Here is a 60,948-nt window from a genome sequence, read left to right on the forward strand (position 1 = left end):
GGCAGTTTAAAGACCCGCAGATACAACCCAACACAGAGTTAAGCCTGGTCTTAAATCCACTAGCTTGAATCCAGGCTTACCAGTGAGTAGATTTCCTGAAATCGGTGGGACTTAAAGTTAGTCATATTCAGTACACTGCGGCTGCTGCAAGCATCACTAAATCTGGATCTGGCCCATTCAAATCAACATATTTTTTGTTTGGTTTTGTTTTTTGCAGTGTAATCCTACGCACACTTACCTGCCAGTAAGCACCATTGAACCTAGTAGGGTTCAATGGTGTAAAATATCTGAGTAAACATATATAGGGTTGAGCTGCAAATGTGCTTAGCCCGGCACCAAGCCGTCCTTTTGTGTCATCTCCGAAACAGATGGTTACAGAACAATGCGCAATGCTTGGGCAAGATGCTGAGATCTGAGATGCAGGAATACATTACGCAGGGCTCCTCAAACCAGAACGGCAAATCTTCAAGACTGGATTACTGCAATGCGCCGCTTGGGGGGCCTTCCTTTGCGTTTGATCCGGAAGCTGCAGTCGGGGCAGAATGCTGCAGCACGATTGCTGACGGGAGTGAGGCCTTGTCGGCATAGAATGCCTGTGGCCCACAGATTGGCCTTGGTTGCCGATTTGCTACCAGGTCAATTTTGACATGTTACCGTTAGCCTTTAACAACTCGGGGCCAGTTTGCCTAGGAGATCACTTTGCCACATGCCCACACAGCCACTTCAGTCAGTGGAATTGGCAGCACTATAGGTGCCAAGCCATTTCATGTTTGTAAGAACTCGATCGTTCAGTGAACTTTGGAACTCCCTGTCTATAGAGATCCAGCAGACACTTATTCTTTTCGGAGCCTGCTAAAAACATTCCCGTTCAGACAAGCCGACTCTGGTGCTTAGAAACTCGAGGTCATTTTAATCTGTTTCAGTATTTTAACTTTTGCAGACTTGCGATTTCTCTCTCAAGTTTATTGTTTTCTCTTTTCGTAACCACTTTGAGGGTTTTTACAAGCAAGCGGTGTATACGTTTTATGAGATAAATGAACAATAAATAAATATTCAATATGGGGGTGGGGGAGAGGAGAGAGCCCTCCTTTCAGTTGGTGCAAATGATTACTTGTTGAAATTTGCTGGTAGGGGCCGGGTGTGAGGAGGGCAACTGGTTTAAATAGTCTGGGTTAGAAAAATTCAAGGTCCGGGTGGATGTCAGTGGATGTCAACGGTGGAACCTTCTTGAAGAGGTGCAGTGCATCTCTGAGTGCCCCAGGCTGGGAGCAAACAGCTTTCCATCCCAGAAGGATGGGCAGAATGTGGAGTCATTGGCTTGGCCTCATCCAACAAGCCCGTTCCTATGCTGTTTCATGTGGTTAATGTCTCTGCCCATCCCACCCCCCACCGCCCTCCCTGTTCAGGCAAACTAATTTTTCCTGAAGTTAAATTAAAATGTCAGAGCCACTAATTAATGATATCAAACTGCTATACTGATTTATTTTTATTTTATTTTCCAAGGGGGAAGGAAGCAGCCTTCGAAGTTTGTGGTCCTCTCCTGCGTCAAATATCGCCACCTGCTGGCTCCATTGCTGGTAGGGCATGGGCTGGCTTTTGCCTTCCAAAATTGGAGGGTTTTGCAGATAAAAATTCACGCTTAAGGTTCCACAGGCCTCTTGGGAAGATTCACATTATGTGGGGGCCTTGTCCTGTCCATGGTGTCATTTTGTCCCCCTTTGGCGGATTGATTTACCGTATTTTTTGCTCTATAAGACTCACTTTTTCCTTCCTAGAAAGTAAGGGGAAATGTGTGTGCGTCTTATGGAGCGAATGCAGGCTGCGCAGCTATCCCAGAAGCCAGAACAGCAAGAGGGATTGCTGCTTTCGCTGCGCAGCGATCCCTCTTGCTGTTCTGGCTTCTGAGATTCAGAATATTTTTTTTCTTGTTTTCCTCCTCCAAAAACTAGGTGCGTCTTGTGGTCTCGTGCATCTTATAGAGCGAAAAATGCAGTGATTATTTGAGAAAGAAAGAAAGAAAGAAAGAAAGAAAGAAAGAAAGACCACAATGGTTTTCCTCCATTCAGTTCAGGCCACAGATTTAAACAGGACACCCTGCATTTTTTTTCATATCCAGTACTGTACATCAGCTTGATTATTTGTACCAATAAGCAAAGAAATCCAAATGATACATTGCTAGTTTTGACTCACTGTGAGATTCAGAGAGCAAATGTAGCATAGCTGCTGGATTGTCATATTAGGATCTAAGGTACCAGGGTTCAACTTCACACTTAGCCATGAAACTCACTGCCTCTCAGCCCAACCTACCTCACAGGGTTGTTGTGACAATAGAAATGGAGACCCGTGTATGCCATCTTGAGCTCGCCGGGATAGGAATGTAATAAGAAATAAGTACATAAAATTCAGAACTCTGCAGATGCTCCGTTGTGCATCTGGAGCTCCTATCTGTGCAGAGTCCGCATTCACTTCAATAGACGGTGCAATGCGGCATGGGTCTTCGACAGCTCTACCTTCCATTGAGATGCATGGGGGAGCCTTTAACACACCAGCAGAACTCTGAATTCAAGCCAAGAGAATACAGTGCAGCAAAATATAACTCTGCGAACTCCCATTGAAATCAATGGGTCTTTATTAACAGCGCAAGACCATTCTGTGTTGGTTACCAAAGGGACTTAGTTACCGCTGCCTTTTGCTGGATTAGGTTCTGGAAAACAGCAGCGCTAGCTGGAGTAGCATAAAATAATGCCATATATGTGGTTTCTGGCTCAATCCAGCAGCTGGAATGGGGGGTTGCATGCATATCACCCCAACATGGACCAGCTGTTCAGGAAGAGGAAGCTGAACTTGCATTCAGATGTTACCTGTGTCCCTTTTCTCTAAACTTTAGAGTCTACAGAGATGTTCAGGGCTCTTGCCAATGATTGGTTTGGGGACTCTCTCTCTCTCTCTCTCTGTGTGTGTGTGTGTGTATTGCAGTCCATAGACCCACAAACCAGTTTCAAAACAAGATACAGTTAAGACAACCAAACAACAGGCAAAAGAGAACGAGGTAGTCATTTTGTTAAGTCTAGAGCGTGACGGTCTTTGTTTCTTGCGACCTCCGAAAGAAACTTTGCCACGGTCAGTGCAATATCATTTGACCTATCCTCCAGAAGGTATTTAATATGGGAGGCTTCAGTTTTTCCCGGCAAATTTGCTAGTAAAGGTTTGATCAGTTGATCTCTTGCTTGCTTGCTCATATTGAAAAAATAATAATGAACAAATTCCTATGCCCCACAAATAACCCAGAGATGCACTTTAAATAAAAGGACACATTCTACTCATGTAAAAACACGCTGATTCCCGGACTGTCCGCGGGCAGGATTTAGAAGGCGATTGGGCCGGATCCAGCCCCCAGGCCTTAGTTTGCCTACCCATGATTTAGAACTTCCGATGGAAATACATTTAATCTAGCTGGAAAATAAACGTCGATAGGTGGGTATGGAGAAATTCCTAAGATATGAGGCTAACTTTCTATGTGTATGCTGTATAGCTTTCCCCAGCTGCTATATGCGCAGCCATCTTGCCTGGGGCCAATGTGTGCAGGATCAGAGCGTGCTTCTTACCCATCCAAATATGTGACGAATGCAAAGCAATGTATTGCACTATCCTTGTGCAGGACACCTGGGAACACCTGTCCAGAAGTGTGCGCACTGAAGGTTGCTACTAAAACAGACGTCAAGTGCTTTCGCATAATAGGCTCAATCCTGATAAACCAGCACATGCACACTAAGTTGAAAAATCCTATCACAGTTTTTTTTTTTAATGCTTTATGTCTCATCTTTCCTCAGTCCTGATACTAGGTTGCAGAGCAACATGAAATCAATTATAAGTAACAAGACAGAGCATGACTGGGTTGCGCATGGTAGTGCACTAAATCCCCACAGGTTGCAGTCAGATTTAAGCATGCACTGCTATCTATGGATTTTGCCCAAAGCTGTAAGAAGTATATATATATATATATATATATATATATAATTCTGACATTTTAAAAGATGCCTATCACTTCAGATTTAGGGTTCAGAGGTTAGAGCCATAACTTTAAAATATCATGCAGCACATCACCAGATATAGCTAGACTCAGAGCAGAGTATATGCCCAAATTGCAGATCTTGAAAGCTTCTGCCTAGCTAAAAATCAAGATCAAATACGAAGATTTAATCTTTTCCTTGTTTCCGTGGGGTGGGGAATACTCAGGCCCTGGAATAACTCGAGAGGAATGGCATTATAGAAGCACCAGTAACTCCTCTGTGTGGTCTCATTGCCCAGACTTGACATGCAGATGGAATAAAGGAGGTGTTTAATTTTTACTTTGTAATTTTAAAAATTGATTTATTAACAAGTGCAACAGAAGTGCAAACGGGGGGGGGGGGGGGAGGGGGAGGATCAACAATCTAAACCACAAAGCATCACTGCCTGAAAGGCCCAAGGTCAAATTACACAGCGCAACTCCAAAGAGAAAATAAAGGTGCTTGATTTTAACAGTTCCAGTTATTCAAGGTTTTGGCAAAGATATCACAGGTTGTGTCCAGACAGCTGTTTGTTGTGGGATCAGCGCTGCTCAGGTGTGCAAGTATTTCCCCAGCATCCACACAGCACCATTGTCATCAAAATGCCAGCCCATAGTTTCCTCCAATTTAACCCGGATTTACTCTTTCCAGGGAAACCTTGTTTCCAAGGTCCTGTTTGCAATATCTCAATAGCCCCTTTGCAAATTTAGCTGCCATACGGAAGCACCCTTACTTTTCAAAGGGAGAAGAATGCAAAGGAACACCATTGGTCCATCTAACTCAGCATTGTCTACCCTGACACGCAGAAGCTCCCCAGGGGTTCTGGGCATCCCATTCCAAAGTGGAGATGCCAGGGATTGAATTTGGGACTTTCTGCATACAAGGCAGTTTCTCTGCCATTGAGCTACAGCCCCTCCGAAGCTAATTCAGGGGCGAGCCCCACCAGTGCAGATTCCACTTTGAAACAAAGATATCCAAGGGCACCTCTTTCAATTTATTTTTTAATGGCGCTTGTATGCTCTGGCTGAACACACAAGGATATGCAAGGTGAAGGTGAAACAGGGGGTTCAATTCATCCGGCTCATTTTGATTGATGGAAAAGGCTAAACTGAAATTCTGTATGAAAGTGGTGGACTGATTTCAGTCCTGCTTTTGATCTACCTTTATCCTTCTTTTTTTTACAACTTAAAGGTAAAGGTACCCCTGACCGTTAGGTGCAGTCGTGGATGACTCTGGGGTTGCGAGCTCATCTCGCTCTATAGGCCGAGGGAGCCTGCGTTTGTCCGCAGACAGCTTCTGGGTCATGTGGCCAACATGACTAAGCCGTTTCTGGCAAACCAGAGCAGCGCACGGAAACGCCATTTACCTTCCTGCCAGAGCGGTACCTATTTATCTACTTGCACTTGACTTGCTTTCGAACTGCTAGGTGGGCAGGAGCTGGGACCAAACAATGGGAGCTCACCCCGTCGTGGGGATTTGAACTGCCGACCTTCCAATTGGCAAGCCCTAGGCTCCGTGGTTTAGACCACAGCACCACCCGTGTCCGTTTTTACAACTTAAATTCCTGCAATTCAGCCCTGGGCTCCTGTGAGAGGAAGGGCAGGATGTGCATGTGATAAATAAACAAATATTTGCCAGACTAATTTATTCCATGCAAATGGAGCTGCAGCAAATTGTTGTTGCATGGAGAGGTTTCTGGGTACTCCATTCCACTCCCATTCTCCTGTCATCATCTATTACACACCCACCCAGCCGTCAATTAACACTCTGAGACCCTCAGGGTCCCATCCAACGCTGCAATTATGATTAATCTATGATTAAGGAATCCTGATGACCACTGAGCATGCTCACTCCAGTCATCGGGCTCCTGTTTAGCCATGGCCTCTTCTCCAACACTCCATTCCATCCTACACTCCCTTATTACAGTTTTCCATTCCCAGCTCTCTACTCAACAGCCAGTCAACATGCCACTGAGCATGTCTGTTTGGAATCCTAACCATCCTTCCAAAAAACTGAGTCCAACCTTTTGGAACAACACGACAACAATGGGGAACACAAAGCCTTGTTTGCAGCTGCAATTTGTGCTGAGAATGATCATCTGCTGCTGATGGATTCAGGTGAGTCCAGGTGATGCAAATACATTTCAGAAAGCTTTGGGGTCCCAGTGGGGTAGATGGCCATGTGTAGGGAGAGGCTAGCTCAGTTTCAGTGGTTTTCTGCCACCACACCATTGCATCTCCCAAAAGGTCAAATGTGTAGGAATGGGTTAAACACTAGGTAAAGGTAAAGGGACCCTTGACCATTAGGTCCAGTCGTGGCCGACTCTGGGGTTGCAGCACTCATCTCGCTTTATTGGCCGAGGGAGTCGGCGTACAGCTTCCGGGTCATGTGGCCAGCACAGTGTGACTAACCCACAGTGCCACCCGCGTCCCTATGTAAGTAAATCCTACTTTTATTTCTTCACAAAACAATGTGTGTGTGGTTGTTGTTTTAAAGGGGTAGAAAAGGGGTAATAGCAGGAAAATCCAATCTGCCTTAAAGCAACCTGGATTGTTGTTCCTATAAGGCAAAATCAACCTTCTCTTACCTTCCAAGTTTAGGATGGTACTCTGCTGATCTTACTCACATGAGTAAGGAAGTATAACACCTAAACAATATATCCTCTCCTAGTGTTTAACCCAGGACACGGGTGGCACTGTGGTCTAAACCACAGAGCCTAGGGCTTGCCGATCAGAAGGTCGGCGGTTTGAATCCCCACGACGGGGTGAGCTCCCGTTGCTCAGTCCCTGCTCCTGCCAACCTAGCAGTTCGAAAGCATGTTAAAGTGCAAATAGATAAATAGGTACCGCTCCGGCGGGAAGGTAAACGGCATTTCCGTGCGCTGCTCTGGTTCTCCAGAAGCGACTTAGTCATGCTAGCCACATGACCCAGAAGCTGTACGCCGGCTCCCTCGGCCAGTAAAGCGAGATGAGCACCGCAACCCAAGTGTCCCTTTACCCTTTACCTTTTATTTACATAACCTAGGTTTCGAAGGAGCAATTACAGCAGCAAAATGAAAGCAGGTTTATGACTATGGTCAAATGGTCAGTGGTCAAAGGCCTGGAAACGATGCCTTATGAGGAACGGCTAAGGGAGCTGGGCATGTTTAGCCTGGAGAAGAGGAGGTTAAGGGGTGATATGATAGCCATGTTCAAATATATAAAAGGATGTCATATAGAGGAGGGAGAAAGGTTGTTTTCTGCTGCTCCAGAGAAGCGGACACGGAGCAATGGATTCAAACTACAAGAAAGAAGATTCCACCTAAACATTAGGAAGAACTTCCTGACAGTAAGAGCTGTTCGACAGTGTAATTTGCTGCCAAGGAGTGTGGTGGAGTCTCCTTCTTTGGAGGTCTTTAAGCAGAGGCTTGACAACCATATGTCAGGAGTACTCTGATGGTGTTTCCTGCTTGGCAGGGGGTTGGACTCGATGGCCCTTGTGGTCTATTCTAACTCTATGATTCTATGATTCTATGACTACTATCTAAGCTCCAGAAGTGCAGGATTTAAGTTCAAAAATGGTATCTGAGCTGCAGAGCACAGACATGCACATTTGGTCAGTTTGGAAGCATGATGAAGAAGGAAGAGGCTGCCCTGGCAGGCAGGCAGGCAGGCAGGCAGGCAGGCAGGAAGGAAGGAAGGAAGGAAGGAAGGAAGGAAGGAAGGAAGTTGTGCTACAGCCTCCTACAAGGCAGACAAAGGGAGTGACCTCACAGAGTTCTCTCTAGCAAATTTTGTAGGAAAGCTCTATGAGCCTCAGCCCCTTTACGTTGCTTGCCTGGCAAAACATGAATTGTTGGTGTGACTGCAATAATGCCCCACAAAATGCACCTGTACATTTGAGGCACATGTGTTTAAAATGTGATTTCCATCTGTGGGGTAGGGATAATTGCTGGGGATTCTACCAAGGTCCTAAAGTGGTGTAGGGAACATATTTCAGCCAAAGGCCTACTTAGAGATAAACTCCAATAGGAAGATAAACAAATAGCTTCCATGTTAAAAAGTCACATCTCAAACATGAAGTTTGGGGTTCAAAATGGAACCTGAGAGACTTGGGGGCGAGTTGCCCAGCCGGCCGGGAACTACCCAAACCCCTTGTACAAGCCAACCTTTCCTTCCTTAGCATTGCACCAATTCTGTTGAGTTCCAGTTGATGAGCTGGACGTGTTAAGAAGAGAACAGCCATCAAAACCATCTCCGAATTGAATCATGCTAATGCTTGATTTCCTCTTCTCAAGCATCGTCCACCTGAGTGTGACTTCACAGGAAGAAAAGGTTTTGCCACTGTCCCTTCTGGTGCCACTCAGCCTAGGGGAGAAAAGGGGCAGAGATTTTGCTCGGATCCCAAATCTATGACATTTCCACTTGAAACATATTTTGTATGATTATCTTAAGGCTGGGTCTTCACACACTCAACCCAAGCAAATTTCTTCATATCACTGGTTACAAACAAAACAAAACAAAATAAAACCAGAAGCCAGCTATATAATCCTGGGTTAAGAAGGACCCCCACCTCACTTTCCCAATTAAATTGGCTGTAAGACATAACTACTTCAAGTTCCTGGTCCTCAAGAACTGGGCCTGCATTGGCAAAACCATAGAAAAGACTGGTTGACCAGTCTGATAATCTCATTACATGCTCTGTACTAGAATTACCCCGAAGTCCCACTCACAGGCAATTGTGGGATTTTTGCCCTTTGCAAAAATTCCCTCTATTTGCATGGCTGCATACATGCTGATATCAGGTTTTTTTCTGTAGATGTGAGAATGTTTCAAGTGCTCTAGAGTACTTTGGTGACAGATGTATGTCCAGGGAAACATAACTTTAGGACAGAGGGTGGGGGGCTTTGCTCAATCCAAGGCACCACATTCCTATCTGGGCAAGAAGAAGAAGAAGAGTTTGGATTTGATATCCCGCTTTATCACTACCCGAAGGAGTCTCAAAGCAGCTAACATTCTCCTTTCCCTTCCTCCCCCACAACAAACACTCTGTGAGGTGAGTGGGGCTGAGAGACTTCAGAGAAGTGTGACTGGCCCAAGGTCACCCAGCAGCTGCATGTGGAGGAGCAGGGAATCGAACCCAGTTCACCAGATTACGAGTCTATCGCTCTTAATCACTACACCACACTGGCTTAACCACTACACAACCTTGCAGAGGCCACATGGCAGTAGTGGGTGGGGCCAGAGGCAAAAGTGGGTGGAGCTATAAATATAAATTTTATCTTTGCACAATTATCTGGTTTCTACACACACACTCAAGCACTGCTCTGCGTCCCCTGGCCAGGCAGGCAGGTGGCACCATTGGAGTTGAAGGGCACTGTCCAGCCAACCAAAAAAAATACCAAACAAGAAGGGTGTGAAGCAGATGTCATAAACTGGCAGAATGACAGGGAGGAGGATCCCGGTGAGGGATGTAGCCAGGACTGGGATACACCAAGACAGGCAGGGAATGGGGAAGGAGTGGTTAGTGTTGGCAGTACTACCACTACTACTACTATTACTACTACTACTACTACTACTACTACTAATTTATTATTATTTATATCCCGCCCATCTGGCTGAGTTTCCCCAGCCACTCTGGGCGGCTCCCAATTGAGTGTTAAAAACAATACAGCATTAAATATTAAAAACTTCCCTAAACAGGGCTGCCTTCAGATGTCTTTTAAAGATAGGATAGCTGCTTATTTCCTTCACATCTGAAGGGAGGGTGTTCCACAGGGCGGGCGCCACTACCGAGAAGGCCCTCTGCCTGGTTCCCTATAACCTCACTTCTCGCAGTGAGGGAACCGCCAGAAGGCCCTCGGCGCTGGATCTCAGTGTCTGGGCTGAACGATGGGAGTGGAGACGCTCCTTCAGGTATATGGGACCAAGGCCATTTAGGGGTGATGGAGGATGGCGAGGGGATTGGGGTCAGTGCACAGGAACCAGAGCAGCAGGACCCATCACCAGAGCCAGAGGTTCTCCTGTCTCCCTGGTGCGCTCTGAGGCGTAGGGAGCAGCAGGAGGTACACTCTAGGGGGCAGACAAGGGCTCACAGCCCAGCTCCCTAGCTGGCCAGGTGGGCTTGCTGCACTAGTGGCCAAAATTGTGGAAACCTTTTGGGAAAAGTGTATTTCTGAGGTTTGGTGGCTCATGACACCACTTTTTTTTTATAGTAATACCATAAAATTATATATCAATGGAAAGATAATTTAATGAAGAACATAATGCAACAAAAGTTTGTTCAATTACCTGTAGTCTATCAAAAGTTATAGCCAAATAACCAGAAAAGGGAAGCACAACTTGCTGAGGTTGATATGCAGTAGCGTTCCTTCATTTGAATGTAGCCAATGAGGACGAGTGTTTAGAGAGCCAATCAGGTGTTATGTGCCATCAAACCACGGAAATATACCATACTTTCCTCAAAAGGTTTCCACAATTTTGGCCACTAGTGTAGCTCTGGGAGGAGGAGTGTGATTCCTCAGCTGGGCTGGATCTAGACACATCGAAAAGGCATCTCAGGAAAACACGTTGTCAACTTCATAATGGGAAATCACGTTGGCGAAAGACGGGACTCCACGGCGCCATCTTGTGTCATGGTGTTATAACGCATAGAAAACGCTTTTTCTTTACTAATGTAGCTGAGTCCCTGGAACAGGCGAGGGTCACACACCTCATCAAGCATGCAATCAGCATGCAAAATATAAAAGGGCAGCAAAGCTAAGGTTGGACCATGGCTAAGATGTTCCCGGAAGTTCTTCAAGACTGACCTCTGGGTGCCCTGATCAGCTGCAGAGGCAGGGACCAGACTTTGGACTTGCCACCCGGTACCCTGTGGCGTTTTTGGACTACAACTCTCATTATCCCTGCCCACTGGTCCCGCTAGCTAAGGATGGTGGGAGTTGTAGTCCAACAACAGCTACAGGCCCAAGTTTGGGGACACCCTGGTCTAGATGAATTCAAATTACAGTGGTACCTCGGGTTACAGACGCTTCAGGTTACAGAGTCCTCTAACCCAGAAATAGTACCTCGGGTTAAGAACTTTGCTTCAGGATGAGAACAGAAATCAGGTTAAGAATGGACCTCCAGAACGAATTAAGTTCTTAACCTGAGGTACCACTGTATGTGTAGACAGAGGAAAGAGGCCCACCCTCTTTTACCATGCTAGAATTCAGGGCCATCTAACGAACCTGAATGTAGGAAGATTATGGAGATATGTGATTGAAACTTGGCACAACATGCTGGCTTATTTAAAAAACCCCACACTTTAATAGCACAACAGGTAGTGCAATGTGAAGGGAACATTAGAAAATGAGACAGAAGCTTCAGCATTATAAAAAAGGTAAAAGGTAAAGGACTCCTGGATGGTTAAGTGCAGTCAAATGTGACTAGGGGGTGGTAATTATTATTATTATTATTATTATTATTATTATTATTATTATTAATTTATAGTCTGCCCATCTGGCTGGGCTTCCCCAGCCACTCTGGGCAGCTTCCAACAAAATATTAAAATACAGTAATACATCAAACATTAAAAGCTTCCCTAAACAGGGCTGCCTTCAGAAGTCTTCTAAAAGTTTGGTAGTTGTTGATCTCTTTGACATCTGGTGGGCACTCATCTCGGTTTCAGGCCGAGGGAGCCGGCGTTTGTCCACAGACAACTTTCTGGGTCATGTGGCCAGCATGACTAAACCGCTTCTGATGCAATGGAACACCATGACGGAAACCAGAGCAGCACACGGAAATGCCGTTTACTTTCCCATTGGAGTGATACCTATTTATCTACTTGCACTGGTGTGCTTTCGAACTGCTAGGTTGGCAGGAGCTGGGCCAGAGCAACTGGAGCTCACCCCGTCATGGGGATTTGAACCGCCCACCTTCCACTCAGCAAGCCCAAGAGGCTGTGTGGTTTAGACCACAGCATTGTTACACATATAGGATACATTTGAGCCAGGACAAGCGCAGAGAAGGGCTGGTGTGTGTATCCACATCGATTTGCGTCCAGGGAGAAGTGTGTCCTGGAGAGAGTCCTGAGGGCTCAGAAAAGTCCTGAGGAACCCACCCCAAACTGCTGTTGATGCTGACGAGTAGTGAATCTCCAGAGTGTCAGGCAGCAAACATTCCCAGCCTGCCTGGAGATACCAGGGATTGAATCTGCAACCTTCTGCAAGCAGGGCAGATGCTCTCCCAACTGGGCTGCACTCCTTCCCCAAGAAGGCAGGAAAGCCCCATCCCACATGCCAGAGGCCTCCTGTGAATCAGAACCAGCCCAGAATCCAGAGGTTCGATTTCATAAACCAGCTCCCGTTTATAAGCCTGTCGACAATGAATCCTGTGCATTGTCCTCCCCTCCCCGCATTTATTAATGTGCTAAGGAACCATTAAGTTCTGCAAGGGACAAAAATGCTGGATGGCAGTGATGGTCCGTATTTATAAAGCGCTTAATGTAGTGTTGCTTTGGGAATATAGGGAAAGAAGCTCAGATTGTATAGCAACATCTCCCCCATGTGGTGGAAAGAAATGAAAAGTAAGAAACCACCTACATGCATTATCTTTCTTTACCGTTACAGCTGGCTTGAGTTACTGGGATTTTAATGAAAATCTCTACCAAGCACTTCTTAGAGAATAGGTGGGGTACCATTTTTCAATTTCCGGGGCTCGTTCCTTTCTTTCCATCCTCCAGTGTATACAAAGAAATCATAGAATTGTATAGTTGGAAGGGGCCACAAGTGACATCTGGCCCAACGCCCTGCACTGCAGGACTGTTTCACCCAACGTGGGGCTTAAGAGTCTCGTGCTCAACCAACTGAGCTATCCCACCTTTTGGTGGGCTGCAAGCACAAATAATTAATAAATGAATAAAATTTCTAAGGCATTTGCAGAGGGCCTTCTCAGTAGTGGCACCTGCCCTGTGGAATGCCCTCCCACCAGATGTCAAGGAAATAAACAACTATCTGACTTTTAGAAGACATCTGAAAGCAGCCCTGCTTAGGGAAGTTTTTAATGTTTGATGTTTGATTGTGTTTTTAATATTCTGTTGGGAGCCGCCCAGAGTGGCTGGGGAAACCCAGCCAGATGGGTGGAGTATAAATACCGTATTTTTCCTAGTGTAAGCTTCCCCCATGTATAAGAAGCCCCCTATTTTGGGGGACTAAATTTTAAGAAAATGAGGCGGCTATTGCCCAGAGTTGAACAGCTTTTGGGGGGGGGATTGCTGGAAATCGCTCACCTGCAGCACCGACGCTGATGATCGCCGGCAGCCACCAATCCACCGCCTACTTGCCGCAGTGACAGCCGATCGCCAACAGACCCTTCCCAAGCAGAAAATCACTAACACAACTGAGTAAGGCTGTCCGCTGACTATTGCGTGTTTCCCAGAACAGCAGCCACCAATCGCGGCAGCGACAGCCAATAAACAGCATTCCTGGCTGCAGAAACCAATCACCAACCCAATTAGAGCAGCAGCAGCCAATCCAAAGCAGCCCTTCTAATCTCCTGCTTATGGCTGCAGCCAATCACCCGTCTTATCCATGTATAAGACAAGGCATGTTTTTGAACATCATTTTAGAGTAAGAAAACCTCATCTTATACATGGAAAAGTACGGTAATAAATGATGATGATGATCATCATCATTATGATGATGATGGAGGTGTGCAAGGTTGCTTGTGCCCAACAACTACCTGACTGGAAGGGACATGCCCAAAGCAATATAATGCTGTGCAGAAATGCTGAGAGCATCCTCCATGGGATCAGGAGAATTGGGCTCAAGGGAGCCCGTTGTTTCATTGCCTGGTTTCTCATCGTACGCTAGCAGGGTTTGCTCAGCACAGGGTACAACAGAAGCTGGCCTGGCATGATCCTGTCCCATTCCCATAAAAATCAAGCACTCTTCCTTTGCTTAGTAAAGGTAAAGGGACTCCTGACCATTAGGTCCAGTCATGGACGACTCTGGGGTTGCGGTGCTCATCTCGCTTTATTGGCTGAGGGAGCCGGCGAACAGCTTCCGGGTCATGTGGCCAGCATGACTAAGCCGCTTCTGGCGAACCAGAGCAGAGCACAGAAATGCTGTTTACCTTCGCGCCGGAGTGGTACTTATTTATCTACTTGCACTTTGACATGCTTGCGAACTGCTAGGTTGCCAGGAGCTGGTACCGAACAACAGGAGCTCACCCCGTCGCGGGGATTCGAACCGCCGACCTTCTGATCGGCAAGCCCTAGACTCTGTGGTTTAACCCACAGCGCCACCCGCGTCCCAGTCCTTTGCTTAGGAACAACTTATTTGACCATCTTACCCTTGTGCTGACTCTTTTCCTTCACCACAGATTTGGTCCCCAGAAGCTCTCACACTGAGCCAGTTTCGTGGCCTGCGATGATGACATCTGTTGACATCATATTTCTGCAGGTTTGCATGGAACACAACAAAAGAGAGGCAACTGGATAGCTAATGTTCACCGAAGACAATAATATTTTCCCACACTCCCTGGTTGCGGTTTTCTCAAGACATTTCAAAGGTTTAAAATGAGCATACAAGTACCAAAACTTTGTTTGCATTCAGAGAATAAAATCTGCACCTTAAGGGAAGGCTGTTTGATGTCTTCTCTGGTAAAATTGATAAACAAGTGGGGGAAAGCTTATCAAATGACAACTAGTACAAAATTGAGGGGTTGTACCCTTTGTACAGGGATGCATGTGGCATTGTGGGTTAAACCACAGAGCCTAGGACTTGCTGATCAGAAGGTCGGCGGTTTGAATCCCCGCGACGGGGTGAGCTCCCGTTGCTCGGTCCCTGCTCCTGCCAACCTAGCAGTTCGAAAGCACGTCAAAGTACAAGTAGATAGATAGGTACCGCTCTGGCGGGAAGGTAAACGGCATTTCCGTGCGCTGCTCTGGTTCATCAGATGTGGCTTAGTCATACTGGCCACATTGGAAGCTGTACGCTGGCTCCCTCAGCCAGTAAAGCGAGATGAGCACCGCAACCCCAGAGTCGTCTGTGACTGGACTTAATTGTCAGGGGTCCCTTTACCCCTTGTACAGGCAGAGGGTCTCCTCGGCTGTGGCGCCCGCCCTGTGGAACACCCTCCCATCAGATGTCAAGGAAATAAACAACTACCAGACTTTTAGAAGATATCTGAAGGCAGCCCTGTTTAGGGAAGTTTTTAATGACTGATGTTTTATCGTGTTTTTAATATTCTGTTGGGAACCACCCAGAGTGGCTGGGGAAACCCAGCCAGATGAGCAGGATATAAATAACAAATGATGATGATGATGAAGAAGAGATGGCTTTCCCGATGCTCTGGAATTGTAGAACTGTAGAGTTGGAAGGGACCAGCAATGTCCAACCCCCTGCAATGCAGATATCACAGCTAAAGAATCACTGACAAGTGACATGTGGCCATCTAAATTTTGCAGTTTTGTAGTTTAACGAAGCCACGTGGAGGGGTTGTAGTGCCAAGGAAGGGGCATAACTCCACTGGCAGATTATACGTAGGCCACATAGGCTTCTCCTATTCGCTACCTATCCAAAGTTAATTCTTCCCCAGTACAACCAGAGAGGAGTGACTGAAAAGCACTGTTGTCTCCACTGACACATAACAGTCGCAGCAGCAGAAACACCAGGGATGGGGGACTGGAGCATCCTTACCTGGTGCTCAGGTGTAGAGCAGTGTCCTTCAGCTTTGGAGCCCCAGATACTGCTGGACTCCAGTTCCCATCATCCCTGGAAATGGGCTAAGCTGCCTGGGGAAGATGGGAGTCTTAGACCAGAAATATCTGAAGGCTCTGGGTTGTAGAACACCAGTCTACAATATCAGCCCACTGGCCACACCATTTCCCCTGGTTCTGTCTGCCGGCAAAACCACCATACGTGAACTATGAAGAGACCCTTCGAATTTCCACGGACTTGGACAGATCAGCACACATGTTTCTGCAGCCCAAATGGCCAAGGAAGAGCCTAACAGCTATTGGAAAAGCACTCCCCGGCCCAGCCTTATCTACGGTACCTCGAGTTGCCTCAAAACGGCAAGGGAAAAGAATCTGGAGGAAACAATGTCTCCCTGGCTTACAAATGATGATATTTTGATTGCTTGCCTTGGATTCAGCATTCAGCACTCATCTTTCCTCATCACAGCTAGACTAACACTCCCTTAGGATCTCATTAGACATCGCTGCTCAAATTTAGCACCATGAAATGTTTGCTAGATGAACTTTCAATCCACCTGGCACGCTACCCGTCTCCTCTTTTATTTCCCTCCTCCCACATATTTTCATCGCCATTGATTCTGAAGCAGTTGTGTAAGATCCAGGGATCTGCGAAATCTCAGTACTCAAGCGCTTGGGAGCATGAATGGTGGAGCTTTTACACTTTGAAGCTATCTCAGTGGTCTCCACTCCTCCCCCCATTAACTTACATCAAAGGTCTATTGAGTGACATACAGCAGGGGTGGGGGACTTTTTGAGGGCCACATCGCCTTCTGGAGAACCTTTCAGGGGCCACATGGCAGTGGGAGGCAGGGCATAGTAGGCAGAGCAACTGATGTAAATGTTTTACTTTTTTACAGTAGGCTAGTTTCTGTTTTGGGACACGGGTGGCGCTGTGGGTTAAAGCCTCAGCAACTAGGACTTGCCGATTGAAAGGTCGGCGGTTTGAATCCCCGCGGCGGGGTGCGCTCCCGTCACTCGGTCCCAGCGCCTGCCAACCTAGCAGTTCGAAAGCATCCTCGGGTGCAAGTAGATAAATAGGGACCGCTTACCAGCGGGAAGGTAAACAGCGTTCCGTGTGCTGCCCTGGCTCGCCAGATGCAGCTTGTCACACTGGCCACGTGACCCGGAAGTGTCTGCGGACAGCGCTGGCTCCCGGCCTATAGAGTGAGATGAGCGCGCAACCCTAGAGTCTGGCAAGACTGGCCCGTACGGGCAGGGGTACCTTTACCTTACCTAGTTTCTGTTTATACTTCCACACCCATGTCTATCCTCCCTGGGTATAGGGTGGGAACCAAAGGAGAATAAATTACCACCCCACACTGCATAGAAGCTCTCACTTGTGGCTCCTGGAATCTAACATGAGACAGCAGCCACACTCTGGGAATGGCTTCAACTGGCTGGCTAAACCAAGAGAGGGTAGTTGATGGGTCTTAAACTGCCAGGGACTGTGTTGGGGAGTGCTGCACAGATGAGGAATGGTGGGAGCCTCCCCCCTCCCCCTGATCTGGATCCTGAATCTTCGCAGGAGCAGTGGGACAGTATAGATTTGGAACAGTGGTTCGCAGAGGGGCACAGTTCAGAAGACAATAGTTGGGAAGAACTGGGAAAGAGAGTTAACAGACACTCTCTCGCTGGAAAGCCTACATCCGCCCAGCCCAAGGTCACGACGAGCAAATAAGGTGGCAGAAAGCAAAGTGGTTGCGAGATCAGGTTGCAAGACAAGGAAGTGACTCGGGGGGAAGTGGGTGTAAACCTTAATTGGGAGCACCTTTCCTCCAAGAATGGACTCTTTGTTCTTTCACTGTGATCATTAAAATCTCTTTAAATGGTAAGAGACTATTTTTGCTTTGTTCTGCTTATCCACAGCCAAAGTGAAGGAGGAAGCCACTTCCCCGAAGCCTGACATAAACCCTCAGTGAGTTAGGGACTTCCCCTGCATGCGAAGACAAGCTCCCACAGATTGAGTGGACAAGACCAAGAGTGGGTCCAATGGTCAAGAAGGAGGCTTCTGCCCCTACTGTAGAGGGAAGTGAGGGGCAGATGGGGCTCATCAACCTGGGAAGGAAGAAGGAAAACTCTGATCCTAAACCTCTGCTTCCTTGTGGGACATCTAGAAGAAAAGGCTAAGGAGGAAATCATCCACAAACCCAGAGTGGAGCCCCTAATGGATGGAGCCTTGTACTCCTCCTTCCAGCAACTCCTGCAGACAAGCTCTGGGGGATGAGTTTTGGGAAGCAAGATGGCCCAAAAAAGTTTGGGAACCAGTGGACTAGACAGACCTTTGCATGCTTACAGAGGAGGCCGCCACCCAGGCCATTTCTCCAGACCCAGAGCAGGGACTTGAGTATCTCACTGACACAGGGGGACCAGCCTTATACCAAACCACTTTGCTTGGTCACCTACCGTGGCATTGCCTACTTCAGGGCATTCCAAAGTGCAAGCGCCGTTAGTAATTTCATTCTCTCATTGCTGCTGGATCTTGTGATCCACTGTTTATCCATTGTGATAGGAATGTGGGAACGGAACTCAGACACCGTACATTCTATGTGCTTTTGTACTTTCTCTTCGTTCTCTGCTTTCGGACGGAGAGGACATGTGTGAAGCTGCTGCTCACACTAGCTATGTTCGTTGTTTTGATTTGCTGAAAATCGAGCAGCTTTCGCGATGCCAAATGCCTCCACAGCCTCGCTTCTTCCTGGTTCTCTGCTACTGCATTAGCGTGCCCACAGCTCCACTGGATGTGGGTCGCTGGACACCTGCGTGCGCGAAAGGGAGGTACGCACAAGCACTACCACGCTGAAAGGTCAATGACTTACAAGGACGGAGCAAATATTCCAGGGTGCTTGCAACAGCGCCAGTTCCACAGATCAGAGCAGCTGCGTGGGCATATATAAAGTCAGGCGATCCAGGTAAACTGGTCCCAAGGTGCTATATAAGGCATACTAACCAGTGGCTGGGACGCGGGTGGCGCTGTGGGTTAAACCACAGAGCCTAGGACTTGCCGATCAGAAGGTCGGCGATGGGGTGAGTTCCCGTTGCTCGGTCCCTGCTCCTGCCCACCTAGCAGTTTGAAAGCACATCAAAGTGGAAGTAGATAAGTAGGTACCGCTCCGACGGGAAGGTAAACAGCGTTTCCGTGCGCTGCTCTGGTTCGCGAGAAGCGGCTTAGTCATGCTGGCCACATGACCCAGAAGCTGTACGCCGGCTCCCTCGGCCAATAAAGCGTGATGAGCGCTGCAACCCCAGAGTCGGTCACGACTGGACCTAATGGTCAGGGGTCCCTGTACCTTTACCTTTAACCAGTGGCTGGTGAAACTCAGCCAGATGGTGGGATATACAGTGGTGCCTCGCAAGACGAAATTCGTTCCGCGAGTTTTTTCGTCTTGCGATTTTTTCGTCTTGCGAAGCACGGTTTCGGAAAAGTTTTGGAAAAGCTTCAAAAATCACCAAAGTCTTCAAAAACCTCAAAAAAGGCTACCACACCACGTGCTATGAGTTGCTCCTCGAGGTCAAGTCGCAACTGTATTAACGGTTTTAAGAAAAAGGAAACAAACTTGCAAGACGTTTCGTCTTGCGAAGCAAGCCCATAGGGAAAATCGTCTTGCGAAGCAACTCAAAAAAACGGAAAACCCTTTCGTCTTGCGAGTTTTTCGTCTTGCGAGGCATTCGTCTTGCGAGGTACTACTGTAATTAATAAAATTATTAATAACCAGGGCTGGCCCACCCATGAGGCAAGGTGAGGATCCTGCCTTAGGCAGCTGGATCCACAGGGGAAACAGATCCAACTTCTAAGGAGTGCGTTGCTTGCTGATGCTGCCAACAGCTGTGGGGTGCTCCTTGGCAGCCGCACCCATGCTGCCTCTACAGCTGCCTCTTGGTGAGGAGATGCTGCTGGTCTTTTCCCACTCCTTGGGTGGAAACGGCAGGGGCTGCCCTCTGGGGTCTCCTGGGGTCTGCACCCACCCGCCACGCTCCTTTCCCCCACCATGATGGCTTTGCTTCCCACTTCAACCGTCGTACAACGTTGATTTGATTCTCCCCACCCTTGTTCCCAATACAGTGGTACCTCAGGTTAAGTACTTAATTCGTTCCGGAGGTCCGTTCTTAACCTGAAACTGTTCCTAACCTGGAACACCACTTTAGCTAATGGGGCCTCCTGCTGCTGCCGCACCGCCAGAGCACGATTTCTGTTCTTATCCTGAAGCAAAGTTCTTAACCTGAAGCACTATTTCTGGGTTAGCGGAGTGTGTAACCTGAAGCATATGTAACCCGAGGTACCACTGCACAGATGTTTATTCCCTTTTTCCTGGTGTAGATCTTTCCTCACTCCTTCTTCCCTGGCCGCCATTTTGTGGTTTGCCTCAGGTGCCAAAAGGTTTGGGTCGGCCCTGATGCTAACAGCAACGCCTTGAGCTTAGGACTGGAGCAGGAACAGGCCGTGCAGATCTCTGAGCAGAGGAGTTAAGAGGTTGACAGGGTCCCACTCCTGCCAGCAACTGCGCTGCAGGATTCTGTGCTAGCTGCAGCTTCTGGGTCAAGTGCGAGGGGAGCCCCACATCGAGTGCATGCCAGTAATCCAATCTGGAAGTCAGCTGAATATACTGTGGGCAGTTATCTGCTGAAATCTGAGACCCCAAACAGGTTGCAGAACAAGAATCCCAGTTGGGTCTGTTGTCACTCCGGCAGAATACCATACATTTTAATCATTTAAAATAGATTCCAATTATGCAGAAAGGGAAAAAATACGTATGCAAAATTCTTTGCAAAACCCGGTATATCTTACCTTTCCAACTACCTCACCACCTAAACCCCTTTCCATATCTAAGTTGAGCTGTACTAAAGGTAAAGGTAAAGGTACCCCTGCCCGTACGGGCCAGTCGTGTCCTACTCTAGGGTTGTGCGCCCATCTCACTCAAGAGGCCGGGGGCCAGCGCTGTCCGGAGACACTTCCGGGTCACGTGGCCAGCGTGACGAAGCTGCTGTGGTGAGTCAGAGCCGCACACGGAAACGCTGTTTACCTTCCCACTAGTAAGCGGTCCCTATTTATCTACTTGCACCCGGGGGTGCTTTCGAACTGCTAGGTTGGCAGGCGCTGGGACCGAACGACGGGAGCGCACCCCGCTGCGGGGATTCGAACCGCCGACCTTTCGATCGGCAAGCCCTAGGCGCTGAGGCTTTTACCCACAGCGCCACCCGTGTCCCTACTGAGCTGTACTAGCTCTGCACAAAATTCTTCTCCCAGGTACAAAACAATCCGAACTGTAGGAGGCCTTGGAGAGAAGAGATCTGGGAAGGCAAATATTTGCCGCCCAAGGAGGACGCCTCCATTACTGAAAGTTGTATGTAGCATTATTGACCCCTATTGATTTAGCAGTTACTGCGTGATAATTGGGCACGGCTGTGGCATTAAACAAAAATAAAAGAAACGGAGCGGCAATCTGTTGTCATGGGAACGTTCCAGGTACAAAATCCCTGACAGCTTATAAAACAAGTCCTCTTAAAACTGTGTGCATCACTCTCCCCCTCCACCCTTCCATCTCCAAATGCAAACAGTGGCAAAACCCCGTGTGGCCCACTAACTGCACACTGCAAGGTCAGGAATTAGGAACTAAAGACTGTCTTTTGCTGAACGATGAAACGGAGAGGTTTAGAAACCAAAACCATTAACTTTCTGCAGAGTGCAGGGTTTCAGGGGTTTTTTTGAAGGAAGTATTTAGATGAACATGGGACGCGGGTGGCGCTGTGGGTTAAACCACGGAGTCTAGGACTTGCCGATCAGAAGGTCAGCGGTTCGAATCCCCACGACGAGGTGAGCTCCCGTTGCTCGGTCCCTGCTCCTGCCAACCTAGCAGTTCAAAAGCACACCAGTGCAAGTAGATAAATAGGTACCGCTCTGGCGGGAAGGTAAATGGCGTTTCCGTGCGCTGCTCTGGTTCGCCAGAAGCGGCTTAGTCATGCTGGCCACATGACCCAGAAGTTGTACGCCGGCTTCCTTGGCCAATAAATCGAGATGAGCGCCGCAACCCCTGTCTGTCACAACTGGACCAAATGGTCAGGGGTCCCTTTACCTTTATTTAGATGAACACAGGATGCTGCCTTATTCAGAGTCACACCATTTTTTGGCAAACGTCCCAATCCTGCCAGGAAATGTTGAGGACAGACTCCGAGACCTTTTGCAGGCAGAGAAAGTGCTCATTGGTTGGGGAGTTCTGAGTGATCTTGTTTTGTTTCCAATGCGTTTGGGGTGCCCCAGGGCCAACTCCAGGGTTGAGGACGCAAGAAGAGGCTGCTGGATGAGGCCAATGGCCCATCTAATCCAGCACCCTGTTCTTACAGGGGCCAATCAGATGCCTGTGAGGAAAACCAGGCAGATGAACAAGAATACAAAAGCAACTCTCCTTTCCCATGGTTTCAGTAACTGGTATAACTGGTATTCAGAAGCACTGCTCCCACCAAATGTGGGTTGGGTGGGGGCTCCCAGAAAGGTGCCATCCTGCAGCTTACTAGTTGACAAGATAGGGCACCTCTTCTTCGCCTGCGCACAGTGGCGCCAACCATTGCATTTGGGCTCAGAAATGGGAGATGCCATTGTTGCCATTTTACCTAAACTGACCATCTCCCATTACACAAACTTGCCATTACTTTTAAGTTGACCCAGTCTCTCTGAACCTCCGCTGTATGCAAGTGGAGAACTCACGTCTTCTGAGTGGTGAAATGAACGAAACAAAAACGCCTCTTGCGATTCACTGCAACTACTGCGTTCGCCCTAGTTAGACACCGTAAAAACAGCTTTATGTCAAATGCTGCGGTGGAAGACCAAATATTTGCAACTATTTATAGGGGGAACGGATTCCAGCTCTATTGTTGACCCCTTTAAGCGATGGCAACCGGTAGCGCTGCAGCAACAGACTTTGGTATAAGCTTAAAGGACTAGGCTCTAGAAATGAACTTTCAAAGGTTAAGCAGAGGAAAGGTTTGATACAGATAGAGTGAGGAAGATATCGCAGCGGCAGGATCAGCACGAAAGCCATGTGTGCTGTGTTACTTAACTGTTGTTCCTGTAGCTTTTCAACAACCAGAATCTTGATGGAGAATTTGCTGCCCTCTGGATATTGATGGACTACTAGCAGTTCAAAAGCACGCCAAAAAACTGCAAGTTTTTCCAGGGGGAAGGTAAAACAGTGCTTCTGTGCGCTGCTCTGGTTTCGATGTTCCATTGCGCCAGAACTGGCTTAGTCATGCTGGCCACATGACCCGGAAAATCTATCCAAATGCCGGTTCCCTCGGCCTGTAAAGTGAGATGAGTGCCGCAACCCCATAATTGTCTGCGACTGGACTTAACTGCCAGGGGTCCTTTACCTTTTTACAACTCTCATCTTCCCTGACTCATTGGTTGAGGATGATGTGATTTGTAGTCCATCAACATCTGGGCGGCCACAGGTTTCCTACCCATGGTTCAGAAGCTTGCTTTCTCCTCAGCCAAATGTTTAAATTTGTGTTTCAAGACTACAGAGCATTCACGACAGAGCTGGGAAGACACACACGTGAGTTTTGTCTATGGCAGGCACATCCAAAAAGCTCAACCCTAAAGAAAGCTCAACAACCTTGGTCGGCCCTCACGCATGTTCACTTCATCAAATCTAGCCCCTTTGAAAAATGTTTGGGCACCCCTGGTCTATGGAGTATCTCGAAGCTTGCTTCACACACACACACATCTGCTTTTTCCTATTGATGCCTGAAACTTCACGAGAGAGCAGTTTGGCCCTTACGGCAATAGCTGCTGCATTCAAGATTCTTGGAAAAGATGTGGGAGACCAGGATCAGCTGCAATCCTTTTAAGCACATGGAATGCTTTGCTGCCACATGACGATAAAAGCAGGGGTTCTGCCACAACCGAGGCAGTAATCTTGAGGACTGTACCACTTTAGGCCTCTGGAAGGGGCTCATGATTAAACTCTTCTCCATACATACCTCACCCCAAATCACTTCACAATCAAAAGTAGGGCAGTAGGGAGAAAAGGCTAGAATCCTTTTGATATACCAGTTTTCTATGTGGTGGAATTTTTATACAGAACATTCAGTCTTATGAACATACACCTGCAACCTTAAACCATACAGCCCAGAGACAGGTTTTTACTGCATCTGCATTACCAGGAAAAATGCCAAAATTAAAGAAAATATCAAAAGAGTGAGCCCAGGCACCTAAGGGTAGGCTTTTGAACCTGAACTCAAAAGCAGAGGAAGAAATGAGTAACCTTTTGTTTTGAAACGAAGATCAAAAATTATGGATCACAGTTGCAATTCTTAATTGAAGTAATTGAAGGATCCATCTACTAAAGAATTAACTGCTGGAAGCTAGTCTTCATTGGGCAAACACTTAAGCAACAGGCTGGCAGAACCTTCACAGCAGATTTGGAGGTCATGGGAGGCAGGGGATGGGAAAGAATTGCTGTAGCTTCTCTCTCCTCCCATTCTGCTGGAGTCCACACACACACACACCCCGCCCACCCCATTAAAGACAGAAGGAAGTTTCAACAAATTATATAAAGTTTAAAATAAGTTAAAGGCGGCTCCTCTCAAACTATATGAGTAATAACCCTAGCTGCAACGCTGGAGGAAAGAGGTGATGTAAACGATTTAATGTAATTTAAGTAGGCTTTATGATTTTTCTAAGTAAGTGCAGGCTTTGTGGCTGCAGGCCTCTTTTGGTCTCAAAGCCATACAGAGTTTAAAAGCTGGCAACACATTGCATTATGATTATTTTCCCTGGACCGTAACACTCTTTTGGACTGAATCCAACTAAGTCATCTCAGTGCAGACTAATCAAAATCAATGGGTAGGATAAACTTAAACCCACTGATTTCAGCGAGTTGACACTATTATTAGTTGGATCCAGCCCACTTTCCACATATGCACTCATACTCAACAAGTGTAATGAAACAGAGGAAGACTGTTCCTTGCTCACATTAATTGACACTTCCTCCTTGGAGGCACCACTTGTGATCCATCAAATTGGGCTTTGATCCATCAATAAGGCCATGTCAGCAGCTATCAAGCCCTGAAGGCGACCTCTATGGCAAGGCTCCACCATGTTTCCCTCCCCGCAGTGTTTGACCAGCAGAGGGCAAACAAGCCAGAGCTTCCAAGTGCTAAGGGGGAAGAAATGAGATGACATCACACTTGCGAAGTAGGTATTATTTATTAAGGCTTGTATTCTCCTAGAGGAAAAAAGTTAATCTGATGCTGTCCCATTACTCCTTACATCGGAAGCAACAGTCCAGAGACAAAGCTATATGTTCTAAATACAAGTCTAAATGATACAGCTTAAACTTTCATTTAAATCGGAGGTCCTCTTGAGTAAGTAGATTTCAGAAGATATTTGCTTTCTAATATAAGTAAAAGATCCTCTACAATAAACACGTGCAGGTTCGGTGTGCTAGAGCAACAGGCATGAGCATCAAGAATTCATGCTTAATTTTGAAACTCCGGTTGGTGGCCATTTCTTCAATAGCTTCCTCATTCCACAAAAACATGACAGCAAATTCCGTTTCTTAAAACAGTTGTTTTTACTCATCCAACAGGAAAAAAAAAATAAGACACATACACACAGTTTTAAACATCTGAAGCATAATCCATCATATGAGTCTGTACTAAGATTCTATATTAAAGCTCACCATTATTGGTATAAAATTTTAAATGACATTTTAGAGAAGGTGGGTGAAGAACAAAAACAGGGGACAGATTAAAAATGATTTAATGGGTATTAGAAAGCTGAAAAAAGCCTTTAAAAGCCACATTGCCCCCAAGCCCCTGCGATGCTGAAAACATTTAAACCATTAAAAAACTACAACACAAGAAAAAAAAAAAGATGGCAGAGAAAAATTCATCTTTTTGTTGCAGGATATGATATAGCAGGTGCACACAAAATTCATCAGATATGAATGAAAGGCTGTTTTTAGGCTGCATGAGGAAGAACCCAAGGGGAACATTTCTCATGCAAACTTCACTGAAAAGGACTGAAAATTATGCAAGTGCAAAATTGCATTTGTACAATTTTCATCTATGCAGCCCATGCAAGATGTGATACTTGTGAATTGTTCCCTTTTCATTTTCTACAAGACAGGAAAGTGCCTTCAGGATTATTTTTTTCTTAAAAAAACCAATCAACAAAACAGATAAAAAGTGAACTATACAAAGAGATCTGAACTTGCTGCATTGTCAATGCTTTTGACTTGGATGTTATTTCGCCAAATAAATGACAAAAAAGTAAAACACACACAAGGGTTTTTTTGTATGCTTGCCATGAAGGAGCAAGACAATTTTGGAGACTGTTGAAATAAGAGGATCTGCAGTACATAAATATAAAATTATAGTGAATTTTCAGATTAGAAACATAATTTGTGTTGAAGGTAAAAAGTCTTTGGGAAATACTAATATTTATCAGAAACTTCAATTATAGATGAACTTCTTTAACCATTAAAAAACCCCAGCAAAACACCTTTATTTGTGGATTCTACAGCATTTTATATAGAAAAGGTACAAATTAATGCATATTCACTAGGGCAAAAAAACAAACAAAAACAAAACCAAAAAACCAAAAACCAAACACACACTACAATGTACTTAAAAGATGCAACAATTTAATTTCCCCTGCACAAAAAGATATTGGAGCTGAAAGTTTTACAGTCTCCTGATGCCAGAATACAGCATCAGAGCAAATTTTTAAAAAGATTCAATTTTTCATAATCAAATTTAATATCAGTTCTAGTATATATATATATATTTATATATATATTTATAGCAAACCATATATATGTTTATTCTTATTGTTTATTTCGATTCTGACGTTCCTGTAAAGAAAAAAACATCATATTAGATCACTTATTTGTACCTGTACCTTAGATACACTGCCATGACCACAGTTTTATAGTATCGGGACATATAATTCTCTCCGTATTTCAGGAGTTTTGTTCCGTGTGCACAATGAACAAGGATGCAACAAAATTCCCTCATTAAGGGGACACAACTTGGGTTCTGTTATGCCACGGACATTTTTAAAAACTTACTATGATCAATGGTTGGCATCCATCTCTCGGGAGACAATTGGTAAGAACTCAATGTGTTCTTATAAATAAACCTCTGGGTATGAACTCAAGCATTTAGTGTGGCAGCACTTGAACTTTGGAACTCCCTGCCTACTGAGATCAAGCAGGCCCCTCCACTGTACTAGCTAAAAAACAGTAAGCAGTGAACTAAGTAAACAAATTAAGCCAAACACGGGTGGTTGTGTGCCCATCAGCCTCAAAACAAAACTGGGCCACCCAAAAACAAGACAACGGCTTCTATATTCTCAGCTGACTTCCCAGTACAGAGGAAAATGTTTGCTTGCAAATTTAAACAGAAAATACCCTGCAAAGAACCTCGCAATAGACACTGGCCTGCACTTTTTTTCACTAGCTTGCTAGTGAGTGGTAGAAAAAGAAAAGTCCACCCCTCCTGGCAGCTACCGGTACCTTACCTTTTATGTTGGGCACAGCCCAGTAGTGACCAGTGGCACAGCTTCTCTGTCTCTCCAAAAGTGCATGCCACTTCTGGTCACCAAGACAGAGAGGGGTGAAGGAGTAGGGAGCGCAGTGTGAGCAAAATGGTGGACCCAATCTTGCGCCCTTGCTGCTGTGCCAGCACACTTCCCCACTGCCTCTCCAACTCCCTGTTTTGGTAACTGGCAGTAATGCACATCTTTGGGAAGCCAGGCAAGGAATGCAGCCCTTCCCATGCTGCTACTGGCACAGAGCCAGCCCCCTAATTTGTCGACACGAAACTCCATGCACTTTCCAAGAAGTCTGCAGCTTGGAGCTACTGAGCTTAACCACAAGTCAGCTTGGAGCTACTGAGCTTAACCTCAAGTCCCAGTTTAGATGATACATAAAAAACAGAAATTGGCTTTGCATGGTCTTGCCAAGCCAAGGTGTAGTTTAGCATGTAATGTGAATGCAGCCAACGTCATGAAATCAGATACCCTCTTTTATGATTTCGCAACTGCTTTTTTAAGCTGGTCTGGGACCGATATGCTTTGGCTGCTCTGTTCATTTTACTGTACAGTCCCTAGGCTTTCTGAAAGAGGCTCACTGGATCCCAGCCTGCTACTGTTCTTTAGAAGGAAACCACGGCAGCCTTACTGATCACCTAAACAGGCCTGCTCTCCGAGTTTGAAGGAACACTTTTATGTCATGAAGAAACAACTCCAAAACTATGGAGTATTTTAAACCTTACAGTAGCTTGTTTCGGGAACAGGCGTTGCTGCTCAGAAAAACAACAAAGGCTGCAAGAAACAGTGACCTTGTTCACACCAATTACTTTCTGGAAAGTGGCCTAAGAATTTTGTTTTTGCATTATCAGTCACTAGAATTTTTTAATACAAGCATTAAGCTAAGTCTACAATGCCAGAATTTGTTCTGATATACTTAAGTGGCGTAAAAAATTCCACCGCTGTATTTTCTAAAGCACTACTCATAAAACCAGACCCCACACTTCCTTAGGGAAACAGTACTTTATTCCCTACTCCCCAGGGAATTGTAAAATGGAGGCATTTCAGGTAAGTCAAGGGAAACCCATTCAGCCTTACTTTTTCCCTAGGAAGCATTACATATACAACACATTCCCAGGTTTATCAGCAATTTATGGACGAGAAGCTCTCTTTAAAAAAATGGATAAACCTGGAACCTGAAGCAACCAGCAGCTGAGACAGCCTCCTCATCAGGTAGAAGCAAGGGCAAGTGGAGCAGCTGAAAGGAGCGCATCTGACCTGAGAGGCCAACTTGCTGCCTATACTTGGTAGAGATGTACAAGGAGCATTCTCTAGACTGAAGCTGAGGCCACTATCCCCAATGCTTGAATCATGTGCCCTTTTGCCCAGGCTGATGGAAGTTCTAGATCCTTGGCCTAGTTGTCCCTCCAGTTCTCCTACATTCTTGGCTCCTTTAAATCCATGTTGATTACTGCTATTATGCTTATCTTCTTTCTATTAGTAGTAGTAGTATTATTAGTAGTAGTATACTGCCCTTTATCCGTAGATCTCAGGGCTGTTCACAACAATAAAGTACAATATATTCACAATGAACTGCATTTTGCAATTTTTGAGGGCAATTATTTGAACAGATTTTAATTTTCTGCCTTGTATTATTGTTGTACTGTGCATGTAAAGTGGAAGGAGGGGTTATACCAGTAAAGAACCATTTACTTCAAAGTTAAAGCTCATTTACTGTTCAACCCCACATTCCTGGGCCTTCCCTCGTGGCGTTCAGTTGAAAAAAATCCCTCTGTAAATTTTGCAAGTTACTTAGCGGCTGACTTCTCAGTCTTACATATGACCTGTAATGTTTTATTAGAAGGGTACAAATTCAATTGCAATGGGTATCAAAATATTTGGTGCAGCTGATGAGTACTAACAATGACACCAATTTTACTGAATACAGGTCAAGATCCAGCTGTGTTTGTTCCACTCACACAGCGAGGCTTTTAAGCTTCCTCAAATTGGACCTCCAATATTGTGGGGTGCAGGGAAACTTCCCCAGAAGGACATCTCATAAGACACAAGAGATTGTCTTCAGAATGCATTCCTGTCCCTGCTCGCAAGCAGACATGGCAAGTGGTAGTGGATGGGCTTGGATTCCACCCATACTACTTCTAGGATGAAAACCAAATCTGACATCTTAGACCAGTGGTGGCCAAATCTGGCCCTCCAGCTGTTTTGGGACTACAATTCCCATCATCCCTGACCACTGGTCCTGTTAGCTAGGGATGATGGGATTTGTAGTCCCAAAACAGCTGGTGGGCCAAATTTGGCCACCACTGTCTTAGACCAACTAGCAGAGATTACGTACGGATGCTGTGGATCTCTGGAATACCCACAAGACGTGAAACATAGGCATTTGCTTTTTAAAACAAATCAGAAGCCCCTTTCAAGCCTTTGGGTCTCTCTCCCCCTGCCCTCCCATATTTCCACAAGTTCAGTAAGACATTCTAGAGCCAGTTTACCTTCCGTACCACCTCTTCCTCCTCCTGGCGCTTTTCGTAATGGGAAAAGTCATCGAAGATAGAAGTTGTGTGCTTGTACGTAGCAATAATTTTAAGCACTTGTTTTGCTTTTTCTAAGGGCACCTCCTGAGTGTCACGGGAGTTTGTAACTGGTTTGTTGTCATTGTTCTCCAGCCTGATGTGTCGGAGTTGGTTGTTGGGCACATCTTTCACAAAGAGCCACTTGACATCAAACTTCCCCTTCCATTTGTCCTGAGACCAGACACCAGCACTGGTGCCGTAATCTACTGGCGACCTCATTTCCGCCACTCCACAGAAATGTCCACTGCCGTTGACACTGAATAATAAGTAGACTGGACCCTTACTATTCATAGAGCGGAAAGCACTGTCCAAACGCTTGTTGCCATGTTCTGTGCTACACCAAATGGAATATTTAATGGAACGATGAATATCGTCCTCAGAATAGCTCTTTATTATGAACACACGTCCATTTTTAAGGTTCCATTCAAAATCCTTAGGGTTATAACTGTGAGCAGCTTTCAGTTTTTCAAGGACAGGGTGGGATTCGCTGCCTGGGATGGAGTTTGCTGGGGTATTGCCAGGCGAGTTGTTCTCATTACCAGTTCCTCCACTTTGGCCAAAAGCTGCATTTCTGTTACGAGGCGCCACCCACCGGTTTTGAGATGGCGGCGGCTGAGGGTTCTGGTATGGCAGCTGGGCCAGTGGAGGTGGCTGGGCAGGAATAGGCTGAATGATTTGTGGCTGTGGGACTGATTGAGGGGAAGGGATCTGCTGAGGAGTTGGAACTTTGGCCACAGGTCCCTTATTGTCCCAGGTACCAATGTCCATGTTATGTTTAATAGGTGGTGGAGGTAAAGCCCCTCCTATCACAGGCCCACTTTTTGCTTTCATCTTGGGCTGAGGCTTTGCCGGTTTGCTAGCAATTGCTGCCCAAGAGGTTGGCTTAGATACCGGCAGGTTTATACTTGATCCCCCATTGCCAGACAAAGCGCCTGTCATCCCAGCACTGTTGACCACAGAACCTACTGTTTTCACGGCAGAAGCTGTGACGTCCCCACCAATCTTCAGTCCAACCATTCCCTGCTCGATGCTGTTCATTCCAGGAGCTTTGTTTAGAGTATCATTATGAAATCCTGTCTGCCCGTCCACCATGGTACCACCGAGGGAACTGGGCGGGTAGCTGTAGCTGCTTCCGTAAGCCGAGTTCTGAGTCTGCTGCCCTTGGGATCCACTTGTTCCCCATGCTGAGAAAGGTGGGTTTTCAGGGAAAAAATTGAATCTGTGCGGGTAAATGTTGTTCCCCAGTCCACCAGGCTGTCCAAAAACAGCATCATGCATGAAATGATGATCACCATTACTGAGCTGTCCATAGGGAGTGAGGTATGGAATGGGAGGGTCTCCTCCAGTTGACCATGGTGCTTCACTGAGAGAGTAGGGATAGCTAATAGAATGTGGGTAATAACTGGACAGGTAGGGATCTGTCATTGATGGATAACTGTTATTCTGTTAAAGACAAGAAAAGTAATTTCAGATTCAGATATTCACAGTCTTATTCAAACCAGAAGAGATGCTTCAGAAAAGTACAGATCTTATGTGCTGCTGTAACTGAAAGAGCTATCAAATGCCCTCAATGTTTAGGAGTGTCCCCTTTCTTAACAACTGTTTCAGCCTCTCAGATGAAAACAGGTTTAGTATTAGTTCACAAGCTTTACAACGAACAGTTTCATGGGTGAATCTTGGAGACATGGAGAGGTTTTTGTTTTCCCGGGCAGCCCCACTATCATTTTATTATACGCAGAAAACTGTTTTTCGTCTGCTTTCGTAATTCTGTTACTGTATTTTACTTGCTTGTAAATCACTTTGAGACTTTAGAAACACAAAACTTTCTGAAAAACAAAATTAATAAACCTAAACCATAAGCCTTGTCTTCTCTGCCTTCAGGGGGCATGTTAAGCCAACTAGTGAGTTGTGACTAAAGTAGTTTCACAAGAGGCCAATGTTACAATATTAGAAATGGGTTACTTATGACTGACAACTTTTATGAACGCTCTCAAACACAGTATTTCAGCACATGAAGTTAGTTGGTAAAATCTAAGTGTATGAAAAATGTGATACTGTGCAAGCAAATCACAAACATTCCTAGAGAGAAAATATAATATAAATGCAAGTTCTAATAGCATTTCCACCCCCAATTATTGCAAATGCACAACTCTCATATTTGACTCTCCTCTTTCTCTCTCAGTTTTAACTACCTGCTAGAACATGTCACTTCTGCCTCCCTGAAAAGTCCTGGCACTTTGCAATCTTCTCCGTTGCTCTTCGGCCCATGGCTCTGGTTATTTTGCACACTCATTAATCTAACTAGCATTTCTCACTCAGATTAATTCAGTTTGTCTATTCAGAATTGTTCCCATCATTCTTCATCTTGCCAGCTATTTCAACCACATTTTACAACTCACTGGCTCTACTTCACATCTCTCAGTCTTCTTGTCCTTTTACTCTACTGGCCGGCTACAGTGAATGTCATCATTGGATCTAGCAAGGGAGTTCTTAATTTTAATTTATTTATTATGTTTATATCTACCCTTCCACCCAAAGGAGCCCAGGAAGACAAATTTGTTCTCAAGGCAGGGATGGGGAACCTGTGTCTCTTTGGATATTGTTGACATAAGTCCCAACCACCATGGCCAACAGCCAGGGATTATGGAGTTTTAGTCCAAGAACAGCTGGTGGGCCATAACTCACCATTCCAGTCCTAAGGTATCATGCCTCCTTACCTACATTGCCCAGTTTCCTGTTATGTTCCCCTCTCTCACAACCCTGACTTCTTTCAACCTCAGTAATAGACTCTCCCACTCTAAGTTGTCTTCGCTCCTGAACCTTGAAAACCTTTCTCCATGTCATTTCTACAACAGCAACCTTTTATCACTCTTTTTTATTTAGCCTTTACATAGCTCCTTTTCTCCTAGGCCAGTCATAACAGCCCAGCTGGACCATATCAAAGGCCCACCCAGTTTAGCATCGTATTCTCACAGCGGCCACTCAAGATGCCCATTGGAAGATCCCCAGCAGGGCATGAGTGCAACTGTACTACCATCACTTGTTCTTCTTCTTGGCAACTGAGGTTAAAAGGCATACTGCATACAAGTACAAATAGTACTCCCCTCTTGACTAGTAGTCTCTGTGAATTTGTTTAAACATCTTTTAAAGCAAAGCTGGTGACCATTACTCTTGGAGTACCAATCTACACAGCTTAGTGATATGGGCATATTGAAATCGAGAATTTACATAGGGTAATTTGCATCATAATATTTTCAGATTCCCTACTTTTAAACTGAACACTTTGAAACTTGCCAAGCTCTTCTCATATTCTCATAAACAAGGCTTCCTCCAGGCCATTTATTAACAAGCTTAAAAGGACAAGTGCCAATATTAGTCCCAAAGAACCCCACTTCTTACATCCCTCCAGTGTGATAAGGGCAAATTCATCCCTACTCCCCATTTTCTGTTACTTAACCAGCCCTCTTATGCCATGACTTTGGCTTTTTGAAAATCTTTAGCTTTTTGAAAATCTAAGTAAATAATGTCTACTAGATCACCATTATCTATGTCAAAGAACTATAAAAATTAGATGGAATTTATCCTTGCAGGAGTTATGCTGGTTTCTCGTCAAGATTTATTATTCTAGACGCTTGGTAACTATACCTTTAATAATGTTTTCCACCAGTTATCCTAGAACAGTTGTTAACCTGCCTGACCTGTAATTTATCTGATGCTCCTGAATTCCCTTTTAAAAAATTGGTTTCAGAGTTTCCTGTCCTCAAGTATGAAGGCTGATCTTAATGACAACTTACTTGTCAGAAGGTTAGCAATTTCACACCCAAGTTATTTAATAGCTCTCAGCTAGTCCTTCTAGTGCCAGTGAATTGTCGGTTCGCCAATAAGGCCTAGAGCTTACTTTGTCACCACTGCTGGCCTCAGTTCCTTGGATTCCCAAGTTAGTTCAGGCACCAGGATCTGCCTTACCTCTTCGACAACAAAGACAGGTGCAAATAATTCACTCAGGTGTGTATCCAACTAAGTTCTACTCAGAGTAGGACCTTAGCTGGATATAATCATCAGCTTTGCTGCAACTTCCTTTAGCACATCTTTGGACTTCCTTGTCATCTAAAGGTCCAGCCAACAGCCTAGTCAGTTTTCTTCTTCTTCTAATGTATTAAAATAAACATTATTCCGGAGTTAATAATATTATAAAGTTATCTTCCCTTTCCTCCCATTCACCCTGCAGTAGATTAACCGCTTTTCAGGCACCAACCAAATACACCATTCCTACAGTCCCATGACTGATACTTCAGAAATAATAAAGATACCGTAAGTTCTCAATTTACGCATGGGTTTTTACGTTCTGGAGATTGCACTTGAAGTCAAAATTATGCTTTGGCACATTGGGTGCAATGGCAGGTGTGATTGCCAAAGTCTTTCCCAGACACCAGTCTGCTTTCTGTTCCCTTTTTAAACATTTTTTTTGCCAAGTGTGTAAAGCTGAATGTGCACAAGTTAAAATTCACATAAGTTGCGGGCATAATGTGGGCTTACTGTACTTTACAATTGTAAAATATAGAACCAAAAAGCCAAAACTTAATCAATTTAACTCTCTACACACAGTTGACAAAACAAATACATTTTCAACAGGCAAAAAAGTATCAGGATTGTAGGCACCTGTCTGATTTCAACAGGAGCAGTGTTCCAAATTACAGTGGTACCTCACAAGACGAATGCCTCGCAAGATGGAAAACTCGCAAGACGAAAGGGTTTTTGGTTTTTTGAGTTGCTTCGCAAGACGATTTTCCCTATGGGCATGCTTCGCAAGACGGAAACGTCTTGCAAGTTTGTTTCCTTTTTCTTAAAACCGTTAATACAGTTGCGACTTGACTTCGAGGAGCAACTCATAGCCTTTTTTGAGGTTTTTGAAGACTTTGGTGATTTTTGAAGCTTTTCCAAAACTTTTCCGAAACCGTGCTTCGCAAGACGAAAAAATCGCAAGACGAAAAAACTCGCGGAACGAATTAATTTTGTCTTGCGAGGCACCACTGTACTAAAAGAGGTGCATTTTATTCAGTGCCATTGGATACAACAAATGCAAAAGGTAAGCATTAATAATTCATAGGAAGAAACAGTGATTCCTACCTAACAGGTGATGCTTTTGCACTTTGACACCCTAACTTTGCACTACATCTAACCGTGGAGACTTTGGCTATCTTACAAGACCACACACCATTCAAGTTAAAAGGATCCGTAATTCCAAGTGACCTAGCATACCTTCAACCTCAGATATTTTTGATATCCTAACCTTTTTAGCACAACTTTGTGATCTGACGCTATCTCGTAACTCCAAGTCTAACGTTTCCATGTGCAGCTGTTTTACTCATCTTTGGTAACTTTCCCCACTAAAAGTCATACCTTGGTTTTCGAACGCCTTGGTACTCGGATGCTTTGGCTCCCGAATGCCCCAAACCCAGAAGTGACATTCTGGTTTGCAAACTATTTTTGAAAGCCGAACATTCAACATGACTTCTGATTGGCTGCAGGACCTTCCTGCAGCCAATGAGAAGCCGCACTTTGGTTTCCAAACATTTTAGAAGTCAAACAGACTTCCGGAACGGATTCCATTTGACTTCCAAGGTACGACTGTATTTTGCTTGCCCTCTGTCACAGGATCCCTTAGGAAGTGTTTGGCTATTAAGTTGCATTTCAACCAATTTCATCTTAACTTTCTGGGTTGCTGTTGTTTATACACATTTTCGGGTTTCTTGAAATTAAAATCCTAATTGGTCAATTTCACCTTTTTCACCTGTTATGGGTTTCTGATGTTGCATTACAAATGTGCAGCTTGATAGTTACGAGTGTATGAAAGATTGTAGCATGGCAAACCAACTTTATTGAAGATATTTATTTACAAGCTTTTCACAAAGAAGTTTTAAAAGTAACAATTATAACTATTTAACAAAACAGCATGGCCTGTCCACCCCAGCAACAAGCTTCACCTATGTGAATGCCACACAGCATATAGACAGGGCTTTAGACCCGGTTTAGACCACACAGGTGGTGCTGTCGTCTAAACCGCAAAGCCTAGGCCTTGCCGATCAGAAGGTCAGTGGTTCGAATCCCCGCGACGGGGTGAGTTCCTGTTGCTCGGTCCCAGCTCCTGCCAACCTAGCAGTTCGAAAGCACATCAAAGTGCAAATAGATAAATAGGTACCGCTTTGGCGGGAAGGTAAACTGCGTTTCCGTGCGCTGCTCTGGTTCGCCAGAAGCGGCTTTGTCATGGTGGCCACAAGACCCAGAAGCTGTACGCTGGCTCCCTCGGGCAGTAAAGTGAGATGAGCACCGCAACCCCAAAGTTGTCCGCGACTGGACCTAACAGTCAGGGGTCCCTATACCCTCTGCTGAAAAAGTGGCCAGGGTCTCATCGGCAGGCATTGCCTCATCAAGCTTTGCTGAAAATTCCAGTACAATTACATGGAAGGACTGTATCACAGTAAAGGACCATGCAAATAGCTACCAGCTCATACTGGACTTCTTCCAAACTACTCTTACCCAAAAAAATGATGGATCAGTTCAGATTATTCAATCAAATTACTCAAGCACTGTCAATGTTGATACACATGCCTACACTGGAAGCTATTTTCTGAGTTGATTCCACTGTTAAAATATTCCACTGATAAAAATATTCTGCCTTTGGGTGGTCTGTTAAAATTTGAGCATGTCATTTGTTCAAGGTAATACCCATACATTTTTAAACTCAGACTTTAAAACTCTTTAATACAAGGTAATACCTATACATTTTTAAACTCAGACTTTAAAACTCTTTAATACAAATATGATATTTTTATTAAAAATGAATTTCTACAGGCTATCAAGAATATGCACCATATAAGTTCCAGTACTTCTTTTCAGCAATTAGTTACCATGAGTTACCATCCTTAAAAAGCAGAGCAGTAAGGTAACCTAGTTCATTACCCTGTAATAAAGCATGATTCTCCATATCTAACTATTTCTGGGAGAACTCTATATCGCATAAGTTATAGCATTGTAGTTAACAGAAAGGAGCAAACCATGATATGCCCAAACTACTTAAAAGATAAGGAATAAATTCAGCTGACAAGCGAAGTGTGTCAAGCATCACTTTACTGGGGAAGATAAAATTTTCCAAAGTCACTACCGCGACTGAGAAGGAAAAAAGTGTTTAGAATCCTATACAAACTAGTTATTTAATTAAGATTTTTATTAATAAGCAACTGCTTATTATTATTATTTGGCCTTTCTTAGTTGCTTTATACAGAAAGAAGCACCTCAAGACAACTTTACAACAAAATAAAACTCTCATCATGAAAAAGAAACCCCCAAACAACTTGCCTATTTCAAGTGTTGGGCTAGCATGATGTGTTGAACATAGGCAGCTGGGCTGAAGTGTGTACCAACTAAGTTAAATATCAGTTCAACTATTTTCACAGGGTGGCCTTTGGGGAGCCAGTACCTCTCATACAGATTTAACTCACAGGGCTATCATGACAGTTAAATACTTTTATACTTCCATTATAATCATTCATCGATGCAACTGAGGATCAAACTACACGTGATGGAAAATGGTTGAACCCTTTACCACCGATTCAAACTACACCCCTGAAGCTGCCATTATCCCCAGAGGGAAACCTCTGCATCAAATAGCAGCTTTGGGGATAACTTAAGCTGAAGGATCAATGAGGGGGTAAAAAGGTCAGAACACCTTCCCAACAGCCCCCAAATTCATTTATGCTGCTGCTGATGATTAGGGGCGTGGGTGGCGCTGTAGTCTAAACCACTGAGCCTCTTGGGCTTGCCAATCGTAAGTTTGGCAGTTTGAATGCGTTCAACAGTGTGAGCTCCCATTGCTCTGTCCCACCTCCTGCCAATCTAGCAGTTTGAAAGCATACCAGTGTGAGTAGATAAATAGGTACCACTGCAGTGGGAAGGTAAACGGCATTTGCATGCACTCTGGCTTCTGTCACAGTGTTCTGTGTGCCAGAAGCAGTTTAGTCATGCTGGCCACATGACCCGGAAAAAGCTGTCTGCAGACAAACACCAGCTCCCTCGGGCTGAAAAAGTTTGGCTCTCTCTACCATACATTACAATGATTTCCTTAAAAAAAAATACACAATTTTCTGATTATCTTCACTCTCGCCCTTTTTTGAAAAAAAGAAACAAATTATATTTTCAGCAGTGCTAACTAACCTGATTTGACTGTCCAGAAAGGTAAGGCTCAAAATCGTTGTCGTGAACTGTATCTTTCTGATGAAGAGAACCATTTTGCACTGAAACAAAAGAGCTGAAGTTATAGCCGTGTACATTCTTGAAGTTTCAGTAAGAACCATTTCCTAAAGCACAGTGAAGCATATGTAAACAAAGCAGTTTTTATCCTATGGCACTGTAAATTCAGAGAAGGCAGAGGGGTCAGATTTCAACAAGATGGAAAAAAAATCTTTCACAGGAACGCTAAATGCCATTGTTGCCTATAAGACTAGTTTGAATGACATTTACTGAGCAGCTTGCAAGCAGGTTTTTCAACAACCTGCAACACAGCTTTGGCAAGAACAGGAGTAACATTCATACAATGTACTAACATACTCTTCGCCTGAGAACGAAGACTAGAGAAGCTTAGCAAGCAAGAGCAGAAATCTGAGAGGCCTCCAAGTCAGCATGGCATGCCAGGAAGAGGTCAATAAAATGCTAGCTGAATGGTCTTTAAAGTTCAAGTCTTAGTATCTTTTATGTAGAATGGAGACTCTATACTTTCTCATAACAATCTGGATTATTATAGGTATTGCTCTTTATTAATGTATAATAACTAGCAAAAATATCTGGTTTTTTAAGCCAGCTTTTCAGACCGCAGTCTAAGGAACCCTGGGATTCTTGCTTATCACAGGTTCCTCACTGAGAAGACCTTCAATACAGACAAGTATCCCTGAAAGACAGATTGACAGTTATTATAATTTCCATTCTAATGTGCAGCTTCAGGGGAGTGCTAGGCATGGTCTTAGGTGCACTCAGTTGACACAGGGATACACTGAAGCCCAACAAGCCTGGCCAGTACTTCATGTCTGCTGCAGGAAGCCTACAGCAATCCTCCATATCCAGAACTGTTCACAGTGTGCAGGTATTTGATGGCAGACCAGATGATATGAAACGAACTCCATGAAGATAGGTTTCAAAGTCACTAATTAGTTAACACGTGTATTTAAGTTACCAGAAGAGTTTTATAAGTAAAACATAATAAATGTTCAAATACCACCTTAGATAGATATCAAAAGGATAATTTTTAGGGGGAAACCCTCTCCTCTTTTATGTGCACAAAATCAGAAGTCTTCCTTAAGGGATGCAAAAATAAATGAATTAAGCCTTTATGAAACTACAAACCCCCATACTGGAAACAAATATGATAGCTTAGGGCAATTACAAGTTTTAAACGGCTTAGCGTAACAAAATAAGAGAAAGCATTTATACTTAATTGTTGGGGAGGGATTAACCACAGTGCGAACAATTAAAACGCTATAGAAGGGCACTTTGAGAACACTAGACAGAAGATGCCAAAGCCAAGGACTACTGAAATCTATGGGCTCTAGCATGCCTAACTCTGTTCCGGGTTGTACTCAGGGATCCAGCAAACAACAGGAAACTGATGGCATGGCATGGCATAGAATGGCGAACTTTTCCACCTTGTCTGCCATGCTTACTTTTTAAAGCTGTTTTTAAACCCCTCTTAATTTTGTTGAAAATATATAGGCTTAAATAACTTCCCACCAGATTTAAAATTCCAAATACTAAACTAGTATGAAGAAAAGATCTGGAAGATGATGCTAAACGATTCCATAATTGCTTGTGGAAACAAGAACGACTCATCTGAACATGCAAATTATACTTTTGATTTTGATGCATTGTGGTCCGCCTTTAAATTTCAGAACTGGGTGGACTATAAATCTAAATAAAATATGTAACAGCATAATCCAAATGTGATGGTGACTATTTGCTCTCCTACATTCAGCTGTGTCAAATGTTGCTATTTTATACATAATCTCTGCATCTTGCAGTCAAGAGGAGTTTGAACTTTGGGATGAGTGCTCCAAAAATAGTTTCAGTGGAAAAAAGAGCAGTGATGTGTCAACTCCCATGACCTATAATCCCATAACTACCAATAATACTCTGGTGACAGAAGAGGAAGTGGCCTAACTGCAATACAAAATTAATACATTCTTGGAAAATTTACCTATTTTATCTTTTCTTTTATACAAATGAAAACAATGCTGGTGCAAAAATAAATAGGTATGCATCGTTTTTAAACAAAAACTGAGACAGATGTCTGCACAGAGACAATGGTGTGAAAACATACAAATAGTTTAACACATTAATCCTAATCAAACATCCTGAGTAAATGTCACTGAAATTCAATAAGACTTACTTCTACACAGGATCTTGTTGCGTTTTAATAAGATCTGTTTCAACAGTGAAAGCCAAGTTTCATCCAGTATATTCAGTCTAGATCTACTTTCTGAACCATCTATTTTAAATTAAAAATTTCCTTACCTTTATTATCTTGTCCTTTCGGTCTCTTTGATGTCATAAGCACATGTTCAGGTAAAGAAGAGAGATAGAGCAGATAATATGTCACTTCCTGAGCCACAATAAAGCAAAAGATCATTCCAATTTAGATATATATATATATAGTAATCCATGATATATAAAGAATATATAATACTGTAACCTACACTGACTGACATGGCAAAGCCATGTAAAGTCTTACAGTTCCCAACCACAGCCCTTTCTTTCTGATCTTAGGTTTCTGCATCGGTTACCAGTTTAGTCAGTCAGTATGTACAGTGAACCATCTCAAAGTATTTCTTGCTAGTTCCAGCTAGAAATGGTCAAGGGCACTGCATGAACAGTATTCAATGACTCCCAAGAAATTACTTCCAGTAGCACCTTAAAGACCAACTAAGTTAGTTCTTGGTATGAGCTTTCGAAAGCTCATACCAAGAACTAACTTAGTTGGTCTTTAAGGTGCTACTGGAAGGAATTTTTTTTTGTTTTGACTATGGCAGACCAACACGGCTCCCAAGAAATTAGTACAAAATGAACACTCAGTAGTAGAGCCAAGTATTCAGCATGGTATTTTTTAAGAGAGGGAGAGGAGAGACTCCTGTTGCATTCAGGTCCTACATTTAGGATTTCCAGAGGCATATGGTAGGCCAATGTGAGAACAGGATGCTGGACTATGTGGGACATTATCCTGATCCAGAAGGCTCTCTGATGTTTTTAGAAACCCCTCGCCACTTCATGAGACAAGGCTGGGGACTGCAAGGCAGACACACACTGGAAAAGCACTCCGACTCAAGAGCAAAGGCAGAAACAAAGAGAAACAGATAAGGGAAACAGCACCTAGCTTTAGCATGTGTATGAAATGCCAAGGGAGGAATTGCTAGGGAGAGATAACAAAGAAAAGAGCAGTTGACTTCTTTGGGACCTTCAGGAGTAGGTAAAAACCTGCAGGGGGACAGAGTAGCTGCAACAGTTTACACAGGGGTCACTGGGGTCACATGTGTATACAAGGGCCTTCCCTGGTACCTACAGGGTCCCACTCTCCTGCTAAAATTAGACTTCATAGAAACATCCTATTACATGCAATAGAAAAGTCTGCTGTGTGTGTTTTGCACCCATGATAGTTTCTGTGATTTGCAGATATGCCACTGGGCCCAAAAAGGTTGATAAAGAAAGATGTGGGAAATGTTGGCTGTTAAGAAAGACATATGAAGAGGAACACTAAAGTTTTGGGCATCCCAAGCACAAAGAGAAAGGTGGAAGGGAAGGTAGCCACATTTCCAAATTTAAGAAATAAGTAAAGCAAAAAAACAAAAACAAAGTTAAGTCTTGTGGAAACCAGAGAAACACCCCCCCCCTTCAGAAACAAATCAAGAAGTAGCACATCAAAGAATGACATATACACAGGGTAAGAAAGCATGAAATAGGTGGGAAATAAAATTGAACACCACAACAAAGGGCACTTTGATAGCATCAGAAAGGCTATCTAGGAACCTTATCAAATTTATTATGGCATGAGCTTTTGCAGGCAAAGCTGATGAAGTAAATTAGTTTAGTCTTTCAAGATGCCACAAGTCTCTTTGCAGTTTTTACTGCAACAGACATAGTTACACCTCTGGAAAATACATAGCCTTGATACAGTTTTGTGGCTATGACTGTGAGGTTGCTGGTCCAAACCTTGTATCAGTCATGGTATCACAAGGTAGCCTTAAGCAAGCCACTACTTCTCAGCCACAGACTGAGACATAAATATATACTATTTACCTACTTTACAGTACTATTGTTAAGAATTACTGAGATAATAGAAGACCATTTGAAAATCCTACAGAATTGTCATGTATGAATAAAGGGAGAAGCAGTTCCCCACAAAATCCAAGACAGCAAAGAGAAAAGTTCCTCCAGGAGAGGGATGTGGAGCATGTATCTCAGAGGAGGAGGAAAGATCCAGAAAGTGGAAGGGGAGCTGAAGATAATACAGGCCCTACACTGTAATAGGTAGCTTGCGGCCTTCCAGATGCTGTTGGGACTCCAATTCTCCTTATTCCTGACCTTGCTAGCTGGGGCAATGGAAACTGTAGTCCAGCAACATCTGGAAGACCACGTTTCCCATCACTACCCTACACTGTACAGCTTGAGTGGGGAAGAGATGTGAAGCGTTTGGTACATGAAGTGCATCCCAAGGCATGTGTGCATGTACATCTTTCAGAATAACACTTCCTGAATCTGATGACATGGACCATAGTCCATGCAAGCTTGCGCCATAATACATTTATTAGCCTTTAAGTCGCAAGACTTTATTGCAACATCAATTATCTTTCCTCAAAAAGGACCCATACAATGACTGCAGATGTCCAGTTCACACATTGCACAAATGCAAACCCTGGTTTGGCACCAAGTACTCAACAAAATCACGGCCCATTGCAGCTCCCGTCAGAGGCACATATGTGTTTATCTCGCCCTCACATTAAGCGTGCACTTAATGTACACAACCTTCGGGTGCACAACGCTTGTAACAGCCCCTGCGAGGGCCTAGTAGTGCGTGTGACACAGCCAAACTCTTACGGGACCGAACAAAGGCCCGGAGGAGGGGGAAAGGAAGAGGCGGAAGAAATAAAAGAAAAACCTCATCCCTCCCGCCCCTCCCAAAAAAATAAGGAGAGGGCTGGATTTGCATAAAACGGGAAAGAGAAACAAGGGCGAGTGTGGATAAGGCAGGCTGGGTGGGTTGCTTAGGCCCAGGAAGGAGAATTAAAGGGAGCTCGAGGTTTAAATTGCAAACAGAAGGAAATGCAGGGAGGGGGGAAAGGGGGCGAGCGCTGCCCGTTCTCCCCTCTCCCCACGCCCACCCTTGATCCGCTTACCTGGGGGTCAACGCTGGTGGCAGACATCTCTCATGCGCGCCCTGAAGTGGTGGTGGCAGCGAGGGGGGGGGAGGGGGAGGGACCGGGGAGGGGAGGGAGGAGGAGGAAGAAGGAGGGGGCGGGGGCAGAGGCCAGGCGCGGGTGAGGAGGGCAGGGGAGCAGGAGTGGGTGTCCAGAGACCCAGGCAGAGAGAAAGGGAGATGGCTGGAATGTGGGTGGGTGGGCGCGCTCCCCCCTCCCGCTTCTCCCAGAGGTGGGGGGGGCAGGGAGGGAGAGTGGCGGGGGCGCGCTGCGCAGGCGCGTGGCGGGGAAGACGAAGAGGGGTGTGTATGTGTGGTGAGGGGGGGGGGGTCTGAGGTCAAGGGAAGGAGGGGAGGGGGGAAGGAGAGCTGCTACCGCCGCCCCCCCGCCCTCGTGCGTGCGCGCCCTCGCCGGCCCGGTCGTGCGCGCGCCCGTTCCTCCTGCCCGCTCCCCTCACATCGCGGGCCGCCTCCTCCTCCTCGCGCAGGGCTGAGGGAGCCGCTGTTGCCGTTGCCTCCGCTCGCCTCCCTCTGGGCCTGAGGGAGACGGGAGAAGCCTTTCTCCGGCCGCTCTTTCCTTATCCCCTCTTCCCCAGTTGGACCGCGGCTCCCTCAGAGAAAGAGGCAGCGGTGCTGGAGAGATATATAGATATGTATCTATATATTTATTTATAATATATATATATTTGCCTGCCGGAGGAGCCTTCCAACTCCAATGGCGGCGGGGACCGGGCGGCGGTGACGTCAGCGCCACTGCCGCGCGGGGCATGCCGGGAGGGGACGAGGAGGAAAAAAAAAAAGAACCGCCCCCAGCCTCTCACGCTAACCCGAGAGGGAAGGGGAGGAGGGGGAAATGAGCAAACGTATCATCTGCCGCGCATGCGCTGCGACCGTGGCGGCGGCCGTTCCGCGGATCAGGCTCCGCCCATTTTTCCACCCGGGCCCCGTTTTTTTTTAGATCCCGCCCAACCCGCCGTCGTCCGATTGCAGGGGGGGGGGCGTGATTGACAGGAGGCGGTCCTTATTGTAATCGAGGAGCCAATAAGAACGAGGGAAAACGCTGAGGAGAGGCGGGATGGCCGGTTGTTGATTTACCTCATGAGGGCGGCCGGGAACGGCCTGCCCGCGGGCATGGCTGGTTGCTCCTTTGACACACAGTGGGCAGGGGGTTGCCGACCCCTTAAGTCTTCGTATGCCGCTGCTGCCGCCCCATGGCGTGGCTCGGGGGGTCTCTCCCCGCAGGCAGAAATCCAACAGGTGGTGCTCGGGCGGCGGCCGTTGGCGCGAGAAGCTTCGCCTGTTGAGTTTCTGGCGGGGGGGAGGAAGCGGCAGCCTCCGCGTCCCCCTCGCCCCGCTTCACGTGTAGTGAGGGGCTCTTCACACGTTGCACCGCGAAGGGAAGAAAGGCGGGCGAGACACGGCAGGCGGCGATATTTAAGGAGCGGGAGCCATGACGCAGCCACCGACTTCTGGGTACGTTCCCTGGCAGGGAGCGTTGTTTTGGCGCACCCAAAATGGCAGAAGTACGGTAAATGCACTTCAACTGGTCCCTCCTCGGTGGTTATTGATTCTCCAAGGGTCTGGCAGGAGGAGAGGGTGGCAAGTGGGACGGGGAGATTCCAGGGCACTCAGAAAAGCATTTAAACATTTCACTGTATAGGGCCCCACTCTCTTGGTGGCCCCCCAAAAAATTAAAGGAAAAAAAACCTGGATGTACATTTCCAAAATACAAGCTAAAAAACAAATAAAATAAAACCTACATACAGCAACAGTGTTTTGTGTTGTGCAGGCTCCTATTTGTTATGTGCAAATGGCTTTGGATACCTATTAGGTCCATAAATTACCATATAGCATATATTCAACACAGAAGAACAGCCAACAGTTTGTTGTTGACACAGCTGGACATTACCTTCAGTAGCTTAAGGCCTCATCAAACCTAAATCCAGCCCTGCTCTACAAACACACACACACATTTTTACTTTTAAAATGAGAGCAAGAGCATCACTTGATGCTGCAAGTTCACTCCTCCTGTTGAATGCTTCTATACATCAGTAAGGTACCTATGTAAAAGGCTCATTTGTAATCATATATTTGGGAACAATTCATGTTCTTGCGCAGCTGTGTTGCTTTATACTTTGTGGGTGTTCCACAATCATACTACAAAATACCGCATTTTCTCACGCTCGCCCTTTTTTGGCCAAATTACGTTGCGGAAATGAAGGGGTGCATTAGATCCGATGGCACATTTGCCAGCAAATACTTTCTTTGGTGTCAAGGTGCTGAAAATGAAGGTCTGCATTGGGCCCAGTGGTGCATTAGACTCATGTCAAGCATTGCTAGGAGTTGTGCCCCCCCCCCCAAATGTATTTGTAATCAATTAAAAAAAAATGGTTGTGGTGCTATCAAATTTTTATTCCGTGGCCCAGAGAATTTTTTTTGAGAATCACAGCTTTAAGGTGTTGCTGGATTACAACTCCCATCATCCCTGACCATTGGGCCCTTCTGTTCTTTGCTGATGGGAGTTGTTGACTCAGAGCATCTGGAAGGCTGCAAGCTCTCCCGCTTAAGGAGACCTGAAGAAAGCCTAAGAACCGATTCCTGGCACTAACTGGGAAATTAAAGACATAGCACCAAACATCTGGTTCTGCTGTGTCACAACAAATTAATTGCAATTATACACACCTGGGAGTGAATTCCATTTAACTTAATGGGACTTGCTTCTGAATAAAGATCTCCATGGGAATAGATGGGTGATGCATCAAACCTTCAACAAATTCTTTACTACAGGGATTCTTTACAGACCCAATGTCAGTAGCAAAGGATTATTATTATTATTATTATTTGTTGTTGAATGAATAGAAAAGAACTGGTTCTTCTGAGACACACAGTAGAAGCAAGCTGACTCCTGCCACAAAGGGCTCAATGGAAGTAACACAGAAACCTCCTCAACCTCCAAAACCACTTTTGAAAGCCTGTCAAATGCAACTAAATGAAGAGTACTTTGTATACGTGAGTTGCAATAAGGCAGGATGATGGGTTTGGGCTGAGACCACAGACGGCCCTTCGCTTCACCCACCACCAGGCAGTTCACAACAGGCTTTGTTACACTTCCCTGAGTTTCAGGAAGCTTTCCTCCCCTTGGTGGAGGGGGGCCACTTGTGGCCAGCCTCATGCCATTTCAGAGAGAAGGTGTGAATTTTGCATCCCATTGGAATCCCATTACATCCCACCCTGGGCTTTCTTGTCAACGTGTGACACACACAAAGCTTCAGTGAAGGTTTTGCAGAGCTCCTAATGGTTCAAAGCACAGGCAGGGAGTTCAGAGCTCCTATCTACACTAGGGGACAGACGAGAGTGCCAAAGTTTGGAGAATCCAGAGGAAACCTTTGCGCAAAAGCACTGCATGGCCTTCTATTTCCCTGCAGTCTTAACTAGGCTTGTTTGTTTCAATTTTATATACTGCTATTTATCCAAAAGGTCCCAGGGCAGGTTTATAACATAGCAAATAAAAACAGCAACATAAAAAAGCCAATAAATGTCATAACTCGAAGGTGGGGCTGAAAAATACCTACAAGACTGCCTGCCACCTAAAGGATAAATCTATTTGGGGAAAGACGGGTGAGGGATGTTTTGGGATTTTTTTTTTCCAACCTGAAGACTGCATTCCATTTTGGGCAACAATTTGTGGAGTGTCTTGCCAAATGCAAAGTGGTTCTTTTAAAAAAGATTCAGAAACAATACAAAACGTGAGTGAGAAGAAGATGATTTCATTCCTAAGCACCAAGCAATATATGCATACCAGGCATGCACTTCTATCTGCCACTTGGAAGCCCTCAAGGAATGGTGAAGTGATTCCCCCGGTAGCCTTAGATTGCATAGCCCTGCGGCCGATCAGTCCATGCACGAGCTTCTAAATCACTCTGCCTAAACCTTCTGATTGTCAGAGACCAGGCTGAGGAGTACAACTATATGAGGAATGGTGGGAGCCTATCTCTCCCCCTGCTCATGGCCAGGATCCTGAAACTCCACAGGAGCAGGGGAGTAGTGTTGATTTGGAACAATGGTTTGCTGAGGGGCACAGTTCGGAAGATGATAGTTGGGCAGAACTGGGAGGTGAACAGCAAGAATTAGAACGGGAAGAGAGTGAGCTAGCCGATTCTCACTGGAAGATGTGCAGCCTCTCAGTCCCACAGCTAGGGGATTAGTTAAGGTGGCTTCGCAAAAGGCTCAGTTGTTGAGAGAACAGGCGGCTAGGAGATGAGAGGACGGACGTGACTAGAGGGAAGTGGGCGGAACCTTAATTGGGAGCATCTGCACTCCGAGAATGGCTGCTTGTGCTTTTGCTGCATTCATTAAACATTTCTGTTACTGGTAAAAGACTGCTTTCTCTTTTTACTGCTTATCTGCTACCAGGGGGGGGGGGGGGGCACGCCCCCGAAGCCTGAAACTGATTTTACAGATGTCTAGGGAGGTTGATGTGGGAGGAGGCCTTCCTTTAATTACCTGGATCCCAACCAATACAGAGTTTAATAGGTACTTCTTATCACCTTAAACCAGTGAATCCATATGGGTTTTTAAAAAAAATAATAATAGGGGTCTTTTAAAGGCAATCCTGATCATATGAGCATTGCTTGCTTTTGGAGCACATTTTAAAACCTGGTCATTTAACAAGTCTAATAGTGAATGCACATAGTGTGGCTGGTACACAAAAACCTTGTGTGAGAGTAACAGATTTTTTTAAAAATAAATAAATCACCACACCCATTTGTTCTTTAATTGTTAAAGGAGCCCCCCGATGAGGGGCGAGGAGGGCATTCGTAGAATTGTAGAGTTGGAAGAGACCCTGAGGATCATTTCATCGAACCCCCTGCAATGCAGGAACATGCAGCTGTCCCATACAGGGATCGAATTTGCAACCCTGGCATTATCACCCCATTCTCTAACCAACTCAAGCACACTTCTTGCTACATCCAAATATCTGCCTTCCGACTGGTCTCCTCCAACAGAGGTTCGAAGTTTGGGCATCTGGATGGCACTTCTACTAAACTTATTCAGAATAAGGCCAACACAAATGAGAGATCGAGCTCTGAACTGGCAAGCAATGGGAATGAGCATCTTATTTATCACATTTCTGTTCTGCCCTCCCTCCAAGGGGCTCGGAGCATGACACTCATCCTTCTGCCTCCCACTCCCCTTTTTGTGTCCAAAGCTACTTCACTGAGCTGCTTGCCCGAGTGAAGAACTGAACCCACATCTCCACGGGACGGTGGTTTCTACACTCCAGTATCTTTCTGTGTACCGCACTGGCTTATCAGGTTTTTTTGCTTCGGTCAGGTTACAAACTGCTTGCAGCTTTAAATGTTTGATTTGAAGCACAAATTGGTTAATTGCTTGGGTGGAGATTGGAAGGTAAAGGGGCCCCAGAAGCCAGTGTTAGACACTTGTTCTCTGATTTGTGGTTGAGTGATCTTCCAGTTTGTTCTGGTTAAGTAAGTACCCTGCATGCATACGGAACAAAATGTATTGAGGTCTAGTTGTAATAATGCTGTTGAATATTTAGAGGCTTTAAGTACAGTAGTGGATATTAACTTAGTCCTGAGGTTTGGTTTATTTGCTTGAGCTCTACAGAGCTTATTTATTGTGTAGATACGTTTTGCCTATTTGAGTATACGCCATGATATATTTTACCATGTTAACGGGAAAAGGAGGGGTAGAAATGGATGGCAATCTTCTTCAGGTAGCAACTGAGCTTGAAGATGTGCTGTGCTGGTCTGGCTTATCTCATTTTACACAGGGTGCTAACCCTCAAATAATCCCTTATCTTAGTGGTTCCCATTTAGGGGTCTGCAGAAAACACCCAGGGGGTCCATGCCCCCATTCTTTGCCTCCCCCCAACTTTTTTTTGTCATTTTTGCATGGTACTCTCAAATTTTTGTTCTGTTTTAGTGCTGCCCCACAGTTTGTTTAAAAATGCTTTGCAGAGGTAACTACCATAGAATTATCAAAACTTTCAAAAGAAGGGGGGCAGTGGCTTGGCTTTTTAAAATAGGGGGTCCTTAGTAATTATCTAATTGGGAACCACTGCCTTATCATGTTCATTGGGAAGCTTGGCTACTTGTTGTAATCCCCTCCCTTAAAAAAAAAAGGAAGTGAGTTGAAGGAATCATATCTCAGTTACTTATCACATATACAGAAACAAAATGGGTAATGAAAACCGTTTTCAGAAAACCTATGTAACACTAAACCCTACAAGGCAGGGGTTTACATATTTTCTCTGATGTGGGTTGATTGAATGGTCATACAGTTCTCCTTAAAATCTTGTTCCTATCCTCTACAGTCTATAAAACAGGATTGCTATACCTGCAAACAACAATGATGCCTTAAGATGTAGGGTGCAATGATTAGTGTGTCTCACTAGGACCTAGGAGACCAGGCTTCAAATTCCCACTTGGTCATGAAACTCACTGGGTGACCTGAACCATTCGCTGCCTCCCAGCCTAACTTGCAGCACAGGATTGTTGTGGAGATTAATTGAGGCAGCGGGGGAACCATGTACTCTGCCTTGAAGAAGAATGTGGACTATAACTAATAAATACAAAACCTGTGACTGTAATAATAATAATAATAATAATAATAATAATTTATTTATACCCTGCCCCTCTGGCTGAGCTTCCCCAGCCACTCTGGGCAGCTTCCAACACAATATTAAAATAAAGTAATGCATCAAACATTAAAAGCTTCCCTAAACAGGGCTGCCTTCAGATGTCATCTAAAAGTCTGGTAGTTGTTGTTCTCTTTGACATCCGGTGGGAGGGCGTTCCACAGGGCAGGTGCCACTACCAAGAAGGCCCTCTGCCTGGTTCCCTGTGACTTGGCTTCTCTCAGTGAGGGAACCGCCAGAAGGCCCTAGGTGCTGGACATGAGTGTCAGGGTAGAACGATGGGGCTGGAAACGGTCCTTCAGATATACTGGACCGAGCCGTTTGGGGCTTTAAAGGTGTAGATTTGTGTGGTTGCATGATTGTGAAGAGAGTGAGCTCTGAGCTGCTAAGCTGCATAGTCTGATATGGCACTATAACTGTACTATGCACTGCACTAAATGCATTCCTGTGTAGGCATGGGAAATTAGGGAGATGCCTCTTTTAAGGACCTGCTGCACTGTACACTTACAGACCTTTGAGCTGGGGGGGGATAACCTCTAGCCCTCCAGATGTTGCCACAACTCCCATCAGCCTCAGACAGCCTGGTTAATGTTCAAGGGTGATGGGGGCTGTGGTCCAGCAATATCTGAATGGTCCCAGATTATCTCCCCCTGCCCTTTAAAGAAAGAAAAAGCACGTGAGCTTTCAGAATTATCGATTTGCCTTGTATTCACATTTATTCTGGTTCAATTGGCTCATTGTTCTTGCAGAAATCATCAGTATTTGATGGCGGAAAGCCCTCTTAACACTTTCATCATGGACTTGAACCTCTGTTTTGGGTGGGCGTGGGAACAAAATAATCTCGGAACTGCAGATTGGGTGATCTCATCCTGCCCCCACAAACAGAGTTGACTTCCTTGACAATTGCGTGCAAGAGATTATAAATCGATTGCCTTTCTCCCCAAACGTCTCTAGCTTCACTGTGTGATGTTGGCTGGAGCAAGTCCATTAACGCATCCCACCTAATTATCAGCTATACTTAAGGGGAAATGGCACTGTAGATGACAATTTGGCTGTCAAATGTAACTTGTAACAGAGAGGTTTTTGTAAATGGAACCAGTGAGTTGGAGGCTTTGATATTTAAAATTGATCTTTTGGGGTTGGCCTAGGGTGTGATTGTTTGCTTGTGATTGGCTGTGGTGATCTTTGTTTTCGTGTGTGAGTGAGGTGGGTGGGTGTTTTGGATCAGGTTAGCCATATTGATTTGTATGCTGTTGGTGGATTATTGTCATTGTCCTGTTGGGCTGTGTATGTGATAAAGGGGAGCCATACCGGGGTGAAGGCGTCGTCTTCTGTTTGTCCCCGTGTCAGTTAACCCCAACCTCTCTCACCACCAAAGGAACACAAGTGAACAACACAAGCAACACTGACACCAAACTCTACATACATTAAACATAATAGAAACACCGCCATCCGACCCCACCCCCATCCATCTTCCCTCTCTCCACCCCCCTTTCTTTTTTCATTTCTTTTTTCTTCTCCCCCTAATGCCTCAACAAATGAAACGGATTTGTAAAAATGTTACATGCAAAAAAAAAATAATACAAGGCACTACACTTCTGTAAAACAAGAAAATCCTTAATAAAATAATTTTTTAAAAAATAAAATAAATAAAATTGATCTTTTTCATTTCTTGTCTCTGCAAATGGAACAAAATGTTAAAATTTGTTTAGTCATTAAATAAGTCACTGACTCCTCCTTTTTGTCCTGCTGTTACAATGCCCAGAATTAATGGATGCATTCAGTCTAAAAAAAGAGATATTGCACAAATTTGTTGCCTCCACTTTAAGCCACTGCTGAATTCCTCTGTCCCTCTTTTTCACTAAAACACACAAATGTCTGCCCACCCCCCCTTGACTTCCTGTAAAACTTTTTGTTCTCTGTCCAGGTGGAAGGGCAGCAATTGTACTGCAGCAACTACCAAATCAGCAGGCCGTAGAAAAACCGGAACCTTGTGCCTGCCTGCTGTTTGGGAGCCTGTGTGGCTTTTCTGAGTTCAAGAGCTTTCCAGAATTCGCAGGAGGCTGAGCCAGAGAGAGCTAAGGGATGCAGGCTACTTATTGGAGGCAGACGTCCATTGAAATCAACCAGCTTGTCGATAATATAATGGCTAATATCCTTTCAATAAAGAGGGACATGGAAGACAGCTCATCTGCAAGAGCATCTAGGAACAGACGTTCCTGGCTGTCCCAGTCCAGCATGCAATTTGAGGAGACGCGCCTACAGACTTTCCAGCATTGGCCGGAGAGCTTTCCTACTTCCCCAGCTGACCTGGCCGCTGCTGGCTTCTTTTTCATTGGGCCTGAGGACAGAGTGAAATGTTTTTGCTGTGGTGGGGTGTTGTTTGACTGGGTTGCTGAGGATGACCCCAAGGCAGAGCACAAGAAGTTCTTCCCAAGCTGCTCTTTCATCCAGGGGAAGGATGCAGGAAACCAAGAGATGCTTCAGGCTGAGGGCCTCCAGGATGCTGTGGATGGACAGTTCCTTGGCATGTTGCAAAACTTAAGCATGGAAGAGGCCACTGTAGACTTTCAACCAGAATACCCAGATATGGAGACGGAAGGAGATCGCCTGGTGACTTTTGAAAATTGGCCAGCTTCTGCTCGGGTGACTCCAGAGTCGCTCGCCAGAGCAGGATTTTTCTACACAGGTATGTAAGCTCGAAAGAACTGAAAAAAGGGATTATGCTGTTATATATTGGCTTAATGAAATTTATATACAGCTTGCTAGAATGAAGCAGTTCCCCCTAAGCAGTTTGCAATGAACAAAAGATACCAAATGTTAAAAAAAGTTATATGAAAAAATGAATAAATAAAACCAGCACTGATAAGGCATTTAACTTTCAGAAGTTTTGGGAGGCTCAAACAAGAGTGGTGGCAGCCTGAAATTCCTTTGCGAAAGTGCTGCTCTGGTTTGAGATGGGTGCGGTTTTTTGATACTATGGGGTGCTGCTTCACAAGAGCTTTCCCCAAATGCAAAAACAGCAGGATCGAAACCCCATGCTCCTCATTGAAGGTGGGATGAGTGTCTCTGCCTGGAGTATGTGGGGGCTTTGGTGCTGTGGGGCTCTTGGTTGGGTTGGGTGGAGGAACATCTATGCAGAGCTGTTATTCCTCTTTCCCGTCCCTGTCTCCAGTCCCAACCAGGGAGTGCTGCCAGTTTGGATTCTCCCTCCCCCATTTTATCCCCTGCAAAAATGAAGGGCGAGGGGCAAACCTCCCATTTAACAGCACTTGCGACTTCAAAGTACTCTGCAAATGTTGTCATTGTGACATCATGTGATGGACTGTTGGTCAACTCCATCCACTTGCCAAATTTGGCCAACAAGGCTGATCTTGAGAAGGATCTGGCCCATGGGGCCAAAAAGGTTCCTTTGCCTTGCTGTAAGGTGTCAGCATCATCATGGAATGTCAGTGTGCAGCTAATATGAAGTATTCACATTCTCTGTGGTGGTTGCCAATGTGGTGCCCACAAGTGCCAGTTTGCCCAGCAGTACCCCCTATGGTGCCCACAAATAACCTCCGTAAATATCTCCTTGGAAAGCCACAATATGAGAGAGACCAGTCTTCTTGCTTCGCTTCTGTTTGCATTGGGTTAACCTCTTGCACTTTGGAACATATACCCTTAAACATGTCCACATTACATTGGATGCCCACAGAAGAGAGGAGCAAAGAACTGTTTTCTTTGAGCAGCTGCAGTGGTGGTTGATGTAGGTGCCTTATTCCGCTCCCCTGTTATTTGATTTTCTTTTCTTTTAGGCATGGCAGTAATTTTGTGTTGTGCCACTCCCCCCCGCCCTGCCCCGGAACACAATCCTTTTGCAGCCAGTGCCCATGTCACTTTCTCAAAATTTTAAATGTGTCCCCTGGCCCTGAAAGGTTGGTGGGCCCCTGCAGCTGTTTCAGCTTTTAAGTGATTAACATGAGACCTCTTGCCATGGCTGTTTTCAGGCCAGGGGGATTTTGTGCGGTGTTTCTACTGTGATGGCGCTTTGAGGAACTGGGAGCGTGGAGATGACCCATGGATGGAGCATGCTGTTTGGTTTCCAAGGTAACACATCCCTATTTGTCCCTCACACACTCACAAACACACACCCCTCTTTCAGGAACAGAGAACAGTTGATATGTGGATTCACAAACCTCCTGCGTATAGCTAGTAACGTCCCACAGGACAATAGCAAGTTGACCCACCTAACTGGCGATGACAACTTTCCCAGATTCAACTTGGAAACTCTTGTTAAACAATAACCTTGCATGTTCAGGAAACCTGTGCCCAGAAGTAGATATTCAGTGTTTACAAGGATAGGATTTTCCAATTGTTTGCCTAAGCGTTCAGATGCTAGCGTTCTTTTCCTGCTTTGAAAGCAGAGAGACCTAGCTTAATTGCACATGATTTCTGCTAGAAAGGCACAGACCCCCTGACTACCTAGTGAACACACTGGACTGAATGGATATGCATTGCAGTTCCTCACTGAATACTCACCAGCTTGCTATTCTGCATCCTTTTTGCATTCTGTGCAAGAGGTCACTGCTGGCTGGCTTTTTTATGTAGAAGTGTAGCAACAAGTTCCTAAACCATTTCACATATTTGCGGCTGCAAACACAGGTATTCCCCCCCCCCCTTATAGTAATATTATTATGGCTGGGTTTTTTTTTTCTTCTTTGATCAGCACACACCCTCCCCTCCTCCTGTGTGGCAAGTGACTTCTGGAAAATAATGAGAATTCCCAAAGCATTTTGTTATACAGTCTGAGTCAACAGTTCAAAGGGAGGACAGAAGGCCAAAATGTCACAGTCTGAGCGCAAGTGAAATCCACTTTGGTGATGTGCTATGACTGATGGCAATAACTGATGACTTGCAATAAAAGTAAACGCTATCTGTGATGCTTTGAGTATCACTGCTATTCCTATGAGAGTTTAGATTTTAGATTCTTTCTACATGGCCGTCACAGTATTGGGACTGTTTCATCTTCTCTTCTCCTGTCCCACATCTATAGGTGTAAATTCTTGCAGCAGTCCAGAGGGAGTGACTTCATCAACAGTGTTCAAGAAGCGCATATCAATCCTATACTCCCGGTGAGTGTGTGTGTGTGTGCTTGTGCATGTGCCTGTTTGTGTGTGCAAGTGTGCACATAAATGCAGTTATTCCAAAATGATGCATATCATTTGTTTCCAGGAGGACAACTTACACTGGCCTGAACAACATCCCACCAGCTCCCAAGGTAAGTACTTCTGTAATTTGGAGCTCTTGCTCAGCCAGAGGTCTGTCTTGCCTCTGTTGATATTGTTCCAAAGGTTGGGTGCCACCTCCAATCTCTGCCAAACTGTGGCAAACATCCAGGAGAGGTTCCAAGTGCTCACTCCAGGGTCTGTGTTCCTTTGATAATCATAGACACAGTGGAGGCTTCCTTAGCTTTAAGAAATAAGATTTATTCACATATTTACACCTGAATTTGGAGGGAGGGAATCCAGATCTTACAGCAGGGTCATCTCAAGAGGGGCTTCCTCCCCACAGCAGTGGAGCCCAAGGCTTTTCTCCCACCTATATCCTATATCCAGGCACCCAATATTGTTCTGCCCTTTTTTCCAGCTATTGCAAGGCTCATGCCAAAAGCCCCATTTTGGTACAAAATAACTCCTTCACACGTGTTAAGATGCTACAGCTTCTCTCTCTCTCTTTTTTTAAATGATATTTATTAAAAGTTTAAAGCCACAGAAAAAAGTAAGAAAAAAAAGGGGGGAAGTCAACAATACAAATCAATACATATAAACAAGAACAAAACACACAATACATCAAAACAAAAACAAAAGCAATTAAAAACAGATCCAATATTTCCATATCTTTATCTTTCGTTAACTTGTTTCATCGACCTCCTCACACCTCCCTTTTTTGTATTCTAGTTATTAATTATTTCAGCAAATCCTTTCCATCTTTCACTATTTCCTGTCATTTAATTATCTTAATTTATTTTAACCTTATCTTACCATAAAAAACCCTAAAACTTAAAACTAAAGCCGTATAGTTTCATTCCAACATTTTTCTAACACTCATTAATTTTACAATATTTTTCTAAATAAATTTTTAAACTTTCTTCCAATCTTCATCCAAAGTCTCTTCTCCCTGGTCTCGGGTTCTGTCAGTCCTTTCTATCCATTCCATATAGTCCATCAACCTGGTGATCTTCTGTCCAAGGCTCTTAATTCTTTTCAATGTCCCTTCTGCAGATCTTCTTCATATTTATACCTGCACTTTACTTTGTCTTCTGCTGATCTTAATTTCCTTCCTTTGGCACTGAGGAGTAGATCTCGGGGAGACTCCAACCTAACAATGTCTTTGTCCCTTCTCGACAGATCAGCCCATTCTCCATAGTCAGAACTAAAATCCAAAAGATAATTCAAAGCATGTTTCAAAGTCCCTCCAAAATTAAAGGCCCCAAGATGCTACAGCTTCATGTAAACACTCGAACTTCTTAAAATCTATTTTGGGCTTCTAAATATATTTGGAGTAGGGAAACCGACCTTGTGAACGGGGACTCCCAATACATGTCATATTCTCTCTGTGTGTTTTATGCGCAGAGCCTGCTCAGAGGCAAGCAGATTCTCAGAGAGTGAGGAGAGAGGCAGAAACAGGACGTCCAAATGAACCAGGTAAGCTTGGTGGAAGAGAGTGAAGCAGAGCAGCCAGGTGGGATAGGAGCAGGTAGCCTAATTCTTGGCTAAGCAAAATAACTCATTTCTCTGTAACGCATCTAAAGACCGGCAAAAGTGCTCAGAGACCAAGGTGTCTTCACATTACCATCTTGGAGCACAATAAAGAGGTTTGTTGTGTTCCCTGGTGGTTTCCACAGTGCTTCCCCAGCTGTTCACATCAGTACAGTTTAATTAGTGTTTGATTCATTTCTCTTTGAGTATTGGCAGGGTGAGGATGTCTTCTTCACCTCCTGCAAACGTGTCCACACCTTGGCTGGAGGCGAATTAGGAGTGGCTTAAGGACTTCAATCAGCGTGAAGCTAGTTTGGGAAACAATGCATCAAATAGCAATATTTCACAACAAAGCACAGGATGCATATGCATTTGGGAACAATGTTGTGAGAACAAAAATTAAGAACCCAGTGCTGGAAATGCAGCGAGGGCACAGTAAACAGAAGTTGTGAATGCAGCTCTATAAACATGTGTCCCATAACACATTTGTTGGGGAATGTTTTTGGATGCTAAAGGGCTTGGACACAACTGTTAGGAATTACCAGCATGAAACTAAAATCTACTCTGAGTAGACCCACTAAAACCAGATGGCCCTGCCCATTAATTTCAATGATTATGACTAACAATGGATACAACTCCGAATATCTGAGTTTATTTTGATGGCTGGTTTGTGGCTTTAACATGGTTTTTGTGGATCTGACCTCGGTAGAAAGCTGTGGCAGGGATAGTCTGTGTGGTTTGAGAGTTTCTCATACTCTTGACCCAATTACTTCAAGAGTATGAAAAATTTCAGCTGATAGAATTAAGAGGTTATAGTACTAATGGCTACAAAGTAGATGCAACTTGACGTGACATATTTCTTAGGGGGATTGTTGCCAAGCAAGTCTAGTCTGTTGGTGTTAGCTTGGTAACAACATAGTTCCTTTTTAAAAACAAAAACAAAACCCCATGTAATTTGTTCCGCTATATGCAACACAGCAAAATAAAAACTACTCACAAAACAGTGCACTGAGCATCGTCCAAAAGAGCCATATTGTGAAATGTATATTGCTTAAGTACTTAAGTAGGGGGCTTTGTCCATTTGTCAAGGGTTAGTTGGCTCTTAAAATATTCCAGTGTTTGGGTTCGTATGACCAATTTTCACCGTGGGAGAATGTTGACTGAAGGTGCTAATTTCCCTTGACAAATAAGTCAGTATAAACTTAACGAAGAACAGGGATTTCCCCCAGATTTTCTGGGCTCTAGCCCAACCCCTTTCCCCCCGCAACATAGAAACTCTGGACTGCAAGATTGTCGTGTGGCACCGAGCAATCAAAACGGCTCTTTTGGGCTGTTCCTGAACCTTTCTCCTTCCTCTTGCTAGAGTCTCCTGTGAGCACGGAGGAGGAGCTGCGCCGGCTGCGGGAGGAGCGCATGTGCAAAGTGTGCATGGACAAAGACGTGTCCATCGTGTTGGTGCCTTGTGGCCACTTAGTGGTTTGCACAGAATGCGCTCCTAATCTAAGACGCTGCCCCATCTGCAGAGGGGTCATCCATGACAGTATGAAGGCATTCCTCTCTTGAACTGGGAAGGTGGGTAAAGAGGGGACTACAAGAAATATTGCCGAACTGAGGACATTGTCCAAGCCCCATTGCACAAGCGATAATCCTTATGCTTACTTAATGGTGCATGCGATAGAAGCCAAAGTAACTTTTACAGCCTTGGTCTGCCATACCTAACCATAGTGGCAGGTTCAGGTACACTCTCAACCACCCTGCCCAGAATACCTCGCCCTTCCTCAAAGCAGGGCAATGTGTGTGTGTGTGTGACAAACTCTCACTGAATGGTCAGAAGAGGTCCCAGGTTGCCCCCAAGACACAGGGGGCTCAGCAAGTATCACATGTGTATGATGTCATATGTGTGACATCACGTTGTCTGGACGAAGCTGAGTGTTCTGGAGGAGCCGGCTATTGATGCTGCGACACACAATATGTGATGCATGTGACGTCATGCGTGCGACGTAGCCAGCTCCCCTCAATATTGAGGGGGCCTAGCCCACTTCCAACAAATATTCAAGGGGCTGCAGACCTCTTGGCCCTCTAGAATTGGTATGCCTGGTGGTTAGCCAAGGGTGCTGGCAGCAGGTTCAGTAGCCCATAATGAGGTATGCAGGGCCTCCAGTAAGGGGAGAACTGCCAGTTGTGTCATTTCTCCTTATGATGCAGCTGGCCATGCAGATCTACAGAGCCATTTCGCACAAACCTTTGTGTGTCCAGCTGCCAGCAGAGAGATGTTTTGAAGACTCGTCTGCCATTTGTCAGCTGGAGAGGCTTCATGTTGGCAGTACTCCTGTATTGAAGCACTCCTTATGTATCCATTGGAATAGTCTGCTCAGAATGCCAGAATAGCAACTGAACACAAGAGCTTTCTGGATGAGGCCAGTGGCCCATCTAGTCCAGCATCCTGTTCTCACAGCGGCCAGCAGGACCCTGAGTGAGTCCTCTCCCCGCTTGTGATTCCCCAGTAGCTGATGCTGGGAAGAATACTGCAACTGTGCACAGAAAGGTGGGAGACAAACTGCCACTCATTCATGCATGAGAGGAATTGGCAAGTAGCAATTCCTATGGGAAAGATTGCCGGAAGAAAGCGTTCCTGAATTGAAAGGAAATGGTTTGCATGAGGAAGGCACAACATCTGCTTTGCATGAAGGTCCCATGTTCAAACATTGGTATCTCTAGGAAGGGACTCTTGCCTGAAATCCTGGAGAGCTGCTACCCATCACTCAGTACTGAGCGAGATGGACCAATGGTCTGACTCTGTAGGATGACATAGCTCCCTCTGTTCTTTCAGAATCTTCAGAGGCCAGATACTTGCTGCTTGATGGACCCGTTTTGGCCCACAATGACCCAGCCTGAGGGGACATCAACTGAAGGAGCTTTGGAATGGGTGCTGGCACCCCGAGGGACCTCCTTCCCAGCCGAAATGATCTTGCAGGACTTCTCCATGTGTGCTGTTTGGGGCTGTTGGGAATTCCCTTACAGCAGTATAAAAAAATATCAAGGACAAAATAATCCCAAAGGACTTTCTGGTCTGTGAAACTATTGACTTTTCTCTTTTTTTTAAGGGATTACTTCAGATTTGAAAGAAGGTTCCTTCCTTGCTGATGTAATGTCTTGGAGCAGAAAACTTTGTCTAGGTTCTTTAGTAACTTGGTGGTTTATTTCTATTTTTTTACCACTTATTTTTTCCTTGGAACATACTTTGTTTGAATAAAGGTACCTTTAACCCTCGGGGACTGCTCTGCAACAAATTCTTGCAAGGCACTTTCACCAAACAATAAATTTAATATTTCAGATGCTATGGCTTTTCCTATACAGAAGCTGTAACACTTATTATATAACATTTATTTAACTATACTGTCATTGTGCCCCCACCCAATTAATGCACCCCTCCACTTACAAACAAATTAACCTAACTTTGCCTATTTAAAATTAGTTCCTAATATTGTTACAACCTACTTTTTAGCTGAATAAAATGCAGGCTCTTGCCACGCAGCTAGCAACTGGTATAATGCTGATTGGCTGGAATCACCAAAATTGGGCTTAGCATTTGACCTCATGCTTATCCCTACTAGGAATGGGCAAGTCTGTCAATTTCACTTTCTCATTTTTCCATCCTTAAGTTCAGTTCTTCATATTTTCCACATCCGTTCCTGATACACTTGTCAAAGTTTCATGGAAAATTAATCAGCATTTTCATACAAATTTCTCCAAATATGCACATGCTTGCATAGCAATTTTCCCTAAAGGAATGCATTTCTATATGTTGTTTTCACGAAGATGCATCTTTTGTGCACACTTAGCCATAGTATGCACTTTTTACCATCTTCTTCTTTGGTGATCACACATAGCTGAGTAAGATTGTCTTCCATAAACACGGTTTTAACAATGAGTCTGTAAGTGGTTGTGGAGGCCAAGTCTGGATCCATACGTCCTTCCACAGTAGGGATATTGGTTTCCGGGCGGGAGTTGATCACGGTGTGGATTTGCCAAGTGTGCCTTCCTCTTACCATGTTTCTCCCTTGCGCCTGAGTTCGAGTGTCTTCAAAGCCCATGACACCTTTGGTAAAGGTTGTTCTCCAATTGGAATGCTCGCAGGCCGGTGTTTCCCAATTGTCGGTGTTTATACTACATTTTTTTAGATTTGCCTTAAGACGGTCTTTAAACCTCTTT

At 45.0% G+C, this 60,948-nt stretch overlaps 2 protein-coding genes and 1 long non-coding RNA gene across 5 annotated transcripts in view; 2 read left to right on the forward strand and 1 right to left on the reverse strand.

Annotated features, from left to right (window-relative positions):
* LOC114599740 (uncharacterized) overlaps positions 1 to 2,042 on the forward strand; it is a 13,844-nt gene extending 11,802 nt beyond the window's left edge. Inside the window, exon 2 of the long non-coding RNA XR_003707368.2 lies at positions 1 to 2,042. This exon is cut by the window's left edge and continues 382 nt beyond it. This is a non-coding gene — a long non-coding RNA (uncharacterized LOC114599740).
* A 22,905-nt stretch (positions 2,043 to 24,947) lies between these two features.
* Positions 24,948 to 44,081, reverse strand: YTHDF1 (YTH N6-methyladenosine RNA binding protein F1). 2 transcript variants are annotated; one of them, XM_028735418.2, is made up of 5 exons: positions 43,316 to 44,081; positions 40,443 to 40,467; positions 38,097 to 38,176; positions 29,805 to 31,328; positions 24,948 to 26,617 (listed from the first exon to the last, which is right to left on the reverse strand). In XM_028735418.2, exons 1-5 carry the CDS (start codon positions 43,340 to 43,342, stop codon positions 26,591 to 26,593), a joined length of 1,683 nt encoding a protein of 560 aa, XP_028591251.1. In that variant the 5' UTR covers positions 43,343 to 44,081; the 3' UTR covers positions 24,948 to 26,590. The 2 variants fall into 2 exon arrangements, with proteins under 2 accessions (XP_028591251.1, XP_077785494.1); XM_077929368.1 differs by having other exon boundaries at positions 40,443 to 40,530.
* Positions 44,082 to 44,361: 280 nt separating this feature from the next.
* On the forward strand, positions 44,362 to 60,006 carry BIRC7 (baculoviral IAP repeat containing 7). 2 transcript variants are annotated; one of them, XM_028735420.2, is made up of 8 exons: positions 44,362 to 44,808; positions 51,924 to 52,685; positions 53,986 to 54,085; positions 55,032 to 55,110; positions 55,211 to 55,256; positions 56,611 to 56,682; positions 58,100 to 58,308; positions 59,567 to 60,006. In XM_028735420.2, exons 2-7 carry the CDS (start codon positions 52,082 to 52,084, stop codon positions 58,297 to 58,299), a joined length of 1,101 nt encoding a protein of 366 aa, XP_028591253.2. In that variant the 5' UTR covers positions 44,362 to 44,808; positions 51,924 to 52,081; the 3' UTR covers positions 58,300 to 58,308; positions 59,567 to 60,006. The 2 variants fall into 2 exon arrangements, with proteins under 2 accessions (XP_028591253.2, XP_077785495.1); XM_077929369.1 differs by lacking the exon at positions 44,362 to 44,808 and adding an exon at positions 44,845 to 44,863.
* Positions 60,007 to 60,948: the final 942 nt, after the last annotated feature.

This window comes from Podarcis muralis, chromosome 5 (assembly GCF_964188315.1).
Source record: "Podarcis muralis chromosome 5, rPodMur119.hap1.1, whole genome shotgun sequence".
Taxonomy (NCBI): domain Eukaryota; kingdom Metazoa; phylum Chordata; class Lepidosauria; order Squamata; family Lacertidae; genus Podarcis; species Podarcis muralis.

Coding starts and splice junctions, on each gene's coding strand:
- YTHDF1 (XM_077929368.1), bottom strand. CDS start 43,342: ATGTCTGCCACCAGCGTTGACCCCCAG. Junction 40,531..43,315: donor CCACCAGCGTTGACCCCCAG/GTAAGCGGATCA, acceptor ATTGTGGCTCAG/GAAGTGACATATTATCTGCT. Junction 31,329..38,096: donor TTTCTGGACAGTCAAATCAG/GTTAGTTAGCAC, acceptor TGTCTTTAACAG/AATAACAGTTATCCATCAAT.
- BIRC7 (XM_028735420.2), top strand. CDS start 52,082: ATGCAGGCTACTTATTGGAGGCAGACGTCCATTGAAATCAACCAGCTT. Junction 55,111..55,210: donor ATATCAATCCTATACTCCCG/GTGAGTGTGTGT, acceptor ATTTGTTTCCAG/GAGGACAACTTACACTGGCC. Junction 55,257..56,610: donor ACATCCCACCAGCTCCCAAG/GTAAGTACTTCT, acceptor TTTTATGCGCAG/AGCCTGCTCAGAGGCAAGCA.